Here is a 72,089-nt window from a genome sequence, read left to right as displayed (position 1 = left end):
CACGGTGTGTCACACCTGTACTTTCAACACTTAGGAGACAGAAGGGAGCAAAAACTACCGGAGGAAAGGGAAGGGAAAATGAAGGGAGGCATTAGAGTTTCCACACATCTGTTCACAGAGCCAACAACTATACTTGGTGACAATTATATTTTTAAAAAGTAAAAATATTTTTGTCTTAAAGTCATATCAAAAATGAAAAAAAAATGTTTCTTGAAAGTTTTATTTATCCTGTCAAATATGGTGAGAATTTCTGAAGTTTGAATCACAACTGGTCCATCCTTCCCACCCTGGAACAGAATGGCAGATGCTTCACCCCAGTTTCAGGAAAGGGTCACAGTAGCTCCCCAGTAAGAGAAGCTTCCTCCAAAGTTCCAGTTACAGACGCTGCACCTGCAGCTCCTGCAGCTCCAGCAGTTCCCGCAGCTCCTGCAGCTCCCGCAGCAGGAAGTTAGGAGTTCTTCTCTTCCCCCAGAGCCCCCAGAGTTCATATCTCTGGAAGCATCAGAGGGACCCCTTGCCAGGTCACAATCCTCCCAACCATTCACAGATCTCACCCACTGCCTGCACAGAGTAGAGCCATTTCCACGTGGGAGAAGCAAGCCAGATACTTTTTTCATTGTCTGCCAGGAGTGTCAGTCTCTGACAAGAGCTCCATTGTCTGTGCCTCCTGCTTTGAAGCTCACGGATTATAAGGTTCTGCCCAAATGAGACGACTGTATCTGTGACACAGTGCAGGAAAGTTCATATTGAAGAGGACACTCAAAACATTCTTTTGGAATTAAACTCTTGAAAGGACCCTGGGAACTCTGTGAAAGGAACAAATTTCACAGACACGGATGTAATGAATTGCGGTCAAGGCATGAACACTGTAAGCCACCAGAGAATGATATGAGGAAAGAGAAAAGACTGTCTACACAATGGTTAAAAGTGTCTGCAAACCAAGAGCCTGAGAAGGAGCTGGTATTCGAACGATAGCATAATCTTACAACCCCACAATAACAGAATAAGAGATGGGCAACTGTCTCAGAGGGCATGTCCCCAAGGCATGTATGTAATTGTCGAGTAAGTACATGCAAAGGTAGTCATCACCACTAGTATTAAGGAGACATAAGTCTAACCCCCAACGGGATCACTCCTACCCACAAGGATAGGTATCATAAATCAGAACAAGAAACAGGAGGATTTGAGGATTTGGAGAAACTGGGGATCTCACATGTTGTTGTTAGGTATGTAGAATGGTGTGCACCCCCCTGTTAAAAACAAATTGGTGATTCTTCAGCCAAGTAAACATAAAATTGCATGGCAACGGCAATCCTGCTGCAATCTGAAAGAATTGAACACAGGTGATCAAATGAAAACCTGTACATGCTTTCAAAACCACACTATTCATAACAGGCCAAAGATAGAAACCACCAAAAGCCTGATGACTGAGGAGTGGATAAGCAAATATCATATTTATACAATGGAATATTATTCAGTCATCAAACAATGGAGGGTATATATACATGCTCCAACATGTAAAGGCCTTGAAACAATGCTATGTATATGCTTTGTAAGAGAAGACAGATATAAAAGGTCACATCTCAGTTAACCATTTAATGTGGGACATCCAGAATTAAGGGATATTCGCTGAGATCAGAAGGAGAATGAGAGAATCCCAGGCAACTTCCTTTGTCTACAAAAGTAGACAACTGGATTTTATATAAAAGTACCTTCCAAAAGTAACTTTCGTCATCATTCTGTAAATGAACACGTTGCAGTGAACAGCTGGATTTTCTTAATTCATCAGCAAAGCCAAGACTGTCTCATTCCTGGGCTCCATTTTATGTTCTCAACCTCAAAGAGACATTGGCAATGTGGGCAGATTAAAAAACATAACTCTCATCTACTGTGATGAGATCATGGGTCCCTGTTCTCATATGGTATCACTTTCTCTCATGCAAGTGTTTCAATACCTCTTTCGTGACAGAATATGATGGATACATGGATAAATGATAGGTGATAGGTGATAGATAGTTTATATTAAAGGATGAATGACAAGATCAGTCTAAGATCAATTGATGATACACGGACAGATGATACATACATACATGCATGCATGCATACATACATACATAAATACATAGATACATACTCCGATGACAGGAAACAAGTGCTAGATAAAAAATGCAGGCAGTAAACACTGGAACAGCACTGTGCAACTTAAGACTCTGAAGTGTTAAACAAAGACTGACCTCCTCCCCTCAATACTTGTCCTTAACCACAGATTACTTGACTCTAAAGGGAATAATGGTTTATGGTCCATTCTAGAAAGAGGAAATCACTACAGACTGGTGTGTGCACTGAATAGACACAGAACAGGCAACTCATCTATGGACCAGGCCACTGATGTGAGCTTCATCAGAAAACACACTTGACCAAGTCCAGTTTCACGAGGCTGCTCCCATGGGCTGCAGATCCTTCAGCCCAACAGTTAGTCTGGTACAAAAATAGGTCTGGAGTCAGGCAAAGGAGTCCATTTGCCTCTATTTCATGCCTAGATTTTAAAAACCTCACCCAAAAGGTCATCTTTGGTCAACAAAGAACACTCACTCCTGCTGCTGCCCAGGAAAGTGACCTTGTTTATATTTGTGCTGAAGCCGTGGAAGGAGCCAGCCCTTTCCCTGTCTTTGCTTTTCAAAGACTGGCTGATGCTTACCAGGCTCCAGATAGCTCTCAGTTCCAACCCGTTAGTTCTGAGACAACTTTACAAGCCACATGCAGAAGACAGAAAGGAACCACCCAAGTTCCCCACTGGCTCTGCGGACAAAAGAGAATAAAATCAGCTCAGTGGGTGGAGGAAAAAAAGAAAAACATGAACTCAGACTGCCCAAATAATCCCAAATGATCCAGGGTATCCCAGACCACCTGAAGTCTGGAAACATGCAACACTGGTTACCTAGGAGACACTGGCAAGGGTGGGGCGGAAGAGGAGCTCAGAGCTAGAAAGCAGGGCCTTGCCATCCATCCCAGCCACACCAGCTCCACACCCACACCGTCCTGATGCATTGTCCTGGGCTGAATGCATGAAGTTCAGAGGACTTTTCATCAGCTCTTAAATCCACTGCTGCTCAAGCATGAAATATCTTTGGATTCCATTTTAAAAAATAAATGTGCTAACAAGCTGTTAAACCACACTTTACAACAAACGCATCAAACTGATGACTTAGCTTCAAAAATATGAACTCACTGAAATAATAAAGGCTTTGTAGAGCTTGGATAAATGAAGTGGTTACCTCACAGCGAGGGAAGTCTGCGAGGCACATCACTATGTAATCAAAAAAATAAGTCTCCGGTCCTCAGAGAGCATTTGCTTCCCAACAATCCTGAGCCCAAAGGCTTTGGACAGGAGGAAAAACAACACAGGTACCAAAAAGACACAGGCGGGGGTGGGAGAAAGAAAGAAATCCAGTCAGTACTTTGATTAACAAGACTTCTTGCTGCACTTAAGTACAAACAGCTGCCTAGACTCCAACAGCCAAGCCTGAAGCTAAACACTCCACTGTTTACATAACCCAGACTTAATCAAGCGACCATATAATCCTCCAATTTAAAGTATCCCTAAGAGTTTCGGTGTAATGTTGGTTTTCTCACAAGCCGGTCCCGTCAACAAGCTATTTGAAAATGCCAGTGGCTGGCCCTCGGCTCCCATGCTTGATGCACCGCCTCGGAGCTTACAGGGAGGTTTAGGGAGGGGGACACTTGGAGGACCTGGGTCATAAAGTGTTTCCTGTTCTTCTGTTGGCATTCTGCACAGTCTCTGCTTATTAAGTCCAAAGTCCAGATTGCCTTTATAAGAACATGGGGTTTGACCAGACTTATTTTAGTGATATTGATATAAGTGAGAGTGTATACTTCTCGGTTAGAAATTCCATATGTACAGGGGGAACAGGGCATGTGCTCTGAAAGGACAGATAAAGGTAACGAAAGGAATTGGTCATGATAAAGATGTTAGAAAAGGGAAAAGTGCTAGTGAGCTTTGATGGAGGCTAGGCAATCAGAAGGCCACAGGTAAGGCATGAGAGAAAGCACCTCCCTAGTGTGGGAGACTCAATATGTCTGTAAACTCTAAACCTTTGGGGTCAGGATGCTAGACACCAGATACCCAGAAGAGAATGTAAGTCAGTACCTCAATAAGGGAGAAGCCAAAGGCAAGGAAGAGAAGACGTCAACAAAGAGGAGCTAGTCAGTGGGTCCCAGGGACAGCCCTGGGGGAGCAGGGAGGCAGGAGGCTTTGGAGTGGGGCAGGGATACACATCTCAGAAGGCCGACTCGTGATCCTGGAGTTACTAATGTGGGTAAAGAGTCCTTTGCTGAAATCTGTCTATTAAAAAAAAAGAACACAAGTCTGTCTTTGAATACCCCCAGGGCTTACCCAGGTGAGGACATTGGCAGAATCTTTCTTTTTGAAATGTTATTATAAGCATTAGTTCTCTAGAATACAGCTCTACGATATTTTCGTGGATGCATCTTGATCATATTCACCTCATTAACCTCTTTGTTGTCCCCTGCCCCTTCCTGTGTTTACCTTCCTCTTCCCAAATAGCCCTCCTCTAAGTTTTTGTTTATTTGTAGTCTAGGTATGTCTTGAAATCACCATGTAGCCAAGGATGGCCATGAACTCCAGGTCCTCCAGGCTCCGACCATCTCCCAAGTGAGACGTGTGGAGAAGAACCATCCGTGAGGAGCTCCACATTTGGGGCCCTTCACTTATTCCACAGGCCTGTTGTCAAGTAAATTATTGTTATATATTTGCTATTTCTTTCTTTCCCACTTTCTTGTTCTGGATTGAACTGGTCTATTTCAGCAAATTTTAGCTGCACTGAAAAAGTGGTTGTGATGGGGCTGGAGAGATGCCTTGGTGGTTAAGAGCACTGCCTGTTCTTCCAGAGGACCTGAGCCCAATTCCCAGCTCCCATGGCAAGGCTTTGCCATTCCAGGGGATCCAACACCCTCTTTACCTTCTTCAGTTACTGAAAACATGCAGTGCCTTCCCTCAGGCACACACATATACATATATAATAACTAAATGAATACTTATTTAAGGTGTTTCTTCTTAAGCCAGGCAAGGGGCATAAGGGCTGAAGCTGAGGGAGGGGGGTTGGAGCTGTAGGCCAGCCTGGGCTAACTGTGACATCATCCTAACTTAAAAAGACGGTGTATGTTACCTGCAACTTTGTGACAGAATAGCCTCAAGGAGAGCATGAACTTTATCCTCAGGGGAAGAACCATGAGAAAAACTGTAATTTTATATAATTTAGCTAGTGGAAACAACTAAATATGAAGGTGTAACATACCTTCATTTCAAGTTCTAGAAACAAGAAATAGAAAAATGAGAAACGGGTCATACTCAAATATAAAATCCAAGGCATTCTCAATATAAATGGAAACTCTGTCATTATAGTCATGAAGATGAAGAGGTCTGAAGTCTAAGAGTTAAATGAAATGTTCATACCTAGATGTACTATAGATGTGAATTGTCACTAAGGAAATAGGGAACATAAGAAGCAGCTAGGACCAAGAGGGAAGGACACTGGGTAGAAAAGACTGTGAAACCCTTAGCTGGGATTAGTGGAGTAGACATTAGGACGGAATCACTCTTAGCTGGTTTCTCCAACAGCAATAGACAGAAATGATCCAACTTCAAACTGTTCCAACAAAGTATCATCGACATAGAAGTGCTTGTAAAGCAGCAACTTTTTCAAACTGAAAGTAAAGTAAGGCCAAAGCCAGATGTTGGCAACTACTAAGTTCTTTCTGTACTCCAAGTGAAGCAGAACGTCCACATAATGCTGATGGAGGGCTGCCAGTATGGGGGGTGTCACCTCTACTCCAATCTCAGAGGAGTAGCTAGGGGTCATCTAACATGGCCTCGTGGTGAGATGATAAAGTGACAAGATGGAAGTCTCCTAGCTCACTGAGCCTCCACAAGGTGTCATTAGCCACAGAAAGTTGCCCGACTTACACTGGAGTTGCTAGGTCAACAATAAATGTTGTGGGGTTAAACAATTGAAAATCTCAGGACTTTAAAATATATATCACAAACTGACATTTTATGCTGAGGCATGAGTCTTGGAGACAGGAAATATATGGATTCTATTTTTTAAAAAATATATACTGCTATTCTATAGCTCAGCTGTGGAATTGATAACTGAAGACATTAATATGCAGAGTTATTGAAATATTTAATACCTGTCATTTTCTTGACTTTAAGGTGTTTGTGTCCTCCTATTCCTCACTCTTGTACCTACAGTTCTACAATATTTTTTCTCTCCTGTAGCTTCATAGATGTATGTATACTTCTTTAAGTCCAAAGAATTCTAGGACATCCTACACAGTCTTTACTTATTAAGTCCAAAGTCCAGATTGCCTTTATAACAAAATGGGATTTTTAAGTGCTTTATGCAATGTTGGTGCACACAACAGCATGCACATGATGCACATGGGGTGTGCGTGTTTGTGTGTGTGATTTTTTTTCTCCTTCAGTTTGCTGAATGAAACACCCTGGGCTAAAAGGTATTATATGTTAGAATTTAAATGCAGTTCCAAGTTTTGCTAGCATTTGAAATTTCTGTTGAAAACCCACAGTTATTGCATCAGATCTGTCTTTATTTTTTGGTGTTTCCTTTTCGTATATTTCAATACACGCTATCTGTTCTCTACATTTAGAGCTTTAACTATAGAGTTCCTTTTCTGATATTGTCAGCTTGGTGTTCTAAATACTTTATGTAAATGAACAGGCACCTCTCTTCCCCAGTTTGAAGATATCTCTCCTGGTTTATTGAAGATGTTTCCAATGCTTTAGCATGAAATGCCTTTCTATCTTTTATGCCTATGATTAAATGTGGTCTTTTCATACTGTCTTGTGGATCTTGAATGCTTTGTCCGTACCTTCTTTTAATTGATTTCTCATGTTTCTAAACTGTTCCAATTAATTTACCCTGTCTTCAAGCCTTGATATTCTGTTCTTCCCTTGAGTCTTTCAATTGATGAGGCATTCCATAGAGACTTTTATTTCATTTATTGAACTTTTCATTCGTGGCATGTGCTGACTAGTCTTGTGTCAGCTTGACATAAACTAAAATTATCTGAAAGGGGGAACCTCCTTTAATTAATTAATAAAATGCCTCCATAACATCCAGTTGTGGGCATTTTCTTAATTAGACATTGATGGGGAAGGTCCGGGCCATTGTGGGTGATGCCATCCCTAAGTTGGTAGTCCTGAGTTCTACAAGGAAGCAAGCTGGGCAAGCCATGATAAGCAAGCCCATAGGCAGAACCCTACCATGGCCTCTGCATCAGCTCCTACCTCCAGCTTCCTGCCCCACTTGTGTTCCTGCTCTCAATGCTTTTGATAATGAACTGTCATATGGAGCTGTGAGTAGAAGAAAGCCTTCTCCCCAAGTTGCTTTTGTTCATGGTGTATAGTAAGACTGGTGATTATTACTGGGACAGTAGAATAGAAAATTAGGAGGGAAAAGTAAGTAGAAGATGGGACAGGAGGATAGGGTGATAAGGTGGGTCTGGCTGGAAGTGGACGAAAAGAAAAAGTAAAAGCATGCAGTCAGCTAACACAGCTTAATCCCTGTTCTCGAAGAGGAGAAGCCGCACACTGACAACTCCAGGTTTATGGGAAAGTATATGAAAAGGAAAATGATAGAAGAGAGAACAGGGGGACTAAAAGGAAAGAGGGAGGAGGAAGAAGAGGAAGAAGGGAGGGAAGGAGAGAGCAAGGAAGGAGGGAAGGGAAATGAAAAGAAACCTGACTCAGTAAATTTACATTGGATAGTAAACATAGGGTGAATAAGTGTAGAGAGGGTAGAACTGATTAAGAAGGATTTCTGAATGAAGTCTCGTGCTTGCTAGTTCCAGCCTCTTAGATGCTAAGCAAGCATTTATTCCAAGGTTTCAGGGGTCAAGTGGCTGCTGGCAGTTACCCTCTGAGAAGTCCTTCTGGGATCAAACTGAGAGTCATGATCATATCCTTGGACTGACCTTCCCAACATCCAGGGGTCTACTCAGAGCCTGTCTCCACTCCCCTACAAGCTTTCTCCAGCCATGTTGCACACTGCTGAACACTGCACTGCTCTGATTCAGCTTCTTCTCTGCAGTCTGGACAGTGCTAGCCAGAACTCCACATACACTTCTCTGTGCTTTCCAAGAGTATAGTTCACAGAGATTCTGGGGTGCTAAGGATAACTAGTAGGGGTCTTCCTACTGCTTCGGTTTTTATTTTATTTTTAAGTTGCCGTCTCCCAGCCACTCCAGCCAAGTGCCAACAGGAGAGCAATTTCCCAGTATTCCCTCTCCTCTCTCTACTGCTATATGTACAGGTTCTGTCTCTCTTCCTCTCCCTTGTTCTCTTTCAAATGTCTACCACTGAGAATATGGTGCCAATTTTCTGAAGCCTTCTGTCCTTTACTGTGGTTCACATCATTTCCCCTTTCTGAGAGAGGAAGGCACCCCAGGTCATGCCAATACCCCGCAGAACAGAGTCTGGGGACTTTCTGAAACGCTTAAGATTACTCACAAATCTTTATATTTCAACGATGGAAACTGACTTCCACTGTGTCCCTCTGAACGGGAGTTGGGAAGGAAACATCCAGAGGTGAATGCAGTTAGAGCCTGAACTCACTGACATTAGAAGACACCCACCTCTTTAAAGTAACCAGACAGATTCTGGTGGCTTACTAACACAGTTAAATACACTTTCTGATGCAAGAGTATAGCTTTACATTTTCACCAATAATAAGAAACAAAGTCTTGTGGGTGTCACTTATTAATGGCTTTTCTTATCAACATGAGAAACCTAAAATCATATATAAAATCTTAGTCTCCTCATAAACCTATCATGATCTGGCATCTACAAATTGATCTCTTTAGAGATACTGAGATTTAATCTTATCAACAACACAGTCTTTTGCTCTGACTTGTTCAGGTGATCTGTAGCTTCATGGGATTATGAACTCATATCCTTCTTAACCACAGAAAAGATTTTTCTATTACTCTTATATTCAACCTTTGTAATGTTTCGGTAAAGCCCATTGTTCTTGTTAGCCACACACTTTATGATTTTGTAATCTTACTATATTCTTTAAAGTCTTTGTCTTTCCAAACTGAAGAGTGTTGTTTCTTGGGCGGATCTCATAAAGACACCCCTTGTGTAGCTTATGGTTCCTCTCTGCTCGTCTCCTTGCCAGTTATTAGTTTTCTTGAGCTGCAATCACCACAGGGCTAGGAATGGGTATGCCATGTTTCCATGGATGGGGTGAATAAAGTTTTCTGTTTTCCAGTCTTCCTAGAGCAGCTCAAGACTCTCAGCCACAAGAGCTCACTGTGATGATTTCTTCTGGTCTACATCTTTTCTGAGTCGTAATTGTTCAGAATGTTTTGAGAGTAAGGTGTTCTTCTGCCCTTTGTTTATCTAACTGGTGTTGCTACTGTGACACTTGGTAATTAGTAAGGATCTTTGGAGCACTGCAGGAAACCTTCAACCTACTGACAAAATAGACTTATTTTGTCCTGCGTGATGTTCTTATTTTCACTGAGTCAGTTTTTCCATTGCTGGAATGTGGTCTTCTGAAGACGGGAGGTTTCACAGTGGGAAACTCTTCATAGACTTCATGGAAATTACCATTTCTCCCATGCTAGTCTGTCAATTATACTCTTACTCCATGGGTATTTTTTCCTCTATAACATTATATGTTTAATGATTCCATTAAAAACGAATATAGGAATGTTGTAGTTCAATGCAGAAAGCATGGGGCTCATTTCAGATGATGTCTAATCAGGTCAATATTAAGGCTATTCTGTCTCAAAGGTTACAATAATGCCAACTGCCAGTCAAGGAAGGTAAGTTTTCATTGACATTAAATTACGCACATGATCCTTGTAGGAATATTTGGAGATTTTTGGAAAAATGGGGCTATTTAACCAGTAATACTAGAGGAAAGAAGTGGGTCAAATGAAGTCTAGCCACTAGTTATGGCAGTAGCATAATAGAAGAAAGGTTTCTTGGACTTGGTAGACTCTGACTCTCCTAAACATTAATCTTCCATGTCTTGACTGATGCAGGATTGATATAATCATTTATTTTGTGTATAATTTAATTTTTATTACATCACATAGTTAGCAGTTTGTTTATACAAGGAGACACTATTGGTGACAGGCTCTCAACATATTTCAAGTGCATGTTACCTTTTCCCTACACTTACCGTGTTATGTTATAGGTATGTTTCTAGAAGTGCAGAACGTAGCTTTTGTGCAATTGAAAGTTGTGTGCCCTTTGAGCAACACCTCTCCGTCTCTTCACTCCCAGTCTCTTGTGACCACTACGCCATCTCTGGTACTGTGCCAGTTCTTCTTACTTTTATCTTGTGGTCCTATGTGTTGGTGAAAGTATACAAATTTTCTCTGTATCTATCTGGTATAATAGTCTCCATGCGTTCCTGCACTGTCACAATGATAAGATTTAGTTCTTATTTTGAAGGCAGAATAGTGTTTTCTCGTATGTACATGCTGAATTTCCTTTTTCCAATCAGCTCCTGATGAACACAAGATGTTTCTCTGTCTTGCTGCTGTATGTGATACTGCAAGGAACATGGATTTGCCTGTCATGTTCTGTCTGTCAAAGACATGCAGATATGTCATTGAGACCATGATACTATCTCCTTTATACATATACCCCAGAGACATGACGTTAAATCATAAGGTAGTTCTATTTTTCAAAATCATATTTATTTTTGACTCAAGAACATTGTGAACAACAGGAAGTACGGTCCTATTAGAATCTCCAGGCAATATGCTGACTGACAGCTATGAGGAGAGGTGGATGATGGCCAAACATCTTCAGTTTCTGCAGTTAAACAGGCAACATTGCAGAGCAGAAAAGAAAATAGTTGGATGTGCAGTTCTCACTTCACTTCTTACTTCTTAGCAGAAGCATGAAAACTGAATAGTAAGAACTCTTCTGTACTACAGAGGTGATCCAAAATAAAAACTCAGAAAAGAGGTTCAGAACTTGCGTTGGTGATTGGCTACATAACCCAGTGTCTCTGTATCTTGGGCAAATCCTTTCTGCTTCATTTTCTCAGCCCAGACAGGAGGGGCTGTCGTGAAGGTAAATTCTATGCCCAACTTATGCTTGTCCTCTGTCACCTGAAATGTTATTGTGCCAACAGGCATTTAATGGATTAAATTACAAAAGCCCAGAAGAAAAGCCAGACAAAAGTAATTAGAGAAGAAAGAAGAACAGAGAAACTCCGTGCAACAGAGGAGGTCACAGAACCGAGGAAAACCAGAGCAGACTTATGTAAGAATGGCAGAATTCTCTTTTGAGCTTTGAAAGGTATTTGATTTTAATTGAGTTCTCCTGTTGGTTGAAGATCACCTGCTGGCAATTTAAGGAAATAATAAAGCAACTCTTTAGTTCCAAGAATTTCTCAATAAAACAAACTGTAAGTATCGAAGGGCATGCAAGCTACTGCTGGTAAATAGAAGAAAAAAATTAAGTCTGCTACCCAGAGAAACCATGTGCTTGGCTAATCTACACATTCCCTTCTGCATACTGTAATTAAATGACATGTCCAGAGATGGAGTTGTTTATTTGTAATATTGTTGCCTTAATTTGGTCATTACCTCTAACGTTTCCAGAGAAGAACCTAAAGGTTAGCTTTCCACTTAAATATAATGTGTTTCATTCTTTTAAGCATGCATTACCACTAGCGCTGCAATCTGGCTTCTCTATTATTTGAAGCAATGGTTGGCTGTTTCCCAAGAGGGTGGGTTGGTGATTCCAGGACACCACGTACTCAGAGCAGTTCTGCTGGGTAATTCAGTAAGTGCCTGGCAATCTCCCTCAAGACTATTAAATGTGAACCTTGCATTCTAATGTAAGTGGACAGACCCTATCTTAAGAATGGACCCTGAAGGGTAAAAACAGTCACCACATAAAGGAAAGGGGCGAATGCTCCAACAGCCAACACATGTAGTTTTGAAACAAGTGACATATTCATTCCCAGCAAAGTTGCTTTGGGATTCTGATTGCTTAGGAACAGGGCCAGTGAGAGCTAGAGAACGGGTATCTCAGGAGGACACACTGTAGCATAGCTGGATCTCAGTTCAACTCACTGTACTATGAGGCAATGGAGCAAACACAGGGCCCCATAGTCTTAGTTCGCTCTGTGTCTGGGTGTGTATCGAGCAGTTATTCCCAGTGCTTTGCCCGTCCACCTCCTGTGACATATTTCCCTTGGGAATAAGACTGGCTGGGTAACTTCATTGCCTTCCTGTTTATCAATTGTCCTCCAAAACAATGTCGTCCCCGAGGAGTAACATCTTCCCAGATCAGGTCAGTTTCATCTCGATGAAGCTCTAGGACCTTGAAATAATCTCCTTTGAAAAATTCATAATTTACTCTATTTTCCTTGAGATCGTTTAGTGAGTTATCTCAAAGTTCCAGTTAAAAGATTAAACACAACTTAACTAATGTAAAATACGTATTTCCCATTCACTGCTACATGAGCTCCAGACTCGCCTTTACTTAACAGCATGTAAAGGCACCACCTGCAACTGTATTGCCATGCACGGAGTAACTGGGACAAGAGACACTTAACTTTCCAGGGTCACAATGGGATAGACACAAAACTGGGAATTGACTCCATAATTATGCTCACCATCTGTAGAGATATTAGTTATTTTCCATAAAGACATTGATGTGAGATATGTCCTTAATATTTTAAAGTTTTATTGGAAAAAAATGGCATCTTGACCAACATCAACCACATTTGATTGTGACTGAGATGTTAACGAGTTCCTGCTTTTTTTTTTAATTTTTATTTTTTAATTGGATTTTTTCTTTATTTACATTTCAAATGTTATCCCCTTTCCTGGTTTCCCGTCCGTAAACCCCCTATCTCACCCCCCTTCTTCTATGAGGGTGTTCCCCTACCCATCCAACCACCCCTTCCTCTCTCCCTGCCCTGACATTCCCCTACACTGGGGGATTGGACCTTATCAAGACCAAGGGTTTCTCCTCCCATTGGTCCCCAACAAGGACCTATAGTGCTACATATGCAGCTGGAGCTATGGGTCTGTCCATGTGTACTCTTTGGATGGTGGTTTAGTCCATGGGAGCTCTGGTTGGTTGGTACTGGTGTTCTTATGGGGTTTCAAACCTCTTCAGTTCCTGCGATCCTTCCTCTAACTCCTCCAATAGGGACCCCATTCTTAATTTGATGGTTGGCTATGAGTCTCTGCCTCTGTATTTGTCATGCTCTGGCACAGCCTCTATGTCAGTTATATCTAGCTCCTGTCAGCATGCACTTCTTAGCATCAGCAATGTTGTCTGGGTTTGGTGGCTGTACATGGGCTGGATCACCAGGTGGGGCAATCTCTGGATGGCCTTTCCTTCAGTCTTTGCTCCATACTTTGTCTCCATATCTTCTTCTGTGCATATTTTTGTTCCCCCTTTTAGGAAGGACTGAAGCATCTGCACTTTGGTCGTCCTTCTTCTTGAGCTTCATGTAGTCTTTGGATTGTATCTTGGGTATTCTGCACTTTGGGGTTAATATCCACTTATCAGTGAGTGCACACCATGTGTGGTTGTTGTTGTTGTTGTTGTCGTTGTTGTTACTGTTGTTTGTTTGTGTGTGTGTGTGCGTGTGTGTGTGTGTGTGTGTGTGTGTGTGTGTGTGTGCATGTGAGTATGCGTGGAGTTGGGTTACCTCACTCAGGATGATAATGTCTAGTTCCATCCACTCACCTATGAATTTCATAAAGTCACTGTTTTTAATAGCTGAGTAGTATTCCATTGTGTAACTGTACCACATTTTCTATATCCATTCCACTGTTGAAGGACAACTGGGATCTTTCCAGCTTCTGGCTATTATAAATAAGGCTTCTATGGACATAGTAGTACATGTGTCCTTGTTATATTTTGGCGAATCTTTTGGGTATATGCCCAGGAGTGGTATAGCTGGGTCCTCAGGTAGTGGAATATCCAATTTTCTAAGAAACCTCATGACTGATTTTCAGAGTAGTTGTACCAGCTTGCAATCCCGCCAAAAATGGAGGAGTGTTCCTCTTTCTCCACATCCTTGTCAGCATCTGCTGTCACCTGAATTTTTTATCTTAGCCATTCTGACTGGTGTGAGGTGGAATCTCAGGGTTGTTTTGATTTGCATTTCCCTGATGACTAAGGATGTTGAACATTTCTTTAGGTGCCTCTCAGCCATTTGATATTCCTCAGTTGAGAACTCTTTGTTTAGCTCTGTACCCCATTTTTAATAGGGTTATTTGATTCTCTGGAGTCTAACTTCTTGAGTTCTTTGTATATATTGGATATAAGCCCTCTATCGGATTTAGGATTGATAAAGATCTTTCCCCAATCTGTTGGTTGCCATTTTGTCCTAATGGCAGTGTCCTTTGCCTTGCAGAAGCTTTGCAATTTCATGAAATCCCATTTGCTAATTCTTGATCTTAGAACATAAGCCATGGGCTGTAGAGGTGGCTCAGCCATTAAAGGCTGGGCTCACAACCAAAAGTGTAAGAGTTCCTGCTATTTTTAAGACACCATGCAAAGTCCAAAAGATGGGTTCTCTGTAATCTATTCTCTGTGCTTAAAACTTAAAGGGATGGTGAAAACCACCAAGTTCAAATTATCACATTTCATATTAAAATGTCACATTTTCTATGAAAATGCAAGATACTGAATATCTGACTGCTGGTCACAACGCTCTTGGCTATAGAAATGAGAGAAAGATTTAGGCTCCTTGATAATCACAGGGCATTTTTCTCCCATGATACAGTTCTGAGGAGGATAAGAAGAATAGTCAGCACATTAGCCATAAAATGACTTTGTAAATTACTCCAAACTGAAATTCATAAAGAAAAAATGACAGCAAGGCAGGTCACCACAAGAGTCTATAGAATGGCCAACTGAACATTTTGGTCGGGAAGAATGAAAACTTAATGGAGAGAGGGGTATAATCCTCAAGAAAATATGATGAGGCCATTTGAAGGGTGTTAGAATAACTTTGCCTGTGAGGATTATATACTGTTAAGTTCAAGTGTCCTATCAGGAAGGCAAAGATTGTAGTGGGTATGTGAGCGGGACATCTACAAACCTCCTCCCCTTGATGACAGTGTGCACTCTTCCAATTTACTTGTATTTCCTCAGACTTTTCTTAGAACTTTTCTTCTAACTTTTCTTATAGGACTAGTGCATAGTAGGTGTTCTAAAGTATGTCAGATGAATGACTGGAAACTATTACAGACTATTTATTGCCGGCAAAAGAAAATAGTAATACCATTGAGATTTAAAAACAAACAAACAAACAAAAAACAAAAAACAAAACAGGGCTGCACTCATTCCACTACATTGAAAGTTATCAAGAGTCCCAGAAAAGCATAGCTGGAGTCTGCTATCAACACGGTCCTAGTGACAGCCTACATATCAGCCTGCTGGCATCATCCGGCTTAAATTGCTTCAGATGGAGGAAGGCATTTGTCAGCTAGAAGTCCTTTCCAATCTGAGACTGGGAAGAGGCGTGTAAGAGACAAGAAGGTGGAAAGAGATTTGAGGATTGGTGTTAATGGGGGGTTTTCAAACATCCATGCACACTTGATGATAAAATGCTTATAAGCTGGGGTCATTTCCTGCATGGAAATATTACCTTTCTTAGACCCTTATATGGAATTTCTGCCTGACTGAACCATTAAACTAAGACTACATCTCCTCGGTAGGGTAGATTGAAACAAACCAGTTTAATCAGCCATAACGGAAGGCTGGATCTAGGAAGTAGTGCATGATTAACCACTTGCAGGAGACTTCCAAGGTCATGGTGCTACTAATACAGCTCTTCATTCATACTTGAGGCTAATGTAATTCATTAGTAAGTGTGTAGTGCTGAGCTAGACTGGAAAGAAAGCCTTGGTGAAAACTTGGAGGTGAAGTCAGTTTGATATTAAATTATTAGTGCAATGGTATACAGGCAGAACAAGATAATCAACCCCTTTTCATAGAAATACACACTTAGAATTCATTAGCTCTAATGATGAATTGAGAAATGTCTGTAATGTGCTAGGTAAAGTAGGGTTGTTACACGGATAGCTGAGATTTCTGTCCCGAGCAAGAATCACATCACTGTTTTACCTGTAAGGGGATAGTTACTCAAATTGGCCCCTGAAAAGCTCTTGTTATTAATTTTTACACCAAGGTGGGTCCTTTCCCTCTTGGCATGAAAACATAAAACACTGAGGAAGACCAAGTGTTAATTGAACAACAAAAGAAACAAGAACAGAAATGTAATCTAGACTTGTAAGTCAGTTTCTCTGTCTATTGGCTTCAGGAATTTGTACACAGGGTAGAATAAATGGGAAAGGGAAATATGTCTGACCAAACCTTCACTCAGTGCTGTGCCAGTGGTAGGTGACTCATACACAGAGGGCACTCACTTCATCTCTGGCTGAACATTAAGCCTAGTTTGTTGTGAAGATCTCGTGATATCGGCACAGACCATCAGATCACAAGAAGGAATTTTTTTTTGAAAATTCAGTCTCCCTCTTCATGTTCCCCAAAATTCATAATCTTTCTCTAGCTTATGTACAGAAGTGGATTCTATCTTTAAAACTGAATATTAACTAACCACTGACTCAGAAAAAAAAATAAAAGCACAAACTGTCACGGTACAAAGCCAACTCTTCTCAAAGCCCCAGAAGAATTAGATAAATGAATTTCTTTGTCTCCTGTTTGCTGAGAGTTTTCACTCGAATGTCTGAACATGTGATCTGATGGTCTGCAGGGCTGTTTTGTTGCAGTGTTTCTTCATTTGGTTTGGTCTGGTGTTTTCTAAGATGAGGCCAGTTTATGAAAGTTTCACTCCAAGGTCAAACAATCAATGCATTGTCTCACCATCTCACAGAGACAGCGTCTGTCAGTTTGTTTCCTTTCCAGCTTTGCTCACGTACTTACCACTGTGTTTGCCTGGTTTTTCCACTGATAAACTACGATGCTTCCTTTCATCATCTGTGCGTTAGATGTAAGGAGATAATTTTACAACATACACCCTCGTCATCACACTCTCCCTATTTCTTCTTCTTCTTCTCTTCTTCTTTTTCTTCTTCTTCTTCTTCTCCTCCTCCTCCTCCTTCTCCTCCTCCTCCTCTTCTTCCTCCTCCTCTTCTTCTTCTCCTCTTCCTCCTCCTCCTCTTCCTCTTCATCTTCCTTCTCCTCCTCCTCCTCCTTCTTTTTAGAATCTATTGATGATCCTTAGAGAATTATAATTGTCCAAACTCTTTTATTCTGGGAACTGCAAAATTCTTCCTTATCAAAATCACTTTGAAATGTTAGATTTGCAATACATCTGATATCTGCCTCTGTGACAACCTGTTGTATATGTGCTTTATGACTGGCTACTCATCTTTCCTGAGTCATAATTGGACATTTGTCAAGGATTCTTAAGGATCTATCAGACTACCTTTGCACTCTAATGAGGACATTAATGTGATATTTAAATTTAACAATGCCTATGAGACCAACATTTATAGACTATTTTTACATAGTACAGTGCAGTGGGTGCTATTATTATTATTATCATCATTATTACTGTTATTATTATTTTATAGATGAGAAAAGGAAAACTGTGGAACTGAGTGGTGTGTTTAAGTTCAAGCAATTTCTCAGATCAGTGCCTTACCTGAGTGATCAGACAGTACAGTGTATGCTCTTACATAATTAGAATAAAACTGCCTCCATTTCTGTGCACAAGTTCTTCTGGGGCTAAAAGATGCTTTTGTGTTGCACTAAGCAAGAAAGGTAGTTTGCAGTGTCCAACAGAAAATAGGGAAGTTGTTTTCTAACTAAATAAAATTATACTAAATTACATAGTTGCTAATACCGCCTGGAAAGGGAAAGATTGTAGATATAGCGAACCCAGATCTAAAGAAGAGTAAATGCCTGACACCTACATCTACAACATAGCCCCTATACCCTGATTGTGGTACATCAGGAAAGAGGGGTGGGAAAGATTGTAAGAGTCAGAGGGTCAGGACATCTACTATGAGATGGTGCATTCTATTTGTGACAGGGACAGTGAACTCATGGAATCTCAAAAGTATGCTCACCTGAACAAGGACTTCACAACACCACCCGTTGACATGCCAGTATGGATGTGGGAAATCTCACAAAGTGCCATCCCTAAGTTATTCAATCCCAATAAGTCAACCCAAAATACATAAACATCACCAACACCAAATAGACTCAGAATATGATATGTGTGTGCATGTGTGTGTGTGTGTGCGCGCGCGCGCGTGTGTGTAAAACAATAGTTGTTAAAGAGATAATAAATTTGAGAAAGAGTGGGAGTTAGAAGAGGAACAGGACGGATAGAAATGCTGTAGATATAATATGTGTGTATGAAAAGCTCAAATAGAAATGAAAATAATTTTAAAAGTTAAGGACCAATGGAGCCAGTCAGAAATCGGTTGTGGAGAAAGTGTTTACTTATAATGATAGGGCATGCACTTTGCTCCTTCTGGAGATGGAAGGAACAACTAGAGTTCTGATGGACCCATTGATGTGCATGAGGTGGGGAAGAGGCACTACCAGTTGGACAACTCATTCCCAGAGGCACAGATGCAAGAAGGTGAGAGACACTGACATGGTGGTCTAGGATGGGGTGAAGTTTAGGACATAAGGCAAGAATGTCAGGGAAATCAGCAGGCTTTGTCTAGTCTGCATTCTTATCTTCCTCAAATGAAGCCAAACATTATTAAGAACCCAACAATTTTATTAATGGGCTTATTGATAGAAGGAAGGGTTTCATATGTCTAAGTGACAGCTGATATAGGCAGATTAAAGGACATATTTATTCACAACAAGAGGGTTAATCTCCTGTGGATCACAGATTTGCAAACACAAATACATTCTTGGCTCCCATTAGGCACTAAGAGCTTATAGGCATAAGAAGGCAAAGTACCCATAATATACTGCAACCCCTGTCCCCCTCCCCAGGCCAACTTCTAATTAATTTATATTGCCACCTTCTCTGGAGATTTATTTAAAAGAAAAGTTGAGCTTTTTTTTTTAAAAAAAAGTAGAACTTTAAAAAATACTGCTGGACAAGTAAAATATTACCATGAAGATTTGTATTAGAAGCAGTTAATAAAGAACAACACAAAGCACAAGGAAGAATTGAAGAGCAATCTCTGTTCTAGTTATTAACGGCCTCTCCCAAGATACAAGATGGCAGATAAGTGGAAAATTCCCTCTGGGCTTCCACCATAAGCAGCCAACTCTTCACATTGTAAATGTTTAATGTAGTCGATAACTCATCAACCACATGTATGCATGTTCCCGGAGAGTCCCCAGGTCCCTCTGCATTTAGAAAAATGACGTGCCTTAAGCCCACCATGATCTGTGGCCATACCTGAGAGAGGCAAGCCACTTCCGGGGCCTATCCACCCAAGAGCGGTGGCCAGTTTTCTGTGTGAATTTTAAATATTGTCTTCACAACTATGGAAGCCAGTAATGATGATGACCTGCGCCTGTTCGGTCACCACAGGGAACACAATTGCTTTGGAACAAGAATAAATGTCTTCCAGGAAGCATTAACATTCTGTTTGTTTATTACTTTAACTATGCTACAGACTAAGACAATGGAAAAAAAACACAGATCAACTAGGAGCTGAGAAACATACCAGTAAAATTATCATACATACATTCTTAAAGTAAAGGCTCTTTCCCAAGAAACATTTACACCCTGGCTACCCCCCAAAGACATTTAACAATGTCAGTGTCTAGAGTAGTTCTTGGTTATTCACTGTTAATCTGTGGGGTGCTCTACTGGCATCTAGTGGGACAGGAATGCTATAAATCCTTTCACAATGGCCAGGAGGGCATCCATCACCAAGAAAGAACTCACCCAAAAGTCAGAAATGCCAGCACTTAGAAACGCTGGAACCTACAGTTTATGTAGACAATTGTGTATTTGCTACCCAACACAAGCTTATATTCATCGTGTTTCCAAGGTAAGTCTTAAATCACCCATCTAATAGAGTTTCTAAGTCTGATAGACTGTTTTCTGTTTTAAAAAAAATCAAGAGGCTGAATTTTCTTCCTTCTCTAAAGCCATAAAATATTAGTCATTTGAACTGCTTCATGTATGGATAAATTTCATTTCTTCCTTTCTGCATATATAAAAATTCCTATGCCTTAGGCATTGCAGCACATACCTGTAATCCTAGCACTCAAAGGACCTAGGCAGGGGGAGTCTAACTTCTAGACTGTCCTGAGCTACCTAGTGAGACCATGTTTCAAAAGAAAACAAAACAAACAAACAAAAAAAACCACAAAAGTTCATACTTAGGAGATATTTCTTAATCAAATGCCCCAAAATTTTGAGAAATAAGCCACAGAATAACAAGCTTAAGTCTCTGCTGCTACCCATCAGTTGGGTGTCCTGACAAGAATTGGAAACTGGCTCTCCCAAGTCTCACTTTCCTGTTTTGTCCACTGCATCATAATATGCTCCCTTATTAAGGATGCCAGGTAGAGGTCTGAGGAAGGTAAACAGCCACTCATGCCATAGGAAGGTTTGGAACAGTGGTGGAGCTCCATGTTTGAGGACGATGCATAGTTTCCAGGTGAGAGAGTTTGGTTTCGACGAGAAGGGCAGATCAGGGAAGGCAGAGCTTCACAGTGAGCTCACCAACACAGCATGTCCCCAGTTAACCACTGCTCCCCAGACCCATGTGGCCATGTCTGCCTGCATCATCCTTGCTCCCAGGTAATTCACAAGGAGGTACAAGACAGAATGGAACCACAGCTTGGCAAGACCTGTGAGAAATTTCTCAACGTAAATGAATGAAAGCTGGTTTCAGACTTGAGCCATATAATTCTAGTTGTTAGCCATTAATCATGTGGTCTGAATCCAGTCACCGTGGGCCCATTTTGAAACACAGGGCATGAATTAAGAAATTAATCAAAAATATATTATCAAAAATGAAATAAAAGCTACAATTGCTGGGGTGCTTTTCATATGCCAAAAACTATTACCAAGTGCACTTTACTACAGTTTCCAAGATGGACCTGGACAGGCTTACTGCCCTTCACAGAGTACAGAGCTCAAGGAGGTTAGGCCACACATAGATCAGAGCACAAAGAACTAAGACTTGCATCGCCATATAACAGAGTACAGAGCCAAGTCTCTAGCAGGCCCCCTGACGGTCACTGTCCCCAGGTCTCTGTCTCTACTACACTTCTCAAAGTTGTTTGCATTCCTGTGTCAGATTTTGGGGACTCTCAAACAGATTGAAGCATCAGTGGCAGTCCTACAAACAGCAAGCAGCTCTATTCATTTTTTATGTGTCTGGTGTATAAAAGCCACAAAGGTAAATGAGCTGTTCATAGACCTCCCTGGAATCATTCTGGACTGTCTTCCAAACATGCGGTTAGGGCTCTCTTCTCAATGTGACACAAGCTAGAGTCATTTGAGAAAGAGGAACCTCAGTTGATTGACCCCAACTAGACTGACCTATAGGCAAGCCTATGGAGTATTTTTTTCCTCATTGATGATCTATGTGAAAGAGTCCAGCGTACTGTGGGTGGTATAGTCCTTGGGCAGACGGTCCTTAGATCTGTTCAAAAGCAAACTGAGCAAGCCAGAGGGGACAGGACAGTAAGCAATGTTCTTCTGGGGCTTCTGCTTCAGTTCCTGCCTCAAGTTTCCTACTTCCATTTGCTTTGTCATTACTCAATGAACTGTGACCCAGGATATATAAGCCAGCTAACCCTTTCCTCTTCAAGTCAATTTTGGTCATGATGTTTTATCAAAGCAATGAAAAGCAAACTAAAGTAAAAAAGAAATACAGAAGCTTCTAAGCCAGAAACCCATCATCCATATTTCAAAAAAAATATGCAGAATATTAAAGAGAGACTGGAATACATAAGGTAATTGGATTAAAGATAGAGTTTTATCAGATAGTCTCTATAGATGCTAGAGTTTACCTTTCCTTGGTATACGTGTGTGCATGGTATGATGTGTGCGTGGTGTGGCACATGTGTGTATGGTGAGGCATCATCTGTGGTTGGCATTCAGCTTTTTCTAATTACCTTTCCTTCCTCCCATGTGTGCATCTTGATCCTCACCCCAATGTCCCTCCCCTGGGCTTTATTCTTTGGGTCTCAGTTGTGCCCACTTTGAGCAAATCTGATGTGAAATTTGGGAGGGTGAAGGTTGTAGAACAGGTCTCCAGATCCAGCTCGCTCACCCCAGAACATCACCTTGTCAGAGGTAAAAACTGGGCTTCTTATCTCAAGGGTGGTAGACATTGTTACAAAGTCACTCAGATATAAGTGGTGGGTCGGGGGAACTATGGGGAAACTGAACTGTGTCTCAATGCAAGGGAATTTCCTTGTTTCTCATCTAATGTTTTCAACATTTTCCCAGTATTCAAATGCCACAAAGCATTCCTAAGACCTGTTTCTTGTGGGAAGAATTTGAATTTGGAGAAAAAAAGCAATCCAATAATAAAGACATCTACAATATACACCAAATACCCACTTTCACCATTTAGCAGAGTGTGTACACACTGGCTTTCAATTACTAAGCTAAAAATAGTCCTTGAACGTGTGCAAAAGATGTTCACATAAACACACCATTAAATAAGGCAAAACAGCCATTGGAATTGGTATATTTTGAATTGAGTTGAGTTACACACACATTTGGAAATGGGACATTTCCCTATCAGTTTGTGTACAGTGTGTATTTGAATAGGACCCACATCTTGGGTGCCACACTCTTTCATCCATTCTATTTTTGATGATAGCCACCTTTGTCATTTCTTTCTTTGAGCAAATGCACATGGGGGCAGAAAATAAAATCCTGATGAGGATTTCCCAAACCTTTGGGGAAGACAAAAGAGCCCCTGAGGATAGTGGCTCACCCATTGACACCCTCCCAGGGGAGATCTCGCCAATCCCCCTCCCTGTTCTACATACTTAGCCTCCCCTTTTCTGGCAGCTTCTGGCACACAGGCTCATTGATAAGCACAGGGAAGCCAGCCAGTTTTATTTTATCGCAGTCAGTGGTTTTGAGCCACTCATCATTTCCAGCAATTCTCTTGGGAGCTGAGAGCTGACCTCATGCTTGTCATCTGTTGGAAGGTCCCTGACCTCACCCTATCTCCATCCTGGGAAGGTCAGATTCCCAGTGATAACCAGCAACAGCTAAGAGAAGAGATGCAGATCTCTGGTTTCACTGTGGATGAGGCTCACACAGAAACTGAAGTCTGACTCCTTTAGCCTAGAGCTGACTAATCAAGTCTGAGTGTGAAACCTCTGGTGTATACAAGGATATTCCCTTTCTACTTTGTCTTTTCTCCCCAGTCCCTACACTCTCTGGTTTCTCTCTGTTGGTCATACATAGCTGGTAGATAAAGTAGTGCAAACATCCCTCAGGACACATGCGGAATCACTTGCCAGAGGGGTTTCAAAATGCAGAACAAGCCACCCTTTGGTTCCAAGCAAAAGTGTACGTGTGTGTGTGTGTGTGTATGTGTGTGTGTGTGTGTGTGTCTGTCTGTCTGTCTGTCTGTGTCTCATCCTTGTATGTATATGTGTGTGTGAACATCTGTCTCTTTATCCTTGTATGTGAGCATTTGAGTGTGCATTTGTGTGTGTGTCTGTCTCTATCTTTGTGTGTAAATGTGTGTCTGTCTGTCTGTCTGTGTCTCATCCTTGTATGTATATATGTGTGTGTGTGTGAACATCTGTCTCTTTATCCTTGTATGTGAGCATTTGAGTGTGCATTTGTGTGTGTGTGTCTGTCTCTATCTTTGTGTGTAAATGTGTGTGTGTGTGTGTGTGTGTGAGAGAGAGAGAGAGAGAGAGAGAGAGAGAGAGAGAGAGAGAGAAAATGTAGAGAATGTATGTCTGTCTTTCTATCTTTCTTTCTGTATGACTGACCGAGTTCTTGAATGGACTTAGATTCCAAGCTAGATTCTACCACTTATTTCTTTCTAATACCTGATCACTTAAACTTTAGAATTTTGGATCTTACAAAAAATGAATCAGAACAGTAACTCAGAAAGGACTGACAATGGAGGTAAATACACAGTATCAGAGTGAATTTTACCTATTACCACACAACTTCCCAGCAGCTCATTCCTATTTCCCTTGATGATCAGCAGGAACAACTAGATGGCCCTAGAATTAAACAATTGTGATGTTAGGAGTCTCCACCAACTCCTCAGCCTAGGAGATCCAGGCAACCCAGCAGACAGTTGGACCCCTGGTAAGATATACAGTGGTCTGACCATTCTGCATGGCTCTGATCACGCAGGCAATCACTGAACCATGATTCACTTATCCTTGGGAGTTTGGCAAAGAACAACAAGACAGCAGACAAGGATGGATGCTTTTCCCCTGAGCCTCAAGATGCTGAATCATCAAGTGTCTTCCCAGTCTCGTTTGTCTCCTGGGAGGCACTGTGGCATTGTGCTCCCTGGTGTATGAAGCCCTGTTGTTCTGGGCATGTTAATGAGTTTGGTCTTCCAGTGACCCATCTGTAATACTTGGGATGTACAAGGTTATGCTATAGTTTTAAAAAAGAGGAAGGAAGGAAGAGAAACCTCAGTGCCTTGAAACAACAAGAGTTTCATTTATTGCTCATATTTATGTCTATCACGGGTCAGCAGGGTCTGAGTTCAGCTCTGTCCTCATGCTGAGAGCCAGGCTAACAAAAAAGCCTCTATTTGGAGTGTTGCTTATCGCCATAGCAAGTGGAAAGAGTGACTATGAATGCCATGCTGACTTCTAACGCCATCTCTGGTAGGTAACGTTCAGTCATTACTGTCTCACGGCCTTGACAAAAAGATACCTACAACTATCCCTGCCATCAAGACCTGGGCAGACAGCAGGAGACACTTTCGATGATGCTAGTGATGATCACAGAGCTTTGTTCCTGAGGCAGCACCAAGAAAAGCTTTGTTTATACAAGGCCCGTATGGGTTCAGATCACCGAAGCTGAAAGACATAGGAAATCTTCCATTCCCTTCAAATCCTCCAGGTCTCCTGACAAATCCAAGGCCAACACTGAAGCTATCACTGATGAGTTCCTAAAAACGGAACAGCCGGAAAAAGCTCGGGAAGTTAATAATGATAAGTGTCCTGACAGAGGGAGTGGTAAGTCTCAGTGAGGAGCTCTACCGCCTCTGAATGTCCATAAGCCTATGTGCAAAGACAGAGCTCGGCAATCAACAGAGGCCCAAAGATGCCAGCAATGAGGTGCAGGATGCACGGTGCCACATAGGAAAAGAGGTCAACTGTGACACCCAAATATACAACTCACACACCGATGGCTGTAAGCTTGTCACTTTGAGGAGGTGTAGACTGGAAAACTTCTGAAAGGCCGCACTTTTGTTAAAGAAATGCCTTTTTTGTGTCAGTTCTATAGAACAAAGCTGCACACATACTAGTGAATGAATGTTCTGCCTGTGTGCTGCTCACCCAGCTCAAAGCTATACACCTATGGGCAAGGTCTTATTAGCAATGGTGTCCCCAGATATCAGCTATGAGGCAACACTTCTAAGCTATTTTTATCTGCCCAAGAAGTGTTTTCTCCATCTATTTCCTTCTGTTGCTCGCCAGCATTTTGCTACCACTTCTCTCCTAGAAACCCTGCCTCCACAGCTTTTTCTGAACCTCAGGGTACTGTCTGACCTTCAGGTACCTGCTCTTTTCTGAGTGAGGGGCTCCCATGCTCAGGTTGATATATATATATATATATATATATATATATATATATATATATATATATATATATATATATCATATGCAAGTTACATTTATAGCTGGAAAGTGATAGGGCATACAAGAGGCAGGAAAAAGGTGTGGAGACATCTGGAATGCTTAGAGTTCTCTATCTGTTTGCCTCACCTGAACATTACTTGAACAGGTGTTCACTTGTGATTCAATGAAATGTACTGTATGTAACTAAGTCTCAACTCTTGCTTACGAGGAAAATCTATGCATTCACTTTTCAATGTTTACATACTAAGGTATACTTAAACTCATGACTCAGCACCCAATCTCTCTGCCCAACATTTTACATGCTAACAAGCAGTAGCTGAAACATATTATTTAGGCCTTCAGATCCCATTCCTTTGTGATGTAAGATGACCTCTGTAAGGCCCTTCTTACTCTCTAGCTCTCTTCCAAATAGTGTTTATTATGCTATGAACTAACAACATGAGGCAGGTAGATTAACTTACAGAAGAGCAAAACTGCTGTCTGGAAAGAACATGCAACAATTGAGCTGAGATGCCTGAGGATCATTTCAGAGGTCTGGAGAAGACAAGGGAGACATACCCTGGACAGTGAAGACCCTTCTCACTCCTCTCAGAACTTCCCTTCTGTGGTGGATTGAATAGGTATGGCCCCCAAAGACTCACCTGTATGAGTGCTTGACTCATAGGGAGTGGCACTATTAGGAGGTGTGGCCTTGTTGGAGAAAGTATGTCACTGTGGAGGCTGGCTTTGGGTCTCATATGCTCAAGCTAGGTTTAGTGTGGCAATGCCTTCTGTTGCTTATAGATCCAGATGCAGAACTCTGGGCTCCCTCAGCATCAGGTCAGCCCGTATGCCACTGTGCTCCCTACCATGCTGATAATGGTCTAAGCCTCTGAAACTGTAAGCCAGCCCCAATTAAATGTTTCCTTTCATAAGAGCTGCTGTGGTCATGGCGCCTTCTCACAGCAGTGAAACCCTAACTATAACACCGTCCCTTTATTATCTCATTCCACATGATTTGTCTTCCACAAAAAAAATCTTTGCACCCTGTAGGCACCTGGAAGATGGAGCTTGAAGGTCACAGATACTCCATCTATGAAAGACTGACATTCCTGGAATGAACCTGAATCTATCCTACCAAATCTATACCCCATATAAAGTAGTAAGTTCGAGAAGAGAGCAGGGAAGGAAGCTCTGCCTTCCCTGGCCTGCTCTCTCCCCTGTTACAGCTGAGACAGAATAAGTGAATCCAAATAGAGTCAGACCTAATTGTAAAGCAGAGACTTTAACAAGACAGGAATTCTAAAAATTATGGTCTCAAAAGTTTTTGGTAAAAAAGAACATCTAGTAAATTATAGCCAAGAAGTGTTTGTTATCAGAGTGGTGAGTGTTTGGGAAAATGAAAAGTTTGAGAAGTTTCCTAACAAATTTGATATTCACTTCTCACCATGACCATCTAGAATGTGTCGATCCGAAAGTCAGTATAAAGAAAATTGTAGGTTACAGTCTACAGAATGCTACTTCTGTCCAAAACAGTGTTCACTTTCAGTATGAATGAATCAAAAATTACAGAATAAATGACCAAGATTAGATCTGGTAGCACATACTTGCAATGTTAGCACTCTGGAAGCAGACACAGAAGAATGGCATGTTCCTAAAATTCATGCCAGCCTGGACTGCGAAGAGAGCTACTGTCTCAGGATAAACAAGCCTTATTATTCATATTTCAAAGCCCTCTGGAGATTTTCTGTAACAAGCTTACACTTCTCTGACAAGGATAGCATAAAAACACGCTTCCTGCATAGAAAGGTACCTGCCTGCTGAATTGTGGAAGGGCCATACTGAGTCGAAGCATTTAGACAATATTTAGGTAGTCTTGTTATCATAACAAAGTGAAACGTTTAGCCATTTCCAAACACCAGCCTCATCTTGTGACTGACTAAACTAAACTAAAGAAGTCACCAAGAAAAACTTACCAGGCAGTCCAAAAGATATAAATCACTTGAAGAGACTATATTATAAGGCTCATAGATGAATAAATCTTTCCATTTTAAAATAAAGGAAACCAAATATAAATACAGATGCAGCTGGAGCAGTGGCTGGGGCTATTGGTATACGACTGCTTCTTTAGGAGATTAGAATGCAGAACATCAATTGAGAAACCTCGGTATTGAGTTAGATGTTTGATACTAGAGAGGTTTCTAATAATATGCATTTAATGTATGTGTTATTGCTAAATGAAACTAATTAAAAGAAAATTTCATTAAAAATTAATGTATCTGGGGGACTGGGGAAATGGCTCAGTGATTAGGAGAAGCGGCCAATCTTCCAGAGGACCTGGTGTCAAATCCCAGCACCCACAGGATAAATCATAATCATCTGTAACTCCAGTCTCAGGGGACCCAATGCCCTCTTCTGGCCTCTGTGGGTACCGGGTAAACACATGGTAAATGGACACACATGTTGGAAAAACACCCCTACACACAAAATAATTAATGCATTTAAAAATATTATATAAAATATCATTCGTACTCCAAACCTGGACCTTAGTGTCATATCTAAATATTACCATTGCTTACCGTCTAGTGTTTTGTTATCTCTACGTTCACTGGTATTATTAGACTAATAATAGTTGCTATATCCCCTGGTATTTCAGTACTGATAATGGTTGCTGATCCAAACGATCTGTTATTTGGTGAGCTGGCAACATAAACAAATAAATACTGAAGCCACTCAGAACTGAAATAGGGCAGAAGAGACCAACAAGTCCTTGAGAAAATCAGATGCCACTGCCCACATCCAGGAGCACCTCACAGAGGACAAAGAGGCCAAGTGGTCCTCCAAAAACTCTTTAAAGTGTCTCTTCCTAGGTTGACCCATTCATCCAAAGGGCAATGCACTTGGGAGCATTATCTGGCGAGATGCCCTCCTCAAGGAGCCGTGTGTCAGGAAATATCATCAGGCAGCTTCTAAGCTAGTCCACAATCTCTATTCCCTTGAACTCTGAGACCCGTCCAGTTCACATCAATGAACAACGTTAAGAAGCTTGTAAGATACTGAACAAGCACAGAAATACCTTCAGAGGTTTTCAGTACATGCCGTTAACTTATAGGCTCCGGCAGCATGAAAACATGGGTCAGGAGTAGTGCTGACTTCTCTTGCATTTGTCTCTGATAGCTCTCCAAGGGATGCTTTAAATGTTGAGAAAACTCAGAATACAGGGATCTGGTCATGAAGATGAATCTCACTCAAGGCGGCAAAAGGAAGCAGAATAGAAAGCAAAGACAGAGGAGAAAAAATGCCTGATGTAAATGGGGTATTGGTCAAACTACTCGAATTTAGCAGCTTGAGGGTCCTAACTTTTCTTCACAGGGCTCTGAAAGAGGAAAACAAAGAGCAGGGTTTTGGGTAAGCAGCAGGGCAAACAGAGGAACCTTAAGATGTGGATCATCTTGATTGCTGACCTGAAAACAAGGCTATTCCCCTATGTCCTAATTATGTATCTTCAATTATTTTACTTTTAAAAGATTCAATACTTTTGAATTGTCTCTCTGTGTGTCTGTGTGTGTGAATCTGTGTGTGTATTTGTGTGTCTGTGTGAATATGTTTGTACGTGCCTACAGAGGCCAGAAGATGTCAGAGCACCCTGACAGGAGTTCTAGAAATTAAATTCAGGTCCTCTGGAGGATCAGGAAGCATTCTTAACAACTGGCCCATCTCTCCAGCCTTGTATTTTATTATTTTAATGTACCACAGAACCAATGAATTTTTTTATATCAACTGATATCCATAATGGAGAAGAGAAGAAGTAGAAGGAAGCTTAGAATTTAGTCAAAGTTCTTTCTAGAAAAGAAGGTGCTGGAGAGAGTTTGTGCTATGTGTGTTTATAGAGATCTAGACAAGACATGCTAAGAACAGCCCAGAGCATTGAAGGGCCCTAGTGAACTTCAGAGATCTTGAGAATGCTGCTGCGACAATGTGCATGGTAATCCCATTTGAGTTCTTTTCTAGTAATTTAAATTTGTTATCCATAGGGCTTATGTTATATTGTAATACATTTGAGACTTTTGTAATTAGCAGGGACTCTTGTAATGTTGCTAAGTCTCTTGACCTTTCTATGCTACAGTTTCATTATCCATAAATAAGACCAAGAACAAAGCCAACTTAACAGAGTTTTTGCAAGGTGTATGCTAATACATTAAAGTTTTTCGAGATATGGACATCACCCCCTGCAACTATGTTTTCTAAACTCCTGGGCAAGTCCCCCTACTGAAGACATGCTTACAAGATGCACAGGGACACAGATGGAGCCGAGATTGATGGAATGACCAGCCAATGACTGACCCAACTTGAGACCAATCCCAAGGGAGAGAAGCAACCCCTCACACTATTAATTATACTCTGCTATGCTTGCAGACCAGAGCCGAGCATAACAAGTCTCCTGAGAGACGTCATCCAGCAGCTGATGAAGACAGACTAAGAGACCAATAGCCAAATGTTAGGCAGAGCTGTGGAAAGTTGGGAAAAAGATTGAGGGAGTCAGAGGGGTCAAGCAAACCACAAGAAGATCTACAGATTCAACTAAACTATGCCCATTGGGGCTCACAGAGACTAAACCACCAACTAAAGAACATGCATGGGCTGGACCTAGGCACCCTACACATTTGCAGCAGATCTAAAACCTGGTCTTCATGTGGGTCCCCTAACAAATGAGAGCAGAGCTGTTTCTGATTCTGTTGCCTGCCTTTGGATCCCCTTCCCCTAGCTGGGCTGCCTTTCTGGCCTCAGTGGGAGAGGATGTGCTTAGTCCTGCTGCGATTTGGTATGCCAGAATTCGGTGGTACACAGGAGAGGTTTCCCCTTCTGAGGGGAAGGGGAGGAGATGATGGGTGGAAGAGGGTTGTGAGGGTGGGATTGGGAAGAGAGGTGGGAGTGAGGCTGCGACCTGGATGTAAAGTGAATAAATAAATAAATCAAGAAAAAAACAACAATAACAAATACTTTGAATATCAGTACTGTGGAGGCAGAGACAGAGCTCTGTATGTTCAAGGGCAGCCTGGTCTACATAGCAAATTCTAGGCCAGCCAGTGCTATACAGTGAGCACCTTGTCTCAAACCAACAAATAAACTAACACTAATAAAGAAAGGCATTTTCTTCTAGTTCAATATTGTAATTAGTCTAAGAATTTTAAATTCACTGTTTCATATATTTAGAGTAAATTCACATCTGCATCTTTTAAAGAAGATTGAACTGTTTAAACACAAACTTCCACCTTACAACTCCATGCTGGGTGTTGCCCAACAGAGATGACTGTGTGTAGAAGACTTACATAAAACTTCTCTGTGAGACTCCAAGTGATTGTATGAGCAACAACAGGAAAATCAATAAATTCTACCAAGTGGCTGCACGCCCAGAATCCAAACACTTGGGAGGCTGCGGTTCAAGGCCTGCCTAGGCCACACACTAAGTTTGAGGCCAGCCTAGACTACATAACACCACTCACACAGGAACGTCAAAAGCATAGTAAAGTCATATAGTACATCACATAACTGTGAAAAGAACTGTCTTGTAAGCATAACTTTAAATGAATGAAGCCACACTCAGAGGAACAGATTTCTGCACTGCATTATTTATAGAAAGTTCCAAACCAGGCAAAACGTGTGTGTGGAAATGGAAGTTAGTGTCTGGGGGTTGGGTGAATGCTAACTTGGAAGGGGCAGAGTGGAGTTTTGGGGGGTTTTGGTCTGTTTCCAGTGTCAGTCAGATTGTAGATACATAGGTACATAGGTTAGCGAAGTAGTGTAAGTTAGAGTCTGTAAATAGCTGCATAATATATGCTAGACCTTGACTTTAATTTAAAGGCAAAGGAGGATCCCACATGAATTTGGGAACCAGATATGAATATTCACACTTCCCGTGTCCAGCCCCTGCCAAGTCTAGTTCGTTAAGCTGATAAGTTGCAGTGGGTAACAGTACAAAGTGCTATAGCTAGCCAACAAGGGGTTAAGCTTCCCCGAGAAGCATGGTATCTGCTAAAGGTTTCAGTTACTTAGATGTCTCATCAAGGAGCGCTCAGAGACACATATCAACAAGGCCAAGTCATTCTGATGCACTGACTGGCTAACTATCCATCAGTGGCTGTGTCTATGCCAGCCTGTCTACAGATTGACAAGATAGTGTTAATGCCACCGCAAGGGAAATGGAAACAAAGGCAGGTGCTGATCCACTACAACAATGAGAGCCTATTCTCTGCCGGGCACCTGAGAACACCGCTGAACTTTGCCATTGTTCAGAAGCAGAAACTTTGCGGTTTCTCTCATCCTTAGCTCTTCATCACGTGACCCACTATTTCCTTACCAGCTGACCCTTCCCTGTGTCCCTTGCCAAGGGAGTCCTTCAAGCCTATAAATCATGTCATCTAGATTGACCAACCAGAAGTCATTCTTCATCTTCTCCTCCCCACCCCCGTTCTGAGCTGTTTTTAGTTTGGGTTTTCTTGTTTTTCTTTTTTGTCTTTTTATATATATATATATAATGAAAGAGGAGGAAAGATCACTATAAGTTCAGGGGCAAGCTGTACAAGAGATCGTTTGTAAAAAGGCAAAGGTTAGCAGGACAAATAGCCCTGGGGTTTAGGGGAAAGCCTGTCTGATTCAGAAAATCAACAGGGAAAAGCCGAGCACAGGCAAATCACTTGCTCTGCAGGGAGGACTACTTACTGTGTTGGAGGTGTGGCAATCACCACTCTCTGGGAGGCTGTGTGACTTTCTTTACTGTCCAGCCAACAGGTGCAAACACCGTCCTGGTGGCAGAACAACGTACAGGTGATAAAAACAGCAATCTTGGGCATTGATTTTGGGTCCTGGAGACCAAATATCCTTAGATACTTTATCAAATTGTCAGAGTTCCTTTTATCTTTTACCAAATTCCTTCTCATGCTGCTCTTTCATCAAAATGGAAAAGAAAATCAATCTCTGGGGTTACCCAGACATTTCTTCGGGTACAACACAAGTCACAGAGTTAACATGTAAAATGATTTTTTTCTCCAAAAGGTGACTTGACGCATCAGAATGCCCTCGCCCAACTTTCTGTGAGACCTCAGGAAAATGCTCACATTCAGACTCAGACAAGGGACTGCTGTTTGACGCTCAGTTTACTTTAACATCCCCAATCTCTACTCTCCCCACCCCCACCTTATCCTCTAAATAATAAGGTGGGCTTGGTTAATTTCTTTTGTAGCTATTGCGTTTAATATAGTGAAGAGAACTGTACAGATAAAAAGTAGATAACACATCTATGGCCAGATGGTCTACTCAAATTGGGAGAGGTCTCTAACAAAAGTTTTGTGTAGAAGGGTGGAGAGACTTACCTAGTGTGAGCAATGTCTGCACTCAGCAGTCCCGTCTGACTCAGCATTTAATCCTCCATAAAGTAAGTGTTCAAATCTCAGTGCGGATCGGAATACCTGGGCATATGTAGTAGGCATCAAGGTCTAGAATTTTGAATCAGTAGACCTAGCATTAGCCTTGGAAATGGCTTTCCGGGTAATTCGGATTGCAGAGGCCAGATGATACAGTGAGGCCTCTAGCTGTTGGCACATTTCACCTGTGCCAGGTTGCTGTTCAGTTTGTAGAATAAGATGAAAACTTGAAAGCTAGGAGAACTGTGAACCCTTCCCCATTGTCCTTAGAGCTAAGATAAAGGAATCGCCTCACCTGCCACCAGATCAAGGTTCAAAGGTCACTCATCCGGCCTTCGGACCAAGTCAATGCCAACCCTACCTCATTCATCCCATCCATGTTTTAGAAATTCACAGACTGGGCAAGAAGTGAAAACATTTTGAACTTAACCGGGGAAACTGAGGACATATCCCCGAGCAATTCCACCAGGGCATGTTGTGCCTCTCACAAGAACCCAAGTGTTTAACAGAAGCAAAGATGAAGGGGTACCACCATCATATTTAGAACACCCTGTCTTCCCATAGTTCATCTCTGCACTGCACACACACACACACACACACACACACACACATACACACATATACACACACACACATACACACACACACATATACACACATATACACACACACACATATACACACACACACACACACACATACACACACACACACAAAAAAAAAAAAAAACCACAAAGCACCAAGTGGGCATTCCCAAGATAAGAATGTGCCATTATCAAGGACTAGAGAGGCAAAGATTAAAACAGAGACTGAAGGAACACCCATTCAGAGCCTGCCCCACATGTGGCCCATACATATACAGCCATCCAATTAGACAAGATGGACGAAGCAAAGAAATGCAGGCCGACAGGAGCCGGATGTAGATCGCTCCTGAGAGACACAGCCAGAATACAGCAAACACAGAGGCGAATGCCAGCAGCAAACCACTGAACTGAGAATAGGACCCTCGTTGAAGGAATCAGAGAAAGAACTGGAAGAACTTGAAGGGGCTCGAGACCCCATATGTACAACAATGCCAAGCAACCAGAGCTTCCAGGGACTAAGCCACTACCTAAAGACTATACATGGACTGACCCTGGACTCTGACCTCATAGGTAGCAATGAATATCCTAGTAAGAGCACCAGTGGAAGGGGAAGCCCTGGGTCCTGCTAAGACTGAACCCCCAGTGAACTAGACTGTTGGGAGGAGGGCGGCAACGGGGGGAGGATGGGGAGGAGAACACCCATAAGGAAGGGGAGAGGGGGGATGTTTGCCCGGAAACTGGGAAAGAGAATAACACTCGAAATGTATATAAGAAATACTCAAGTTAATTTTAAAAAAAAAAGAATGTGCCATTATTTCCAGGAAAAGACCCCACATCAGTAGGAGCCCTACTAGGTTACAAATCACCAAACAGAGCAGAATGCAGTGGCATCCTTGACCTATTTCCTCCTCTGGCTCCCCCAGTTGCCCTGTGAAGCCTGTTGCAGCAGCCTTCCCCAGTGAAAGGACTTCAGAAATAGGAGCAGTGCTCAGGGAAGGAAGAGTGAAGTGTGGATGGGCTGACCTGCAGGGCACAAAAGCCCATTGACAGACTGGATGAAAAATAAAATAAAATAAAGATGCAGAGAGGTTTAAACACAAAAGGATTTTCTAAGCAGCAAGCACAATAATGAGTCCCTCTGGAAAGGGCCTGTGTGTATTAATAAGTGCCATGTGAGCCATCGAAGATCACAAACATACAAAGTGTGCGTGTGTGTGTGTGTGTGTGTGTGTGTGTGTGTGTGTGTGTGTGTGTGTGTGTGTTGTGGGTGGGAGGGGGGAGGTATCCAAAATGCCCAGCATACATTTGAGTCACTGAAGGAGATGATTGGTGCTCCGTCAGTCAAGCATAGGCACTGGCAACCCACCTCCTGGGCCTCCGGAGGTTGGATTCTGAAAAGCCTAAAAGAGGTAAGCTGATTTCAACATACACTCTTATTCCTGGGATGTGGAATCTTTCATAAGCAGACTACCCCACAAACATTACTTGATGTTATTATGCCTGAGAGTTGGGCCAACTTCGGTGCAAAAAATAGCCTGTTTGTCAGTTTTCTCTCCTCCTGGATGTTGTGAAAGAGGTGTCATCTGCAGGCAGGGCTCAGTGACTTTGAATCAATTGTGGCATTGGTTTGCCAGAGGGAAGAGAGAAGACTGCAGGCACCAGGGGTCTAGGAAAGGGACAAGTAGCTGAAGAAAATGGACATAACCCTTTTGGGAAAGATATCTCTGGGATCCCCTGAAATTAGTTAAACATTGACGCTGACATCAGCATTTCAGAGATTTTGATTTTTTCTTTCTGTCCTAGGCTCCCAGGCTGCACTCTCTCTTCTTCTATATTACATTGACATAGAGAGAGATGGAAGATACACAAACCAAGTGGAACTCTGCACCATGACCCTGAGGAAAAGTACAATGGCCATTGAAAGACACCCAAGGAGCACATAGCCTATTATGGGTACACTGTGTGCCTTACCGATGGCTTACTCAATGGTCTCTGAATCACTCCCATAAAGAATAAGCAAACATACCTTTCTCCTTTTAGACTCAGACTGCCAGGCCCAAAAACGGATGTGAGCATCAGAAGCTGGGAATACTGTGGCTGGGAGCTGGGCACTAGTCTGGCCTGCTTCTCCTTTCCATTTTGTTTTGTTTTTGGTGTTGAAGGTAGGTTTGTGGTGTATCTCTGGCCTAGAACTCATTGTGTAGATGAAGCTGGCCTCAAACTTCTCATCATTCTCTTGCTCCTCCCTTTCAAGTGCTGGGATTCATAGGCGTGCATTCCCATGCACAGAGCAAACAAGCCAAACTACACAGTTCCCTTCTTTCCCCTCCCTCTTTCTTCTCCCTTCTCTCCCTCCCTCATCCCTCCCTCTCTCCCTTCTTCACTCCATCACTCTTTCTTTCTCTTTAGTTCCTTCCGTCCTCTCCCTCTCCCCTCTCCCTCCCCCTTCCCCTCCCCCTCCCTCCTCTCTCTGTCTTTCTCTGTCTCTCCGTCTCTCTCTGTCTCTCTCTGTCTCTGTCTCTCTCTCTTTCTCTCTCTCTCTCTCTCTCTCTCTCTCTCTCTCTCTCTGTGTGTGTGTGTGTGTGTGTGTGTGTGTGTGTGTGTGTGTGTGTGTGATACTCAGGAATTAGGACTAAGCTCCCCATTTGCTTAGCAAATACTTCTACCATTGAGCAGCACTGCCTTATATTCCCTTTTCTTATCTAGATGGGAAGAAGCTTCAGTGAACCTTACTTGTGGAATGTGCTGGGGTGGATCCTTGACGATTCGATATGACATAGTCAAAGGAAGAATTAATATGAAGATTTAATGATGTATCCTTGATGCAAATAATACCATAGAGTAAAAAAAAAGATGCCACAAAACCATGCCAATGTAATCATTTGGATGCAGAATGAATGCCCTTCATTGAGAAGCTGACGTTAGATGTATTCTATCTCATTCTGACAGTGGTGCCAGAATCCTTTGACCTAGCTAAGTGTAAAAAGTATTTCTCTTCTGCTTAAAAAGTTCCACTGTATATGTGTGCATATACATGTCTAAGGCAGGAAAGTCTATGAAGATATGAAATCTATCTTGGTTATATGAAGTAAGGTGTGGATTTTTTCAAAGATAGGGAACTGTGGATCATACAAACAAAGAAAATAACAAAAAAAAAAACCTTGTTATCCAGGTGTAGTGGCACATGCTTGTAATTCCAGCACTTGATATCAGGGATGTCCTGGGTCTGAGAGCAGTTTGGCTTATACATAAGAATCTGTCTCAAGAAAGAAAGGGCTAGGGATGTATCTCAATGGTAACACACTTTTCTATTATACTCAACACATTGACTTCATTCCCCAGAAAAGAAGGGGAAAAGAAAAATGAAAAACCATTTTATTGATTAAAAGATATTTTTTAACTGGACTGGAGATTCATATACTTCAATCCCACATGAATGCATGATGGCCATTATACAAAGGTTAAAAAAAGAAAAGGCAGAGCTTTACCTGCAAGCTTGCCCAAAATGGTCACCTTGTGTCCTGGAGCTGTGAGTTATCTCTCTGTAAGGATGGTGAGTAGGATGCACTGGAAGAAGACATAAGACAAGAAGAGAAGGAAGTCCTGCCTCTCTGTTGGCATAAGGTCTCATTGGAAACCCTCCCCCTCCCCGTCCTTATTCCTTCACCTAACAGTAGATTAGGACCTGTCATAGTTAGGGTTTCAACTGCTGTGAAGAAACACCATGACCAACAGCAACTTAGAGAAGAAAGGGTTAATTTGGCTTTCATTTCCATACCACAGTTCATCCATCGCTCAAGTTAATCATGGCAGGAACTCAAGCAGGACAGGAACCTAGAGGGAGAAACTGATTCAAAGGCCATAGAGAGGTGCTGCTTACTGGCTCGCTCCCCTTAGCTTGCTCGGCCTGCTTTCTTATAGAACCCAGGACCACCAGCTCAGGGATGGTGCCACCCATAACAGGCCAGGCTCTCCCTCAGCAATCACTATTTAAGAAAATGCCCTACAACTGGATCTCATAGAAAAACATTCTCAATTGCGGTTCCCTCCGTTCAGGTGACTAGAGCTTATGTCAAGTTGACATAAAACTAGCTAACACAGGAATCCATCCTTCAGTTCTTTGTCTTAAGAGTTTATTTTTGTCCCACACACTAAAACCAGTCTCAGGTTCCATTAGGTCCAGCTCTGCAGGATCTCTCCTCTAATCTTCTCCTGACTCAGCTCCTTCCTTTGCTCTCATATCCCAAGAGAGTGGTTTCTTATAAGGGCTTTTATTTCTCTGACAAATTCTAAGTTTAATTTCTGTTTAACAAGTTCCATATATTAAAAATTGTCTGTGTCAAATAGCATGAGTGCCTCTTGCCTTCCTTAATGGAGCCTTATTGATATGTTATGTGTGCATATTTAAAATGTATACTTTACTCATGCTCTTATTGCACATGTGGAAAGGAAGCAGAAGGATACAAAAGTCGGAAATGAAAATGACAGAGTACACATGAACAGAGTCAGACAATGCAGACTATTGGAAATGTATTTTATCAAGCCCAATCTCCCTGCAAGGCCACTGAAAATGTATCTCAGTGGCAAGAATGAAAAAAGTAAAAACAGGTGTTGCTTTTATAGAAGCATAGTTAAAAATTATTAGGCTGTCATGCTGCCAAACCAGAAAGACTTTGTCGATAAATAGTGAACAAATCATGAGTCTATAGTTTATAGTATTTGTAACTGATGGTTGATAAGTTGCAATATCTCACCCATCTTTTACACACTGCCCAGATTTGACATCAGTGGCTTTCTGGGGTGTTCACCCACAGTGATGGGACAGTTATTTCCAGCATTATCCTCAGCAGTCCTTGGTAAACATGTTCTCTCTGGGTTATTTATCCTTCCTTTATCATGTGGGGAAGTTAACCCTTTATGCAGTGGCCCATTCGGGCCTACTCCCAACTCCTCAGGAGTGTTGCCAAGATCTTCAAATTTCTACAACACAAGGAATCTTCGGTGTGGTCAGTCTTTCTATTGCTAATTTTAATACAAAGACAACTCAGTAAGAAAGAGGTTCCTTAGAGGTCCAAGGAAAATGTGTAGTTCCTATCCAGCAAATATGTTGACCTCAAATCCATTTCAAGAAAATAGTCTACACTACACATGTCACATAGAATAGATGAACATTTTTTAATCAAGACATTTGCCATTTCTCCCTAAGGAATTTGACATGCACACAGTGAGCATGGTGTTCTATACCAAAAGTGACGAATATGCCTCCTCCCATTGCTTTGTGCACACAGTGTCAAATATCCTTTACTAAATATGAATCCCAATATTAAACTCCAATGATGTTTTAAATTAATGTATACAAAGTACTTAATATCCAGACATCTATTAATAATCATCAGCAATGCAAACTCTTTGAATCAGCTAAATATCCTATCATGCCTAAACTAGTGAGAAAAGTGACTTTGAGTTTGCCCAGCATAGTGGGGAACTCTAGGACTAGATTCTGAGCTCCAAGGACTTCCCAATTCTAATAAAAGTTCTCAGCTCACCCTACAGGACACACAGTTCCCAAACATGGAAAAGCATCTGAATCTCTCTGCCACCTACAATAATGAACAAGCCTGGCGGGTTAAACTGCCTGACTTCCTTGCCCTTGTGCTGAGCGACACAGATGGTCCCAGCAGGAGCAGGCCCTGCTGCCCAGTGTCAAAACACACTCAATAAAACTCTGGCTTTCTTGTCTCACATCACAACTTCCTTCCTAGAATCCCTTCAGAAATGAAGATTTAGTCCCAAGTTCTTGCTTTGAAGTCTACACTGGGACACTCAAGCTAAGATAGACACACCAGGGACTGGCTGGTGTGAGCACTGCCTGGTCTCTTATTTACTGCCTGGTCTTCTCCTGGGCTGAGATCAAGCCAGCTTGACAGTCCATCTTCTCCCCTGCGGAGATGGCTTCTAAACTTCCTCAAGACCACCTCAGGTTTTCCATAAAAGCAATTAATTTTCAAGCATATTTAACATCTAAAGGATACATATAGTAACCTTGACAAGAACATACTCCCAGGCTGTACTGGGATGAAAACAATAGAAAAAGAATGCTAGCTAAGGAAAATGAATGCTAGCTAAGGAAAATGTCCATGTAAAAGATGGAAATCTGATGCCATTTCTTTCAAAAAAATCACTCATCAAAAACTGTATGTGGTGTACACATTTCACTTAAATAATTGCGGCTGTTAACTAGACTCTGTCCTAGGCTTATCTAAAAATTACAGAATAAATATCCAGGCAGAGTTCAAGTCCTATACTATGTAGCCAGTTTCATTGCAAATTCTATAAAAAGAGGGATGGCAAGCACTCACAATCTCGATCTGGTGCCCTGTAGCTTTTACATTCCCTCCAAGGCTATGGACTTAACATGTCACTTTGTGTCACCTCCAAATATAACTGAGAGTGCTGAGATCCCCCCTGCTTCCTTGACAGGTGACAGTTAACATCTGCGTCCCACCGAGCTGATTTAAAACTCTATCTCCAGGGATCATTCTTATCTGTGTGGCCAAGCTAACGCTTCACCTAGGGTGAATCTGACAGTTGCCTGGCTGCTGGGATAAATGGTGAGACATGATGTGGAGACCTTGCCACCCTGAATGCTGCCCAAAATATACCAACAGCAGACAATCACTGGGTGTGGGGCTGCGCCTATGATTGTTAAGATCTGGGTCTCCCTTCACTTCAGACATTTTGACCTCTGATAACTACAGGAACCTGGGTCTTTTAATTACATTGTAGTCTTGAATCTCACAGGAACCACATGTGCCTTTTGATGAATCTCTGCGTCCCTGTATCCCCCTGATTCTTGATGTAAAAAAAGAAATGAAATGTCACCTATCTACCTACTTCACTTGGGTATAAAAGAAATCTCTGTCAAGGGTAAAAAGACAGTCTAGTGTGGAAATTGCAGATAGTATAAGTAAAACATGCTGTGTGAGGCTTTTTGTCAAAAAGAGCATCTGAGAAAAGAGAAAAGAATCAAGGAGAGGAGGTAGAGAGGGAAGGAAGAAAAGAATAAAATACTATTTTTAATGGAAAAGGGAGAAGAGACTGGACAGGAAAGTGTGTGTGTGTGTGTGTGTGTGTGTGTGTGTGTGTGTGTCTGTGTGTGTGTCTGTGTGTGTGTCTGTGTGTGTGTCTGTGTGTCTGTGTGTCTGTGTCTGTGTGTCTGTGTGTGTGCTATGCACACTCACGAAAGCATTTGCTCCCATATGGAGGTCAGAGAGGCCTGCATATCACTGTTCCATTATCACTCTCTATCTTGATTTTAGAGAGAGTCCTTCACTGAGCCCAGAGCTGCTGATTTGTCTAAACTGAGTGTCCAGTGAGATCCTGGAAGCTGCCTGTCTCCACTCCTCCTCCCTCAGCATGGGACTGACAGACAGGTGTAGCTGTGGGCAGCTTTTATGTGGGTGCCAGGGATTCAAACTCATGTCCTCATGCCGGCAGTTTAGCAGCTGAGCCATCTCCCCAACCCTTGAACAGAATATCTTTTAAAAATGTGTTCTGCAAGTATGAAATAACCAAAAAATGCTAGAACACTCACAGAGAGCAATCATTATAATACTACAATCTGAAACAACGGAAAGAAACCATATGCAGGATCATATCATCTTATGCAAATGACACTAATGTCTGCTAGCTCTGACCAGGGGTCCTTGCTAATGTTCCATGTTTATGGGATGGCATGAATGGAATCAGAAATGTCCACTGAAGATATCTTCCAACCTAACTATTTACTTGTGTCTTCCTATGGATCTTTAACATGAATTGATTATGAAGACAACCACTGAACATTTAGTTAAGAATAAACGAGCAAGTCCCCAGACCCTTTTCTCTGAAAATTTTCGGACACAGCCAGTGAACCTTCCGTATAGCCTGGAGAGGTGCTAGCCACAGCATTCCTCTGTGTGAGAGCTTATATCTGTGCTTCGACTTTTGCTTCTCTAAGTGCTTCACAGTGTCCTAATTTGTGAATTTGTGCTCCTTGGTTCGGGGTTCTACTCTCAACTCTGTCCAGAGAATACAAACTCACCTTGAAACATCATTGCCCCAAGGTTTTTGGTTTTTGTTTTTAAACACGAAGGCTCCATTACTGATTCCTAACCAAGGCCAAGTTCTAGAATACTTAGGTTTACTAGCTGTGTGTACCTCCAGCCAGTCCTCTGACTTGGCTAGGACCTAACTGTTGCTTCCAGGCTGGTTTCAGAGAAAACCATCTCTACCTTTGCAGATCCGAGATGGCAGAAAGTCAGAGAATAGAGAATTGTCCCATTTCAGTTGAGTTCACTGTAGTAAGGCCCCTCTGAGCTGCCATCCATGATCCTAGCACAAATCAAGACAGTGAGTCTAAGGCAGTTTACTTCCAATGCCTTGAAAGTAGGTAGCCTCGACAGGATTTGAGAATCAAGTCTGTTTGATCCAAATCTATATAGATCTTGCTCCATATTCTTATATTCTAGGGGTGTTTGTAACAGTTCCTTCCTAATTTTCAATAAGAAAAGTGTTACTTTCTGTGTGCTATGCTTAGATGATACCTGAAATCATTTTGCTTGGAACCTAAAGGAGTGGAAGGATGATTTCCCAGGGACCCATAAGTCCTAAACTAAAATTAAGTCTGCCCACTGGTTTTATTCCCTGGTGGAAAACCCTTTGACTTCTCACTTGAGTGGGAATTCACATGACTAGGAGTTATACAGTTCTACCCACTAATTCTAGCCTTCACAAAGCAGACCTTCTTATGGGCACTTTCTACCTTCTGAGGCTTTCTACATTGCCTGTTTCTGGATGCCCCTTGCTCTAATTGATTGTCCTGGAGCAAGTCGCACCTCTCCATGCGTCCACAACTTTTTAGAACAGCTTTCTGAACTGCTGCTCAGCCCAGACCCAAGCCTGGGTCTCCTTTTGGTTCCTGTTTCTTCCACATTTGACTCCAATTTGAAAATGTCTACAGCAAAGCAAGATGGTTAGAAGGGGGGACAAGTGTGAAGCTGGATTTGAGATAACCAGTTTTATTCTCTTTGGACATAGCTTCCAGCAGTCAGTTCTTCACATCAGAGGTACTCCTACCAACAGCCAAGTGCTCCCAGCTCTGGGCAGTTTGGTTTCACAAGAAGGCAGACTTTTACGTTCACATGGCTTGGGTACTCTCTGTTGAGAATTGAATTTCCAGGGTGAAATGTGTGTCTTGGCTGCTGAGAAGTCTCCGTGTCTCTAATTGTGCTCCTAGCTTGGAAGCTCTTGGGGTGCTTGGAGCAGCAGAGAATTCCTGATGTGTGAGCCTTCCAGGGAAGCACTATTTCAATAGCAGAAGGCTAGCACATCTGATGGGCAGGCTGCCCACTGGGCCAGCTTGTCTGCCAACACTCCCACATTTATTAAGGTTCTTTTGTGAGATAAAGAGGCTGGACACCTGGATCCTTCCAAAAACAAAACAAAATTAAGGCTGCAATTACCTGTCTGCTCTGTGCGAGTCAACCTACCCCGCTGTCCCGTGGCTTTTGCTGGTGACAAGCAGATGTCACCCAGAGCAATTTGGAAACCTGAGCAAACAGCATTCAGATAAGGTTCAAAAGATGAACTTAATCCAAAAGTATAACCAACTTGCCAGGGAGTGACTACAGGAGTCTGTACAAGGAAGACAGTAAGGAGACTCAATGCACCAGCACTGTTAAGTTCCAATTCCCAGCATGACTTCTGCTCCTACTGGAGGCTGGTGCAGACTCAAGACCCAAGCATCAGGCCCAAGTCCTCCTCTAGATTCTGTTGACTTATGGGGATTTGTTGTTTTTGTAACTCTTAGAACCAAATTTCAGGCAAATGTTGCTGCTTGAAGTTTGCCATCCTTAGAGTTTATGTCCACAGTCAAGCTGCCATCTCATGTCTCTGTAAGGAAAGGCTCCCTCATTCCCTTGTTGTGAATAAGTAGGAAGCTGTTTGGAGCTCTGTCCCATGATCTTCCCCTTGATGCTTACTTCACCACTGGCCTTGCTTAGCGTACATGAAATTTCTGCAAGTTAAAGCCCAGAATTGGCAGTAAGTTATTTATTTCAAGTTCTGGACCATTCTAGAAACATTTGGTTGGGCTTGGATTATGAGTTTCTCATTTCCCAGTCTATACTGCTTTAAACAGTCCTTTATCTCTGGTTCACTCTTTTCCCAGACCATTCCCCCTCTTCAGTAACTCTCGGTTTCCAGTTTCCTGCAAAAGCTACAGTACACCATCCCCTTACATTCAGTGAGCTCTTTACATCCTGGTCTTTCTCTTTTTTCAAGTTCCATAAAGGCTCTGGGCAATGCTATCATTCTTTATAAATCCCATAATATTTTATCTGTTTACATGATGCGTCACCAACCCGTTATCCTCAGAGAGTTCGTTCCAAGACACCAGTACAAGCCTGCAACTACAATCATGCCAGACCCTGTCCATGCTGTTTTCTGTATGTATACCTAAGAGGGAGTTTAACTTATAATTAAATAGGAAATTAACAATAAGAATTCTTAATGAAACAGAACAATTAAACACTTAACTATAATAAAAGGTGTGTGCATGTGGACTATTTCAAAACACCTTATTAAGTCCGGCATGGGAGCTCATGCTTTTAATTTTAGTACCCAAGAGGCAGAGGCAGGGGCAGAAGCAGGAGGGCTTCTGTGAGTTGGAGGCCAGACTGGACTACGTAGCAGACTCCTGACCAGATAGGGCTACATAGTGAGACCCTGTCTCAAACATACCTTATACTGTAAACTCTCCTTTTTGTTGAGAGAAGATTATATGCCTACGTGATGAGACGGAGTAAGATGAACGATGGTGTATTGATAAGCTGCTACACAAGCGTTATGTCAACATAGTCAATAATGGAAGGATTAATCTGTTAACTGAGACAGCTACTAAGTGACACAAGTAAATATTATATGCAGCATGAAAACATGGTCCATGTGGGACAGAGCAGGATGGCGCATGATTTCATCACTTTACTCAGAAGGATGCCGTTTTTAACTTGTGAAAGATTTGATCCTATAATATTTTGGATAACCACCATACTTGGGATTGTGAAAAATGAAGTCGCATGTAGACACTTAGTATGTGGAACATACGGTTCTAAAGCTGCCACATCAAAAGAGAGTTGCACAAATGTGGCCCCTGATAAGAATAAAACTATAAACTGTGGAAGGCATCCCATGAAGTGGTGGTTAGGCTGTGCAGCACTGTGTTTAGGGAAGAGATGAGGCGTCAACTGCGTTAAACTGAGAGAGTCCTAAAACTTTTGCAAATTTTCTAAGGGTGATAGTGAGTTCACACCTGCTTTATAAACACAGAGGAAAGTGACTTGTAACTTGAAGAGGAGACGAAAGCCCAAGATGAAGATTGGTAATGTCTCCTTCTGGCATTAGCCACACCTCATACCACGTTAGGGTTCCATAACAGGGAAAGTAAACATGGCTTGAAAAGTAAAAAGATTAATGTCCTAAACTGAGGTCTCGAAATCAACATAAAACATGCAAAGAACATGGGTACTGAATTGAAGGAAATAGTCACGTGAAAAATTTAAGTATTTTATGATAAGCAAACAAGAGATTGACTGTAACAAGGTGAGGGCGCACTTAATACACAGCATAATCTAACAAATAGAAATTTCAGTGTCAAGAATGAAGACATTGGAGAATGAGGTCCCATAGTTGGCCAAGCATAATTGGTTTTCCCTACAAAACTTGGCCGTAATATGAAGCTATTAAGCTGGTACTGATCTGGAAACTTTATTCTCACTGGCCAGCTTCCATAGTGACAAAAGGTGCTATTCAAACTACCAAGGAGAAGTAATTACCAATCTTCCCCAGCTCTAAATCCTGCAAGCTAAATTAAAAATTGGCCTAGCAAGACAGACCCACTAGTCCAAAAGTGGCACACATGTCATGGCAGGAACCAACCATTATACAATTAGCTTTAAATCCCATTCCATAAGATAAGACCTATCCTCGGCCCTATTCTCTAGCCACGAACTGATGGTGCAAAAAGTCATAGGCCCCAGGGGAGAACTTATTATTGTTATTTGGTTACATTGATAAATTAAACAAACTCTCAATAACACATCTTTATATCAAAGATTAGTTCATTTGTCAAGCCTCATCAGAGATGCATCTTTTTCCAGTAGATGATGATTACCACAAATATTCGCAACTAGTCAAAGCACAGAGAGTAATAGACTGCAGAATGCTCAGCCCTAAAAGAAAATCACTAGGATATCCCCTTCTCCAAGGGTCAGATAATTGCAGAAGAGGAGGCGAGAGAGTATAAGAGCGAGAGGGTATGGATGTCTTCAAAGAAACAGTATCCTTCAGCCACAGTGGGGCAGCTGCACACATGAAAGCATAGCAGTCATGACAGTATGTATAATCCTCATGCAATCTCAGGCTACGTCAAATTCCAGCATGGAGAACGGAAGTGGATACAAAGTTCAGCTCCAGCTGAAGTTATTGGAAATTAGTAGCTTCTGGGTTAGAGAAAGACAATTTTCATTAAGGGTGTAGCTCCTGATAAACCAGACAGACTTCCATACAAATCTAAGAATATGTGGGCAACACTAGTTGAACTTAATGGGTAAACCAAAAAAAAGGATGCAACGTTGGGTAGGTAGAATAAGGTGGTTGGGTGGGTAGAATAAGGTGGATCTGGGAGAAGAGGGTTCAGTATGATTTTAAAACCACTACAAAAATTTCAAAGGGCTAATAAAAAGAGGGGTTGTCAAATATTTAAATTTCTTGTGCAAAACCTCCAACCCCTTATTTTCTTAAATGTATTTTATTAATTGAATCAGTGTGTGGTATGTCCAATTGAGATTATTATCATCAAACTCAAAAAGCATGCCAAATCCCAAATACACATGGGACAAAGAGAAGCTTATAGACAGTCTGTCAAACTACCTAATGTTACAACCTATAACAGGGCATTCAAATGAGAAAAAATGTGAACTATAGCAGCAAATAAAAATGAATCTATACAGTAGTCATGGGGTCAGGTCCACATTTGACACAGCTAGATCAACAGTAAACCATGAATAAAGCAAACTTGCCCTTTAAGAATTATTTTCTTTTTAAACAAAGTGCCTTTTTCTTTATAGCCTTGGTCCATTTGGTCCACTTTTCCAGTATAGGTCAATGGCATTGCACATTGTCTCGGATTTAAGAGTTAAAGACATGAGCTCTGGTTTTGGTTCCATTGTTGCTTCTTTCTGTAAATTCTAACAAGGTGGTGCAGCATTTTACCAATGTATTAGGAGTTATCTATCATGGGCATTGACCAACTTTGTATGTCTCTACAAAGACTTACATGAGGAACAAGTGGGGTTAGTGTAAAAATAGGAAGGTGTTAAATTACACATCAAATTGAGTTTGATGATAATAACGAGCAGGGCAATGCATCACATCCCTGTAACCCGAAGAGCACAGGAAGCTGCAGAAGGACAATAATGAGCTCAAGGTCAAGTTAGGACCAGTCTCAAACAGACAAACAAAAGCATAACACCTGCTGGGATTAATAACCATCCAAGCTCTGAAATTTAATTTTAACATCTTGGAACATTTCACATTATGTATGGTTCCAAAATAAAGTACTTCAAGTATTTAAAATTTTAGATAAATTTAAATAACTTACCAACTAAGGTTTCAGACCTTTCATTCCTCATGTTTATATCTGGTAGGGCTACTGTTTAGTGCAAAGTGGATTAAATGAGTTACTACAGCTGAGAGCTTTTGTCTCTCATGAGTCTGCATGGTGAAACTGTATGAAGTGGCAAATATTCTTTTCAGTTATGCAGACTGTAAATAAGCAGGACAATGCTCCCCCATCAAGTGGGATAATTCTTCTCACATCACAGACCTTTGATTGTTCTTCCTTCGTTCACATCCAAGCTCCTTCAGAACCTTCAGTCTTGTGTTACTGCTAAGAGAAGGCTGGCTTTGGTTTCAACCTTCTTCTGCACGACAGTGTATCCATTTCAATCGTTCTCCAGTAACTGGCTAAAATAAGCTGACCCTCATCAATGAGAATACATCATCCCAATGCTGCATAGTCTATGCATTTGGGAATTTGCTGATCTGCATGGACCCTAGCTCTTTGAGTAACATTTTCACAAGTTACATGGTACCCACATTAACTATATCTATTCCAGAAATCCATGATGGCTCCTAATGAGGTCTCCAACATTTTCTCTTTGGAAACAGGAAGTCATTTTACCCTAACTTGAAATTAAAGTTTGCATTTGGGAGTTCAAGAAGATGGACAAGACAGCTGCTCCTGGTTGAAGGGCCAGAAGAGCAACCAATCACTCTGTTTTAAGCTGGAGAGATTATTAGGACATGCTCAGAGAAGCCCACACTTCACAAAAGATATTCCTTATACAACATGAGCACATCCATATACACTGACCATCACACACTCTATATATGATAAGTGATAGCTTCATGAGCAATGCCCTGTGTCCAAAATCAAGTTCTTGTCCACACTCCCTGACTCCACCTTCTCTGACGTATAGATGTTACAACTTCTCTGTAACTTCCAACATATACGTCCCACTTATCCTTGGGAAGGAACCGAAATGCAAAGACAGTAGGAAAAACTATGACTCATAATCTCCTTTCCAAAACCTGCTAACCAAACAAATCTACTCTGAATGTACTTTGTACTAGAACAAGGAGCCATGAATGAACCAACCTTACAGTCGGTAGCCTTTTAAGATTTATCTTCTATCACCACCTCTTCTTTTCTTGAACCTTAATGTGGAATTATGTGTAATATTCAAAGTCTCCCATTTCACTGGTCAGTTAATACCTATGTTTTTCTAAGTCATATCCACAAGTCACCATATCAACTCTTCACCAGTGAGGCCTTAAGAAGGATATACACCAACACATCAGATCCCTAGCGATGTCTATCAGCCATCCATATGTCTCTTTAGGAAAGGGCCTTTGCATAACCTAAAATGGATCCGGTTACCAGAGCTGTATGCTTCTCTCCAAGATCCAATGAATGAGCCTTACAATCAAGTCCTTTCTTACTGACCACAACTGAGCCTTACAAACACCTTTCTCTGGTACTTCTTTGCCAAAGACACTGTGAGTAGAAGGCATGTTCTCTGCAGCTCCAACCAGACATCCAGACAGTTCAGGTATCTTCCTATCTGATAGGATCTGCAGGAAGCAGAAAGTCAAAATCTGACTCTTATCAGTGTGGTTGGTTTACCCAGCACTGAACTATAAAACATGGTACAATTTGAAAATATATCCAGGCCATAGACCACTGAGAGTTACTACTTTTAAAACTGAGCCTCTTTGTTTGAGGAGACTCATCCCAGGAGAAACAGAAGAACCTGCTCTTCCTGGATACAGACACACAGTCTAGTCATCCTTAGTAACACATCCTCAACATGCACACACACAGCAAATCCCAGCTTCTGGCTGTGTTCTTTGGTAGTGGAAATATTCAGTCTGCATGACCACATTCCTGTCTCCTCTCTCTCTTACTCCACTAAAATATCTCACCTGAAACACCACTGAGAAACATATAGACTGTCTAGGCATGATAGTGCATGCCTACAATCCCAGCACTGAAGACGGTGAGGCAGAAGGATCATGAGTTCAAAGCCAAACTTGCTACATCATAAGTGCCAGACCAACCTAAGGTACATACTGAGATTCTGTCTCACAAAAAATTAAGATAGCTGGGTAGGTTGCAACATGATTCGAAGAGATTTTTCTTACCCTTGTTATTTTGAGTGTGATCCTCAGACTAGAGTCTGGCTGAATTGCAGACTCCCAGGTTCTGCCCTTGATGTCTTCAATTCAAATCTGCATTTTTTCCATCTTTATTAAATTGGGTCTTTCTTGTTTACATTTCAAATGTTATTCCCTTTCCCGGTTTCCAGGCCAACATCCCCCTAACCCCTCCCCTTCCCCTTCTATATGGGTGTTCCCCTCCCCATCCTCCCCCCCATTATTGCCCTCCCCTCAAGAATCATGCTCACTGGGGGTTCAGTCTTAGCAGGACCCAGGGCTTCCCCTTCCACTGGTGCTCTTACTAGGATATTCATTGCTACCTATGAGGTCAGAGTCCAGGGTCAGTCCATGTATAGTCTTTAGGTAGTGGCTTAGTCCCTGGAAGCTCTGGTTGCTTGGCATTGTTGTACATATGGGGTCTCGAGCCCCTTCAAGCTCTTCCAGTTCTTTCTCTGATTCCTTCAACGGGGGTCCTGTTCTCAGTTCAGTGGTTTGCTGCTGGCATTCGCCTCTGTATTTGCTGTATTCTGGCTGTGTCTCTCAGGAGCGATCTACATCCGGCTCCTGTCGGTCTGCACTTCTTTGCTTCATCCATCTTGTCTAATTGGGTGGCTGTATATGTATGGGTCACATGTGGGGCAGGCTCTGAATGGGTGTTTCTTCTGCCTCTGTTCTAAACTTTGCCTCCCTATTCCCTCCCAAGGGTATTCTTGTTCCCCTTTTAAAAAAGGAGTGAAGCATTCACATTTTGGTTATCTTTCTTGAGTTTCATGTGTTCTGTGCATCTAGGGTAATTCAAGCGTTTGGGCTAATATCCACTTATCAATGAGTGCATACCATGCATGTTTTTCTGTGATTGGGTTAGCTCACTCAGGATGATATTTTCCAGTTCCATCCATTTGCCTATGAATTTCATAAAGTCATTGTTTTTGATAGCTGAGTAGTATTCCATTGTGTAGATGTACCACATTTTCTGTATCCATTCCTCTGTTGAAGGGCATATGGGTTCTTTACAGCTTCTGGCTATTATAAATAAGGCTGCTATGAACATAGTGGAGCATGTGTCTTTGTTATTTGTTGGAGCATCTTTTGGGTATATGCCCAAGAGAGATAAGTGACTCAAACAAATTAAAGTTGGAGGAAAAAAGATCAATGATTCTCAAACTCTACTCCCAGCTAGAATTTTCTGGGGAACTTAAAAAGAAAATTCCAATGACCAATCTCAGCCCAAGCCAATAAATTAAAATTCTTAAAAATAGAATGTAGAAAATAGGAACTACCAAAGTCCTCCAGGCAATTACAGTGTGTATCCAATCTTGAGAATCATGCTCCAAGATCAACAGAGAAGCCCGCATGTCCCCGTTTGGGATGAGTTCACATGGACAAAGTAGAATTTGAAGGAGAAATAAAAAGGGTAGTCTGATTTAGGACCGCCTAAAGTAGACCCCAAATGTCTCCCTTGAAACAAGTGCACAGTCACATGCTAATTGTAACCAAGGCCACATCAAGGACCATCATCGTATTATGGTCCCAAGATGCTCAGCATGCACAATTTAACAAACTATATTTTAACAGCATAAAAATAGAAACAATCTTCTCTCAATCATTCATCAAATAAGCAGTTATGTGAAAGTTTTCAAGATGCAATGCTGGGAGATCATGTCCATGTTTTTATCCTAATAAACCATCAAAATAGTTATTATTGTTGCCATTCAAAAGAATGTATTAAAAAAACTAAGACATATGCTCACACACATATACATATGATGTACATAGAAAACAAAACTCCATTGGGATATAATCATTCTCACATTAAACAACTGGTAAATTTGAAAAATTAGAAATAAAACTCAGCTTCCCACAATTGCTTACACAACAAATTTAAATTATTGGAGAGAGAGAGAGAGAGAGAGAGAGAGAGAGAGAGAGAGAGAGAGAGAGAGAGAGAGAGAGAGAGAGAACAGCACCTTGGCAGCTTATCTGAGTATTGAGGACCAACCAAGGCTTATCCTCATGGATGTCACTCCAGTGTCCTGTTGATATCTCTCTCTCTCTCTCTCTCTCTCTCTCTCTCTCTCTCTCTCTCTCTCTCTCTCCACAAACATCAGACAAACCCATAGTGAAACAATAACAGATCTGCACAAAACCAAGCCTTAGTTAATAAAAAAAAATCAAAAAAAAAGTGAGCACAGACAAAAACAAAACTAAGGTCCATCCCAGAAAACTCAGCAGGAGCCCACAACCCAGGAGGATGAAAGGCTACTAGTTCCTTCTCGTTACCATCAGCCTTGTTTCATGTTTGATACTTTCTGAACACAAATTGTTAATTATTCTAATTGTCATGGAATCATCTTTCTTTCCCTAAAACTGCTAATTAAAAACATAGCTTCTTTGTTTCATTTCTAAGAACACCAAGTACAAGCTAAAATCCTAGGAATCTTCCATAGAACCTGAGAAGCCCAAGGGATGTTCAGTCTTTATTGGTGATTTTTTTTTTGGTTCTTTTTTTCCGAGCTGGGGACCGAACCCAGGGCCTTGTGCTTCCTAGGTAAGCGCTCTACCACTGAGCTAAATCCCCAGCCCCATTGGTGATTTTTTTTAAAGCTTACAACAACTAGACTCAATCATATGCTCCGTACGTTTTCTTCCCCTACCTAGTTTAAGCTATCAGTGCCACAATTTGTCTCTATTAATATGCTATCTCCAATATCATGCTACCTGAAATTATTTTGATGCTTGTGTCCATTCTCTCTTATACTAGTATTAAATGTAATTCAGCTACGGCAATGCAAGCCTGCAATATTTGATCTGTCGAAATCATTACCTTAGCATCCTTTTACTTCTGGTTGAAGGACTGTCTTAGCACTCTTGGTTAGATAGCTGATAAATTGTGAATGGGTTGAATACCTTCTCACTCCGCATTAGTCTCACAATTTCATAAATTATCAAATGATGGCTCCTTTCTGGTGATGCTAGTAAGTGTGGTCTCCGTGCAATCAATGACAAATGCATTAGTCAGTCTTATAGATGCAGACCTGGAGTTTTCTGGTAACTAGCCCAGAAGATGTCTTCATGAACAAAATGTTGACTTCCATGTTTTTTAATGATCTATATAAACTACAGTTGGTATAAATGATTACATTAGCTCAGGAGAGAAAGCCAACAACCAGAATAAATGGAATCTGATACACCTATGTCTGCTGTAAAGGATGCAAGGTGGGAAAGTTGTTGGCTGAAGATTCTATGGAGCACCAGGGAGACTGACTGACTGTGTAATGATTACGCACGGAACTCCATAATGAGGGATAAACTCATGCTAAACTCTGCGTTCACCATAGATAGCCTGTGTCTTTGGACAAGTTAGCCAACCACAACTGTTGCTCAAACTCTAGCACATGGAGAGCTCTATTTTAATTAAAAAAACAAAACAAACAAACCAACAAACAAAAACCCTGAAAGTCTGAAGTGGAAATAAAAATACTACCTAACATGCATACCCCAGATGTACCATTAGACTACCAGAGAAGAGGAGGATAGGGAGATTTGAAGAAGTTGAACAGGACATAGTCAATTCCACCCTTACATTCAAAGCAGCCAGTTCTCTCTCTCTGTCTCCCTCTCTCTCTCTCTCTCTCTCTCTCTCTCTCTCTCTCTCTCTCTCTCTCACGCACACACACACACACACACACACACACACACACACACACCACCACCACCACCACCACCACCACCAAACAGGCAATAAAAACTTAGTTCAAGTCTGCCTGGAGGGAAACAAAAAGGCCATGCTCATTCCTGAATTTATAAATAAAATTTTGGTGCAGCCCAAGCATGGAGGATCATTTATGATTTCCTAACAATGCCACATGTTCTTTTACCTAGGCTTTTTTTTTCTAGTTCAAGGAAACGAATAATGAAAATGAAAATCAGTGAGTTCACAAAAAAAGTGTGTTAAGTGAGAAAATGCAGTCACAAAAGATTAAATAATGCATAATTCCATTAATTTTAAATGTCCAGAATAGGAAAATATATATATAGTCAAGTAGTTGATAATGGCCACCCAGGACTGAGGTTAATGATCACAGCAGTTGAAAGAAGTTGGAAAATAGTGTGTGAGTGGCAAGGGGCTTCCTCTGGGATGGTAGGGAGGGTTAAAGGCTGAACCCAGTGGCTATACAGCATTCCTAACACACTGAGTGATTGAATTCTGCTCTTTAAATGCAGAAATTCCATCATGGCATCTAAATTACATCTCAATAAAGCTACCTCTAAACAACTTATTCATTTAACTTTACTTCAAATATACATGTAAAGAAGTATGCGCATGTGCATGTGTGTGTGTGTGTGTGTGTGTGTGTGTGTGTGTGTGTGTGTATGTGTGGAGAGAGAGAGAGAGAGAGAGAGAGAGAGGAAATGTCTGACAATTCCTTGTCAATTTCTTTTCTAATCTCCTTTAAAAGGCAAAATAAATAAATAAAATGGCAGTGAACATGTTATGTTGTTCGACGAATGAGGAGCCTTGCAAGCATTGCGCTTTTCCGTGTACTGGTGTAGACAAACGCCTAGCGAACAAAAGTGCAAGTGCAAAGTTGTCTTGAAGGATCATGAAGCAGATGGATCAATGGGCGCCTGGCCAGTTCCACCTCCTCAGACTAAATTCTCTCACTATGTCTTCATACTGCTGCATTTATCATAGGCTGTCAGGGAGATGCTAAATGCTTTGAGGCAAGAATCTGTGCTTTAGTTACACCTCGGGACAGTACTTAAAACTGTGGCACACATGTGGCAGATTCCTAACATTCTTGACTAACAAAATCAAACAGAAAAATCCTGTCATTCCAACAAATATACATATTACAGTTGAAAATATTGAGAAGGACCACTCATCAATTGCTTTCCACAACTAATGGACTGACTACAAATATAAATATAGTACATACACCCCCCTCACCGAAAGGCCAGTTAACTCATGGGTTCCTATGATTTTCACCCATGCCATCTCCCTCTCTGTGGAAATTGGCTTAAATCATAACCATTGTATGTGTGGAGGTTATTTTTTCCCAGAAGATGAAAAGTCAAACTCTGCTTCTTTTGGGGGAAGGAGGTCTGGGAGGCTTGTTAGACAATGGTTTCAGGTGTGTTTCTCTCTCAAGTTCCCTGGTGGCAGTGAACTTGAGAATCAGAAACTGCCCCTTTGTCTGTGTGTCTGGTCAGCTATCTGGTTCATTAGCTGAGTTTGTGTTTCGAGATAAGATCCTGCTTGACTTTTTCTGGAAAGGTAGAAACAAAGGCCTGTTCATTTCCGACATGTCTCACCATGGACAGACCAAAGAGAAGCATTTCATCCAAGTGTAGCTTGGTGAGCCAATGAGTTTATTAAAGTTATTCTAGAGGAGTGTGGGTATTTCTGCGGCAGCTGAATCACTAAAGAGCTGCACTTTGGGGTAGGAGATGACTTATGAACTCTACATCCTTGGAGCATTCTGTCCATCTTGCAAGCAGATCCACAATTCTCCTTTCCTCCAATAATTGCTTATTGCTAATATAAGCTTGTCAAGGGTCTCTGTGAATCTTAAAACCAAAGACTTAGTGGTTATACCTTTCTTGAGTCTAAGTGAGAACTCTCCTGTCATCAGCACAATTAAGTAGAAACCTCTACATTGGGACAGTAGGAAAGGTACCTTGATGGCATGAACCCACCCTTATGGAAATGAAAATTCATTTGAGAGGAAAACGACTAATTGGGGGGTTTCTTCTACCTACCAGAAAACCACCTAGAGACATGCTTTTCCAGATTCAGCTACCAATTTACACTGAGGCTGTACTAGAGCTGTGGTACATGAGGGTAAGGCGACACAAGACTCAAGCAGGTAGCTTAACAACATTCACACAGGCCTAGATTTGTGGGGATGTAAAATACAAGGGTAGAGGGTCATAAAGATTTACCCCATCATTCTAGAAATAAGTAGCAGGGTAAGATACCATTCACAGAGCTCCTGGGTGGCTTATATATGATGCTATAAAAGTGAAGCTTAGGTAGCAATAAGAATAGCAACATGTTGGAGGTGCCAAGACCATGGAACATCTACCAAGGAAAGTTACAGGCATATAATGGAGCTGGTGCAAGAGAGGGGACTTGATTGCTACAGGCAGGGGTTTCTTAAGGTTACTGGACCCCAGATAATGCACCCACAAGTTCCAGAAGCTGGACACAGAACCAGAGGATTCTGTGTTTTTTCTGTTACTCTTTGGTCTTGCTGTAAAACAGAGTGAAATTATTTCAAGAAAAGGGTTACAGTCAGAGATCATCATGTTAAGTAATGTGAACCAGGTTCAGAAAGACAAATAGAATCTAGAAAAGCCTACGTGAATATATGGGTATATGTATATATGTGTATGTATGTATTGTGTATATGTGTATATATGTACATATGTGTGAATGTATATATATTCAGTAAATGTAAAAAAGGTGCTATAAGAAAGAGTGAGTGTAAAGGAAAGTAGGAGCAAAAGAAGATAATTGGTGAAAAAATAAAATACCTTATGTTTTTTTCATATATATATATATTATATTTTATTGAACAATCCATGTACTGATGGGCATCAAGTCTGGTTCAGTATCTTACAGACTATGAATAGTTCAACAATAATCATGTATGAGTATCTCTGTTGTAAAAAAATTTATATTCTTCAGGGATTGTTCACAGGAATGGTATTTATGGATTATAATGTAGTTCTAATTTTTGTCTTTTGAGAGAAATTTCCCTGTTGGTTTACCCAGTTTACATTCTTATTAAAGAGCATTAAGATTTCTTTTTTCCTACATCCTTATCAATATACATTGTCATTCTTAAAGATACTCACTGTGACTAGGGTAAGGGGTAATCTCATAGCTTTAACCTGCATGTCCTTGATGGCTAAGGATGCTGGAGGCTTTTGTATCTATTCATTGGTCACCTGTGCTTCTTTGGAGAACTGTCTACACAAGTCTATTTGCTCACTTACTGACTGAATAATTTGTTATAATTTTGATGTTTAATTTTTTTTAATTCTTAATAGATCAACCTACATACATTAATCCCCTTTCCGGTGCATGGTTATCAAAGATTTTTGCACATTCTACAGGTTGTCTCTTCCTGTGTTGAACCTTTTTTAAAAAGCTTTTGTAGGTCTTATTCTTTTGGATTATTCTCCATTTTGACTTAATTTATTATTTTTTAAAGCTTACCCAGCTTTATGCCCACCAGCAGAATATATGTGTTTTCATGTTCTATAGAATTCTGAGACACAAATGGTTAAGACTGATTTATTGATTTATTCTTTCAATTCAGAAAAATGCATTTGGGAAATATTTTTTGTGGTTGAAAACAAATTCAAGCAATGTTGCTTTGAATATCCTTGTCATGCCCTCCAGCAGAAAACTTTCAAAAGTTTCTCTGCTACCTAGACCTACTAACAAAATTGCTACATCATAAGATGTGTGTCTGCTTTGAGTTATATCAGATAAAGTTAAATTATTTTCCAAAATGGGCATAGAAATGCCCAGTCTCATTGGAGGGTAAAAGAGTTCCAGTTAATCCTCATACAGTATGAGGGAAAGCACACATTAGTGTAGCCACTATGGAAATAAATATGATAAATCTTACAAAAAAAAGAAAAAAGAAATTACAAGTAGATCTACCATATGATCCAAGTATATCACTCCTGGGCTTGTATCCAAAGGGTGATATTTCCTACTACAGAGACACCAGCATGCATGTGTATGCTTATCCTTGCTCTAGTTGCAGTAGCTAGGAAAAAGCTTAGATATTGTTCAACTGAAAAATGGATTGTAAAAATGTGGTACATATATGCAATAGAAGTTTATTCAGCTATAGAGAAAAATAAAATTTTGAAATAAATGAATAGGGTTGAGAAACACTATATTGAGTGAAGTATCCCAAACCAAGGAGAAAAAGTGGGAGAAAGATGGAAAAATAGGGCACATGAGGGGGTTGAAGAGATGGATGGAAACCCATTATTTTGTTTTCTAAATAAATATGAATATATTTAAATATTATAAAGTGATATATGTTATGATATATTTTGTATAATAGATATTTTATATATTTGTATAGCATTTAATTAGAATTACCATATGCCAGTGATAATTCTCCTCCTTGAAGCCTTATGTTGCCTGATAAAAGCCCCGTACAAAGTGTGAAACATCTATCTTAGAGTCATTGCAGAGACCACCAGGTAAGAATGGATGTTTCAGAGACACCTTCCCTCAGATATGTTATAGGTTCCCAGAGTCCTCATCTCCTGGTAATACAGAGTATTCCCAGACTTCTTTACCCAACAGAACTTGATAGAATGACCCCATTGCTGAAAATACCACAAACTTTGATCACAAAACATGGAGCAACCAAGTTGGTTCTGATCAGGACAAAAATGACCAGCAGAGCCAGATGTGCCCAATAGTTTAACAGTGGCATAAATGTTATGAGAGTAACCAACAACTTTTTGCTTGAATTTAAAACCTGCTCCACAAGAGAAAATGCAGGCCTACTGCTGTAAATATGGCCCAGAACCCATGGTTGGGGAGCTCACAAGCACCAGAAGTGAAAAGGACATAGTATCAAATTTCTTTCTAAAGTGGCATCTCTCTACCCATAGATTAAAGCAGCTCCCCAACCAAAAAAGAATTTTATTTGTTCTGTGGAAGAAAGTTAACACATAAATGTACTGCTGGTCACAGTACCAAGAATATGTAGCAATGGAGTGTCAGCCATAAATAGTTCAGCTGTATCATCCCTCTCCCCTGACGAGGTTCGGGGAGCGCTACAGTGAAGGGGGAAGAATGGTTTTGAGAGCCAGATGTCAGTTAGGACTGGAGTAAAACACTGTGTTCTTGACATTGCCTGACAATTATATGCATGAATTCACAGTAGCTGTGGTTTATGAGGTGAGATTTTTAGGGGTACAGCTGCCTTGTGGTAATTAATGTTCCTATAAGTAATCCTTCAACTATGTTTCTATTGATAACCCAAAGAAAAGAAAACATTGGCATTGATATCTGATATACAAATATGTAATAGGTAAAATATATACATTTAAGGGAAAAGGAGTAATATTAGTAATTTTACTATATTTCTATATTAATGAGGCTACTGCTTGGATTCCTTTGTTCTTTACACAACTTTTCCTTTGATTGATTTAATTTTACTGATTACTCATGATGACTATATTAGTTACTTTTAGTGGCTGTGATAAAGCACCATGACTAAAAGCACTTAAGAGAGCAAGCTATTTTGATTTCTGATTCTAGAGGGAGAGTCCATAACGGCTGGGAGGCACGGTAGCACGTAACCGGAACATGAGGCTAAGTTCTCACATCTTCAACACATGCAGAAAGAATAAAGACCAAACTAACCCCACGGTGAGGCTATAGATACTCATAGCCTGCCCCAGTGACTTACTTCCTCTATGAACACTCTAAATAGCAAAGGGTCCAAACTCTCTCTAAACAGCTCCACCAACTAGTGACCACATGGTCATACCTGAGCCTGTGGAGGACATCTCCTTCAAACCATCACAAATTCTGAATATGTTTTTTATATTGTATGTAAAACTTCTCCCATAAGCTGGCTAGGTTTTTGCTAGCATTCTGTTATTTTAATACAGGCATATGTGTCTGCTTTTTGTTACCTTAATAAAGGCATATGTGTCCATTTTATGAATAGAATTTTGATAACCATTGACCATCAAACTCTATCCTTGTTTGGCAGCAAATCTTGACTACAACTTCCCAGGCTGCCTTTGACATATTTACCAGCTTCTCTCCAGTGTGATGTGAATGGAATGGAAATACTAGATGTCTTCCTAGTAGATGCACATAGAAGCATTCTGTGTGAGTTTCACTGTATCTCTCTCTCTCTCTCTCTCTCTCTCTCTCTCTCTCTCTCTCTCTCTCTCTCTCCACATTTATAATTTTTGTAGTGACCACAACAAGAGTACCCTTGGAAAGCTATATGCTGAACAACAGAGCACAGTCTTTATTTTACACTTGGCTGTAATAGAAAGGTCACTTATTGACCCAAGCACTCTTCCTTCACTGTTAAAAATGAGTTTCTATAGCATAACCCACTAAAGTATGGCTATTTTTATGGCTAAAACCCAATGCAATTAATACACTTAACATAGTCTTCTCTTGTATTAAATGAATTTTCATAGAAGAGATTTATGTTAGTAGTAGAGTGCCTATCTAGGAAAAAATCTTAGGTTTGGACCTTAATGCTGTAAGATAGATAGATAGATAGATAGATAGATAGATAGATAGATAGATAGATAGATCAGTAAGTCCTTAACAGTAACAACAAAGATATTCTCCATATTCTTGCCTGACAATATTACTTGCCTAACCTGGAATTTATTTTTATGAATGCTGCAAAGTTCAAATATTTTTATTTTTAGTATAGATAACCAGCCTCCTTAGGCTTCCGTGATGAAGGGTAAGTAGTTCAATGGTGGCCATCTGCCCACTGGAGAGGCCCTAACTCAGTACTGCCATCTTGGATGATCCCTGGAGAGTTTCTAGAATTGAGCCCACTTCAGAAGTCTGAAGAAGGTGGAGTCAGAGATTGCTGGATGGTGGCAGAGAAGTAACAGAATCATGTATCCCTCATTCAAAAAGAAGGAAAGATAGATACAGACAAGCTGCATTTTCCTCAGACCTCTTTATTTATGAATTTCCCCCACATCTTGAACAGTACTGTCCATACTAAGGTTCTCCTCCATCAGCTCCTCCTCTTTGAAAATGTCCCCAGAGACACACACAAGAGTAAGTCCCCATTCAACTAAGTAACCAAGACCAGCCATAGCATTTGTTTTTCAATTACAAATGGGTTTGCTTTATAAACTCAGGATGTTAAAGAAGAGTCAAAGAAATATCAAGGATAAAGGTTACTTTCTAACCCAATAATTTGAATCCAACAACAACAACAAGAGAAAAAGATTGGCTTGACATAATATTATGTCTCTCACCCAGAGTTCCTGTTAGCAGGCTGTCTACACACTAGGCAAGAAAAATTTTATGTCTGTTCTAACTATGCCAGGAAATGCTCCAAGGAGAATGCTGGACTCAAGGTCTTAAAGAATGAAGAGAGATGCCTGGGCAGAGGCTCTGGAGGAGACACAGAAAGCAGCAGATGGCATGTGTCCATATGTTTGCTGGAGAATTTGGCCTTAGAAAGACCCAAATCACTGACTGGAATTAATTATCTGATTAAAGAGACTCCATAGATGATAAGACAGGAAGGAAAGCTGGACTAATATTTTTGGATGTGCTTCATGCTATATGAGACCAAGGATTTCTTGAATCTATCCCATTGGCAATTTGGCAGCATTAAAATTTTTTGAATAATGAGCAAAACAACCAAAAGGGTAACATTGGCGGGCTCCTTTTGGCAGACTCATGTGTGCTGTTGAAAGGAAAAGCCTGTAGGAAGCTATTGAAATAGCATAAGAATAATAAATAGTAAGAAACAGGACTCAAGCATCTATTGAGGGACTAGACCAGGGCTACAGACATTACACACTAGCTAGTAAGGATTGCCAATGAACAGACTCACAGGAGCGGAAACAGGCAAGACAATATGTCCAGAAACCTTTGCAGCTCAGAGGAAAAACCTTTATATATTATTTTCCTGGTAAAATTAACCAAAAAAAAAAAACTTGATTCTTTCAGAAACAGCTCTCTTAAGAATGTCATAATAGACTTCTGTGCGCTGTATTTTCCTCACTTACTGGCTACTTGGAATTCCCAATGTGGATGCAGAATGAATTCTCCTCTGAAAATTCCTAGTAGAATAGATTTTTTTTTCTAAATTGTTTGACAAAGACGCATATGTGACAAGAAAGTTTTTCTGAAAAAGCTAAATGCATTTTTTTACAAGTGGTCTTGAGGCACCAGAGTAAATTTGGAGAATTGAAACCAGCAACTCTGCTTCAGCACCCAGACTACTGTTATGTTCATACACTGATTGGTGGCTAAAGGACTGCCAGATGGGGCCATTCTGATCTTCAGCTAACACCTGTAAACCAGACAATGAACTGATAAATACTATCCCAGGTTTTTAACAAGGTCCCCCAGTGTATATTGTCTCTGTTACCCTTGGGTTGAGAAAAATCACATGTTAGACCTATAGAACAGGCCAGAAGCCAGGCATGTGCATGGTACAGCCCTGAGTTAACAGACTTGAACTCCAGAATATTTTAATAAACTTAGGTGCCCAAAGGCCTGGGCAGAGAATGAGCCACTTAACAGGAGATTAAATGGGTGCTTCTTGCCTCCTGGTTTCATGGAAAAGCCAAACCTAATCAAATTCCAGTGGCACAAACAGGGCCACATGGATAATTTGAGGGCAAAGAATGCTTTTATAGTAAAGGCAGTATTTGTGCCTAGCATTCTATTACCTACAGACCAACATGGTTTCAATTTAACTCCTGTTAATCTCAACCATTCCTTTCAAGTGTTTCTTATTTAAGATAGAAATTCCATGTTGAACATTTTAATAACATTAACTGTCAAAGGCAGCTGTGATCTGTTTTGCTCTCAATGTAATGCCAGATGTAGATATTTGTGATCATTGATGCCCTGTTTTTTTTTCTTCCCCCATTAAGTATATCATTAGTAAAACATAAGCCCAACAAAAAATTGTTTTTGCTGACAATCTGCTATTGTGAAGAAAAAAAATAATGCCCAAAGAAGCAACCAGCAGTTGGCATTCATCCACGAGATGGATGTGGAGGGGATAGGGGTGGGAGGCTCACTCTGGTGATTTAATGAAGAGTCATCTATTACCAGATGTCTTGCCACACAGCTCACAGAAGCCAACAACCAAGTGAGTGACATCCTGCTGCATATATAAACCATGTGCTTTCGATGCAGGGTTAAGGAACATTAAAGCACAGACAAGCAAGTCAAAGGCTGCTCAGCAAAAGGCCAGTGTCCAAGTAGACCATGCTACCAAGAACTCTGTGAGAAACTCTATTAAATTAGCAATGGATACATGTCCAAGAAGTCCCAGGTCCATCTTATGGTAAGGGGAAAACCAGGTTTCCTAGGGGTCATGACTGCTTGTAAAGGTCATCGATGTAGATGCATCTGTACCTGAAGCTGAAGAGGATAGCTAAGATGTGGTTGAGATGCTGAAGATGTGCCTGGAGACAGCAAATGGAGACTGGAGATGTGCAAAGCTCCAGTCTGCTCATTTAGTTAACCCTTCAGATACCAGGTTCCATTAATTCAGGGAAGATATTAAGACTAGATTTAAATGCTAGACTTGTGGATTACATCTATACAAAGGGCAGCCTTGAGCTATGTTGAGACTTTTTTTTCTGGAACTGATTCTGAGAGAATATGATGATTTTTGAATTGTTCTTCAAATGGAAGCATTCGCATAAATTATATCACATGGACATAGCATATAATTCTCACACCGCAGCAAGGTTTCCATCCCAGTAAACAACTTACTGACTGATGAGCTGCATAACATTTTTCTTAGCTTTTCTGCAATAGAGACAGGATATCTACTGATTCATCACTCGAAAATCTCCAACAAGGCCACAACTCCTGATAGTGCTACTCCCTGGGACAAGCATATTCAAACCACCACTGGGAGAATAGGAAATGGGAAATTATGTGATTGTAATTTAATTTTTAATAAAAAATATGGGGATGGCTGGAGAAATGACTTGACCTTGAGAGTACTTATTGGTCTTCCAGAAGACTGGGGTTCAATTCCCAGCATCTATCATAGGTAGCTCACAATTGTCTGTAACTTCAGATCCAAGGTATCTAAGACCCTCTTCTGACCTCCATGGGCACCAACATACACATTACATGCACACACAAAGAAAGACACACACGTACATACCTTAATAAAAGTACATCCTTTGAAACAAAGTATATGGGAGCTTAGGAGACGGCACACTGAGTAAGAGTGGCTTGCTGAATGAGCATGAGGACCTGAGTTTGAATCCCCAGTACGCATGTGAAAGGCCAGTCTTGGCTGTACACGTCTTTAACTCTAACACTCTCCAGGGAAGAGGAGGATTTTTGTGGCTTACTCGATACCAGCAGAGCTCCAGGTATCTTTAGAAACCCTGTCTCAAAGCAATAAGGCAGAGAGTGGTACAGCAGGACACGTGCTATCAGCTAAAAGAGTACCATGACACGCCTTCCTGCTTGATATCATCATATCTTTCCTGACCAACAATTCCAAGCAAAGATATTGAGCCTCAGTGTTACAGTAAATAGTGACACTTACCGTAGAGTAGCTGTTTCTCTTTCTTGCAACTGATGCAATTAACATGCCATACACACGACATTTCTCACAAACACATAGCCTAATATACAGTGTTAAAAATCATCCACACACAGAGGTTGCTATAATAATAAAGAATAATGCTTGATCAAGTTAATTAAAACCCATAAATTTTTCATCTAGTAGACTTAAGATACCTGTAGGAAAAGTAGGGTGCTAGGACATCTGCAAGGTTTGTAAATATCGAACAGACTAGAAAGAGAGAGAAGCAAACAGCGTTGCTCAAGTCACCAGCACATAGCTGCAACATGCCATACTACTGTATGGTCAACATTCAAAAGACAAGGAGATTGTGAACCTATGGCATTCCTGTGTTCTTCCTTCTAACGCAGTGCCATGCAAACACTGCTAAGGCAAGTCACATCAAAGGAGAGAGTGACAGGTCACAGCTACTGATCTTAGGCTACTGAGTAAATGCGTGTACTTTTAATCCACATAACTTGCTTACAAGGGGTAGTGTAGGCAGGCAGTGGAGTTCAGTAGGTTTTTAAAATGTGAGCATGTAACTGAATGACCTAAAACACTTTAAAAAAAGATCTGGAAGCCCCATTCCCTGAGTGTCTGATTCAATACCAATGCTATTTCAAAGTTCTCTTTAGGCTATATGAAATTTGTGCACTCTTCGGGCCCCCACAAGCATATGAACATGTATGTACATACTCAACACAAACACATAAATAAAAATAAATCTTTAAAATGGATTCCTTGAACTCCTAAACAAAAAGGAAAGAGGGGCAGGGAGGTGGGGGAAGCTACTTTCCAAAGTAAAAAATAAATTAGAAACAGTTTGTGAACTGTAAAGCTCTGTGTCAAAGTGCACATGGATTTATAGATATACATATATATATATATATGTATATATATATATATATCCATTCAAAGTCAGAGGAATTCATGCGTCCAACGTCTTTTAAAAATCAAATTCCTTTTCACAAAGATTTCAGGTGTTGGGGTGTGACTCAGTGACTGGGCCTTGTCTACTGTGCATAAGGCATTGGCTTTGATTCCCTGTAGTGTATAGTTTCTACTACTCCACTTTAAGCTCTGGGTGGATGGTGATACCAGCCACCACTCTGGTTCCCTTGGATCTGTGGGTGAAGAGTGCACACACACACACACACACACACACACACACACACACACACACACACACACTAGCTTATTTTTAATATGCTTTTTAGCTCAATGGTCAGGCATTTTTAAGCCTCCTGTGGTTAATGTGTCCACCTTAACTCCCAGCTCATTTCTAAATCTGCCCTCAATTTAGTAGCATTTCTAATCTCCTACCTGCTAACCCAAACCCACTCCACCTGAGATCTCACCTGACTGGTGGCCCCCTCTCCCTATGAAGCATGGCAAAATTCCCCACTCACCCCTACCCCCGTGTGTCTCCTAGCCCACCTGAGGGAATCTGGAAGTCCCACCTCTTCCACTCAGCCATTGACCTCTAGCATCTTTATTTGTCAATCAAGAACCCATTGGGGAACAGGACCTTCACCATTCACACATATATTCCTAGTCAAAGCACCAGAACCACCCCCTACAATCAGCATTATTGGGAAATTTAAAAAAAAAGAGCAAGAAATTCACTTCTTCAACTTGAATGTGGGTATCTAACATATGCTTTAACCTTATCTCTCATCTCAAAAGAGATGCCTCACAAACTAGAGTCACACGCATGTATATACACACAACAATTGCACCTGTGTGGGGTGCTGAGCTTAAAACACGACACTGATTAGATAAATACATTTTAAATAAATATATTCTTCTTTAATTTGATAGTTCTACTATTGTTAAGGCGGCAGGGGGCATTCTAGATATTCTGGTTTGGCATAAAGTCCAAAGTTCAGAACAGTCTCCAGGCAAATTTACAAAGAACTGCTGAAACTGAAATAGAGCCACTGTGAACAGTGTTTATATTCAGCATTCTGAGGGAATCTGTCCCCAATTGTCAAAGATGGTTACCTGAGCCATGCAGGTAGAACGGAGGTGGAAGTAGGAAGAGGGTTTCCATTGATATCTCTGAGTAATTTAAAATTGGGGCAGCAGACATTCACTGCACACTACTTAATAAATACAAGCCATTCCAAAAAAGAAAAAGCTACCATTGAGATGATGAAGAGTTTCTTGAAACTTCAGAGCAGAAGACCTCAAGAAGTAGAGGAAACCTAAGCTCTAGTACGTTCCCTTTAGTAAGTAAGGCCACCAGACTTCTCAGGGTCAACCTCCATGTTTCTAGACATTAACACGAAGAGAGCTATGTCAGACAGAAATGGCGGTGTCTCCCATGTCTGAATGCTACAGTGTCCTGCCCAGGTGGGACAATTTGTTCTTGAGTTTACTGTACCTTTTCTGCCTCACAGAAACAAGATCCTTCTTCCTTTTCTCCCCTCTCCTTTGTCTTTTTTCTGGTAAAGTAGGAGACAGTGAACTCACATTTTAAAAGCCGATCCAAGATACACTCATAAGTTTCTGTAAGAAATACAAAGAAAATGTCAAATGTTGGTTTTCTGATAGTGCAGTGCCTCCATGGCTTGTAGTAGATAATAGGGATGTACTAAATCTCCCAAAATTTTAGGACTAGCTTCTAACATAGATGTTTCTGTGGAATTCATTAGCAAGGGGCTGCAGACCTGAACCTGATTTACACAGGTTTGAGTCTCTGCTGGGCCATTTCACACACCTGACCATGGCAGGAGATAAAGAAATGTGTTGAAGGATGAATGACGATTACAACCCACTATGGAAGGAAGATTAGAAGAGACCTTGAGCAACAGGACAAAGTCACAACAGCTTGCCTTGGGCATTTTCTAACAGTCACTTGGTAAGGTGGATTCATGTTTGAAGGTCTCAGTTTTATTTCTGAATGCAGGCCCATTTCTTCTGTTTCCCTCATTACATAAAGATATGCAAGAACAGGGAAGGCCCAGTCAAAGTCCCCCTTCTTGTCTAGATAATGGAATTTTTCTTTCGTGTGGTTCTGAAGGGTGGGAGCTCATTTGAAACTGATCACATGTGCTCTCGCATGTACAGTGCCTTACTTGAGCAGCAAAAGGAAAGCGAAGCCAAGGAGCGTTTGCTTCCCTGGCACAGAAATGTCAATTTCAGAAAGATACACTTCAAAAGAAAATAGTCAGCATTCCTGTTTCAATTACAAATTGTTTTAAACTAAATATCTCTCAATCCTGAAATAACTGGCAAGCAAGGTAGAATAGAGAGAGAGGTGGATACAAAAGTAAAGAAAGAGTTAAGCTTGATATTCCATTCCATGCAAAGGCATGTGGCGCTTTTACATGCTCAAAGCAACGTAAATGGACCTTCTGGCCAGGTTCCTACCCCGGAAGTATTACATGGATAAATAAGTTATTTGGCTGTAAGAAGTAACCCTCCAAGATGGTTTGCTTCTGTACAGCCAATAGCAACGTGAAGATTTTGGTGAGCATGTGGGGCTAAGAGAGGTGCTGTTAAAAAATTGTATTGCATATGCAGTTTCTGATCTTTGAACCTACCTGTCAAAGCAAAAACTGAAAGAAAAAAATCTTTGAAATGACACTGAAAAGCCTATTTCTTCAGTCAGGGACTATCCCCAAATGGAAACAAGCTGGTTCCACTACTTAACTACGATTTCATGTCTGATTTATGTCTAGCTTTCCTTAAAGTTGGAAATATTTTATGGCACAAAATTGGGCCAAAGGAAGAGGAACCTCGATGGTTCAGTAAACAATAGTAAGTACCCAATCTGTGAGGAAGTTAGCATCTTCAAAAATGACTGGCTTCTCCGGCAGACTTCAACTCCACACTTTCCAAAAAATAAGTCTAGCCGCCTAAATTTCAGGACAGCCTCTGATCATAGAAGTTCCCCCCAGGTGTCCAGAAGACAATAACATCACCAAAGCAGCATTTCAACATTGAAAGCAAACTCGACTTCCCACCAGTGGTCTGAAAGTTGACTCCTAGCTAACAACTACCTAGATGAGAGACTCCATCATCTCTTCTTTTGGAGTGAGGAGAGCCAGTACCAAGATGGTTGTATTGAAGTTCATGAACTATTTTGTGGCTTAATATTAGAGTGAGCCACTATTCTCGAGCTTCTCAGGCTCAGGGAATCTCAGGCAGGAGTCTCTTCACATTGACACTCAAGATTCATGTGTCTGTGCATGATCATACTGAATTCTTCACTGTATAATGATGTCATGTAGATGATAGAGAAGTATATATGATTTAAAAATAAAAAGGATTATGACATTCAGAGCAGAGGCCCAGGTTCCGCTCACTGACAAATGCTAACCTTAATTTGAGCTTTAGGAAATCAAAACGAATATAAAAACAGGGGAGGGTTTGAGTTTAAACAGAGTTTATTCAAGTGCCAATCACACCAAAACATTCAGCTAACAAATGGAGATTCTGACCCCTTGAGTGTATAATGAGCAGGAACAGAATTTTCCATAAGAACCAGCATAAAGATCCTTAGTAAATGATGTTTTTATTTTGCTATAATTTGTAAAATGTAGAACCAGGAAACTTTATTTGCATCTAACATTTCCTTTTAAGAAAACTAGAGTAATTGCCTCTAATATAGTTATGTCAAGGTAGTGACCAATTATCTTGATTCAGCATTGAATCATGCTCCAGGTAGAATGTGAGTTGACACTTTGAGATTTCACAAATGTACACTGTAGTAGGACTTTCTTAGGCTCCTCAAGTCTGCCCTATTGTATATCACCCCTCTTCTTTACTCCAGCAACCGAAAGGTAAACTTACAGGAGGATATCTTGAGAAGCTAGTTCCTTGCCTTTCCTTGGTACCAATGTACTATACACATATTAAGTCATCTCTTTTTTTCCCTTGAGAACAGGACAACCAAAGTCACTTTCCTTTATCACATCTTTGAATTCTGGCTGGAACTGCTTGCATAGAAATGAAATGATTTCCCCCAAAAGATGTTGAACCCCCAGGAACCATAAATGAGACCTTATTCAGAAATGAGTTATTTTATAAATGATTGAGCCAAAGCAAAATCAGTAAGGCAGACCATTATCTAATACGTGGGTATCCTAATAAAATTGTCAAAGGAGGACAAAGAAATGCACATATAAGGAAAATGCCAACCAAGTGTAATGACAGGGACTGTGGGGAAAAGAATGCCAATATTGCCAACAGTAATCAAAGCCAAGGAAGGAATGGCATAAACACCCACTCTTATCCCTGGGAAGCCCATAAGGTGGGTGGGTATCTTAAAGCTCCAGCCGCTATGAGAGTACAGCAATGAAGTTGTTTGATGCATTAAATTGTGGCAGTTCTTAAACAACTCAACAAACAGCCCACCTACAAGGCTTTTAATACGTTCATATTTACATGTAAAGATGTCCTAAATATATTCACACATATAATATATACATGTTATATGTAAAACATAAATATGCCACAGATATAAGCATATACATATATATATGTACATATGGATATGTCATACACATATGCACATGCACATGCACACACACACACACAGTTATTACTATATATGTCTCTCTGAAAATAACGTCAAGAAGCCATAGGATCTGCAATTTCCAGTTTGAGGACCCACTGATATCACAACCTTTACTTGTGCCCTCTCCTTCTCTCTAGTGATGCAATCCAAAAGCAAAATGCTTGCAGGGAAGCTCTTTGACATTGTGTCTGCTTAGTATGAAACTAAAGGTATTCTAACGGTAGGGTTGAAAGAAAAACATGCCAGAGTTGTGCCTTTGTGTCGCATCAGTTCAGTTACCTGTCATCCTTTCACGGGTCCTGCAAGGCCACACACCAGCCAGACATGAGTTACTGGAGCAAAGTGGCCAGACTTCGGTTTTACAATGTGAAATGGGGGAAAAAATTAAAGCCACCAAAATTTTGAATAGAAAATCTGATCTTCAGTTCATTTCCTGCTGTTAGTGAAATAACACACACATAAAAAAAGAAGAAAGAAAGAAAAGAAAAGCAAAAATCGGCTCATTTGTTTAATTCTGGGCAAGAGATACTTCGTTCCTGGATTTTTTTTTTTTAATATTCCAAAGCTTTGGTCTGAAGCCTGCAGGCTGTCCTGCACACTGGTCAGCCTATATTTAGAACAAAGCAAACACATGCAATTCTTTAGCACTAAATGCTCCTGCCAGTGGGCTCTGGAAAATTGCTAACCCTAAAATAAAACAATACTGCTTTCTTTAAATACTCCTGCTTACACTTACAGTGAGGAGATACTGACAGCCCACGTCAGTTTGAGTGACTGAAAATAAACAGAAGTGAGGAAAGCGGGGACTTCTGCTATTAAAGCCAGATTTATTTAGAGGAAATACATGACAAGTCCCATTATTTTCTTAAGTAGCAATCTCAAGCTATCTCACCCATGAAGAAAAGTTATGAAGTCATTCTCATGACTCCTGTGGGCTCGTTCGCCATCCTCCCCATATGATCACACTTATGAGTGATTCTAAAATTGAAACCAGGGCCTAAGGGTGGTGAAGACACCTAGGTCTAACCAGAGACAAGACCTATAAGAGGAAGAAAACCTGGAAATTTAAGCAACTCCATCAGGGTTGATGCCTAGCTTCACAAGAATGAGCAAGACTCTGGACAGGTCCACCTAGCGTGCTCTGTTCCATTTACAGCCTTTGTGTTTTTTCCACAACCCAGGACCTACCATGAACTTGTGGTACAGAATGCCAATAGGCACAGGGATGTTTCCATTCTGATCCTGCCGTGTAAGTGACAACTCATAAACCTAAGCCTTGGTTTCCCCATCTGTGAAATCATTTCAATTTATCCCAATTTTCTCCATTGTCACAATTTCATGGACAAATGCAATTATCCAACTCATATTTGCCAATTAAATGTGCTTCAACACTGCGATCCCTACTTTTATCCACCACTCACACTCCTATCCTGAATGAATTAAAATGTAAAATCTCTGAAGTCATGGCAAGATGTCATAAAAAAAAATTAAGGTTGTCAATACCTCCCTGAAAACTACAAACTTGTCCACCATACTGAAAGTCTACTTTTATCTGGGCCAGCAGTGCAAACTGTTAATCCCAGCTACAGTGTAAGCTAAGTCAGGACAAGTCCAAGTTCAAGGACAGCCTGGGCAGTTTAGTGAGACCCTGCTTCAAAATAAAAGTGGAAAAGAAGCAGTTCAGCAGGGAGCAGTTGCCTAGCAAACATTAGGTGTGTGCAGCCAAGTCCTTTTCATATTCTTCACGGTGCATATCTATGGTTTTCACAAAGCACATGCTCGCCTGCTCTTTCAGAAAATAAATAGTACATTCTTAAAGTATTTTTTAAAATAAGACTACAAATTAAGCCAACTTTCAAATTCTCCTCTGTAATAATTGAACTGTGTTATTATGAAATAGTTTTGTCATTGATAATCATGTGATATACAAATGAGAAGAAATAGTCCTATAAAAGTATTTTCTGAAGTTATTTTTATATTCAACATATTCATCTTTATACTTGAATTAGGCACATTTTATGTATCTTAAAATTTATTCACTTCAAATTTATAGTTCAATGATATTTAATAATTTTGTCAAGTGGTACAATTATCTACACGGGTCTAGTTTACATTTATGTCCTTAGTAAGATCCCTCATGCCCATGCATGGTTAATATATGTATTTTATGTAAATATATTAAATAAATAAATAATAAATAAATAGTAGAAAACTCAGCCTTATTGAGTCACTCTGCCTGCCTATTCCAGATATTTCATAATGAATCAATCGAACAATACAGTGATTGCCTCTAGATAATTTCATGTCACAAAACACTTTTAAGATTCATGTTTAATGTAGACTGTGTCAGTAATTTATCCTTTTGTATTTGTGTATAATATTCTATTATTATCTCTTTACACTTATTTTTAGCATTCTATCCCCAGCACAGAGCTTCCTTCCTCCCCTCCATTTTCATCATTTGTCAGCTTTAGTACACCTAGAAGATAATGCCAAGTATGTTTATTCATTTGAAATATTTTGAAGAAGAACTGAGGTTTCCTTACAACACTGAAAACAACTTGTCAGATACATGAT

The sequence above is a fragment of the Rattus norvegicus genome, chromosome 3 (genome assembly GCF_021556685.1).
Source record: "Rattus norvegicus strain SHRSP/BbbUtx chromosome 3, alternate assembly SHRSP_T2T, whole genome shotgun sequence".
Classification (NCBI taxonomy): domain Eukaryota; kingdom Metazoa; phylum Chordata; class Mammalia; order Rodentia; family Muridae; genus Rattus; species Rattus norvegicus.
Note: the sequence above shows the minus strand (reverse complement) of the source record.